Raw genomic sequence first — 72,089 nt, forward strand, 5'->3', positions numbered from 1 at the left:
TCCACTTATGGGGTAATTGGGACGTTCGAGCGATTAATTAATTCACTTGGCCCTAATAACTTTGCATGAATTGGTAATTAACTGGTAACACGCGTCGATAAGTTGCAAATATGCATTGGTGCCTTTCTCAAAATTCGTAATTTTACAAAAAACCCGAGACACGCGGTCTAATGTAGCATGGACGTCTAGGAAGAGCTTGCACGTCCTGACTCGAGGTCTCACCTAATTTCAAGTAACTCAGGTCAGGGTGTGGAAGTTCTTTTTAGATCACTTCCGGATAGATTAATCGGTTCTTTGGCTCTTTCAGGATTCTTGCACAATCCTAGAAGATCCAGGGAATTGGTCAGAGCCGGTCACAAGCCAAGGTGGCCCGCACTGTGTAGTCTCTTTTTCCGAAAATAATTTTCACTACAAGGGCAAAATAGTCTATTTGCAATTTAGCGATACCCTAGCATGATATCGGATAGTTAGATCGGGTATTTTGGTTCAAAATACAAACACCGGATCAATTGCATACTTGGCTTAAAACAAAATGGACAATGGTGGTTTAGGCACTAGGTTCTAGGGTTTTCGGGCGAAATCAATATTTCGTAATAACCTGTTGTCAGCACCCAATTTCGGTCCATCAGCTCCAGGGGGACAAAATTGTCATTTCCTAATTTATTACCTTTTTTTATAAAAAAAGGGTCAAGTCGGTCAGAACCGATCAGAGTCGGTCTGACTGACAGGACGGATGGGCAGGGTCGGTCAGAGCTGGTCTGACCGACCGTTGCCCACACACACACCTTTAAAAAAAAAAAAAGGTCAAGTCGGTCAGAACTGGTCTGAGCCGGTCTGACCGACAAGACAGACTTTTCATTTCTTTCCTTCCCACCCGCTTCTTTTCCTTTTCTTCCTCTTTCCTCCTTCCTTTTTCCTTCCTTTCATTTTGGTCCCTGCAACCGAAAAACCGAGATTTTCGTTCCCGCTTTCGCAAATTTCCAGCGAAAATCTCGCCCGATCTCCGTTCCGTTTCCTTCTTCTTCTTCCTAGCGAAGCCCAGGCCGAAGGGGGAGAGGAATCGAAAAAAAGTGGGGGAGCTCTCTCTCTCTCGCTCTCTCTCTCTCTCTCTCTCTCTCTCAGGTGGTCTCGGATCCGAAAACGCCCACAGCTCACGATTCTCCCTCAGCTGGTTCCGGAACTCCCAGCTCGTCCTCAAACCGGAACTCCCTCAGCTCGCCCACAACTCACGGTCCCTCAGCTCGTTTAGACCCTCGGAAACCGGAGTTCGTTTCGGCGCCGAGACCCCTCAGCTCAGTTGCCCTCTCGCCCACGGCTCGAACTCCTGGATCCCCTCACCTCGCAACCGTGCGTGCGCGTCGCCCAGCCGCCCAGCGGCGGTCCAATCCAGCATCCGACCCAGTCGACCAACGTCCAGCCCAGCCCAGCCCAGCTTCGCCGGCCCAATAGCAGCCCAGTTCGGCCCAATCCGATCCGGATCTCTGCCTAGTCCGATCCAGCAGGCCCGTCCGGCCCAATCCGATCCGGATCTAAGCCCAGTCCGGCCCAGCAGGCCCGTCCGGTCCAATCATCCTCACAGCCCAATCCGTCCGACAATTTTTTATTTTTTTATTTTACAGAATCACCCCTCAACTTCCCGAACTAGGTAAATTCTCGACTTAGTGGCATGATTAGGGCTCCATTTCTGAATATTAATGCTTCCTTGATGGATATGATGTCAAATGAGCGTTCTTGGGTCGCGTGGGTGATCAGATTTATCCCGAATTTGATTTTACGAACTTTCTATTTTGTCACATTTCAGTCCAGGGGACGTATTTTATTTTTTTAAAGATCTACCCCGAATTTCAAAAATTCTTTTCAATCAAGTCCCAGTCATTTTACTATTTTCCAATCAGTCCTGGAATTCAAAGAATTTTTCAAGCATCCTAAGGAACTTTCCAAGTTTTTTCAGTTTAGTTCTAGGGCCTTTTTTTTTCATATCAGTTCAGATTTTCAAATTCATTTCAAATAAGTCCTAGGACATTTTCAGTAAATTTTTTACACAGTCCCCATTTTGAAAATATTTTCATATCAGTCCCCAATTTTCTAGAATTTTCAAATCAGTCCCCAATTTTCTTTTCAGAATTTTCAAATCAGTCCCTGTTCTTTAAAATCGTTCAATTCAGTCCCCTGGACTTTTTCTAAAAATATCCAGCCCTTTTCTACTTGGATCACCCTCCGACAATGTATGTGCCCCATTTAAATATTTCATTTTTGTAATTATATACAATGTGACCATGTCGGAAATTAGAGTTTATCGGGCGGTCAACTAATGGCTATCTCGACGGCTCGAAATCCGTAGACTAAAGCATTCGGCAAGTTTTTAATTAACCTAAAATTCTACATACGGGATAATTGGGACGTTAAATTTGGCTAAATTAAATCACTTGATTTCTTTGAATGGATTGCACGAATTGATTAATAATTTATAATCGCGTCGACAGTTCAAGAACTGTTAGTCATGCCCTTTTCAAAATTCACAATTTCAAAAGCACCGAAATACGTACAACGTAATCTTGATTTTCGTGCACACACATATTTACCGATTCAAGGGCATGATTACCGGTTCTTGTCATGCCGTGATCCTAGCGTAGGTGTATGCGTAGAATTGGTCAAAACATGGGAAAACAAATTAATCACAAACTCGGCTTAAATCAAACATGGGCAATAGTCAAATAGAGGGTTAGGTTTTGGGTTTTTAGGTGAAAATACTTTTAATCTGTAAAAGCCATATTATCGCGATACAGAATAATCTAAAAATAACCCATTCATTCGAGACTTGACTATGGACATCATGTCTGTCGGGTCCGTTAAATGATGCCGAATGCTATATACTCTATCCATCATCCTATTTGTTTGTTTTAGGGTAGGATTTGTATGCCAAGATACTCCGGATAATAATTGATTAACTCACGTAAATTCAGCAATAACAAAATCTCATTGTTTGTTTATTTGCGCTTACTTATTACATTTTTACACTTATTTGTTATGCGGGTCGAGCCCGATCCTTTAGGATACGATTCACATGGGGTCCAACGCCCCAATCGTAGATTACGGGATCTAATCCCCTAAACACCGAGTGCGCACCTTAATTTCAATTTCAGTCTTTTCAAACCACACGGCGAGCACGAGTGGGATAATGACCGAACGCGAACCGACCGGGATTCAGTTGTTGTAATTTGTATTTTATTTATTTGAGAGGACAATGTAAGGATTTATGTTGTACGTTTATTCATGTAAGAATCCCGGTCGGAGAGCGGACGGTCGGAGTGTTTCTTCGAATTTACGGTGTCAAAACGCCTAAGATGAGCGGAACTTAATTAAGCGGTAATTAAATAAAAAATGGCAAGCCTAGACAAGCTAGAGTACCAATAGGGCATGCGAGATATAGGCTCGCATGTAACAGAACCCCCGAATTCGGAACCTCGGGTTTCGCAGACCATATGCCTTAGCAATTAGGTGTACCCCGTACCCCTAGACCCGGGCAACTCACCGGCCCTCGACCTTCGGGTCGTAAATAGGTAGTGGCGACTCCTTCTCACGTGCGTCCGTCGCGCGTCCCCAGGAAGGTGGACACTCCCAAGCCGCGTTGCATTTAGACACGCGCATGCGTGCCCTGACGAGACGAAATTCGGGTGCGCACACCTGTAACAACCGTAGTGCCACAATACAGAACAATCCTAAAAGCAACCCACAATATAAGACTTGATTACAGACATCACGCCTGTCAAATCCTCGGAAATAATGCCAAATGCGAAATACGCTCCTGGGCGATCCTTCACCAAATTATACCCTATGCCCACTTTTGTTTGCTTTAGGGTAGGATTTGTATGCCACGATATCCCGGTTAATAATTGGTTAACTCACATAAATTCGGTAATAACAAAACCTCATTGTTTGTCTATTTGCGTTTACTTGTTACATTTTTGCACTTGTTTGTTATGCGGGTTGAGCCCGATTCTTTAGGATACGATTCACACGGGTCCAATACCCCCATACACCGAGTGCGCAGCTTAATTTAATTTTCAGTCTTTTCCAACGGTGAGCACGAGTGGAATAATGAGTGAACGCGAACCGATCGGGATTCAGTCGTTGTAATTTGCATTATTATTTATTTAAGAGAACAATGTAAGCATTTATTATGTATATTTATTCATGTAAGGATCCCGGTCGGATAGTGTATGGTCGGAGTGTTTCTTTGAATTTACGGTGTCAAAACGGGTGAGTCAAGTGCAATCCTAAATCATGCGGTAAATAAATAAAAAATGGCAAGTCTAGCAAGCTAGGGTACCGAAAGGGCGTGTAGGATATAGGCCCACACGTAATAGAACCCCCGAATTCGGAATTTCCGGTTTCGTACAGACAGTTGCCTTAACATATTAGGTGTATCCCATACCCCTAGACCTGGTCAACTCACCGGCCCTCGACCTTCGGGTCGTAAACTGGTAGTGGCGACTCCTTCTCACGTGTGTCCGTCGCGCGTCCTCGGAAAGGTGGACACTCTCAAGTCGCGTTGCATAAGCGCGCGCATGCGTGCCCCGACGAGACAAAATTCGGGTGCGCACAGAAGTGCACATGACTCGATCAAGAAAGCAAAGATTCAATGAAAGTGTTTATTGGCTAAGAGGTGTACGTAATTTTATGTACGAAGAATTAAAAGAAAGAGTTCGCAAAGAGAAGAAGGTATCCCAATGGCAAGTGAGAAAGCAGCAGAAGCGTATTAATCTCTCTATTCGTGAAGATTAAGGTGATAGCTCGGACATTGACGATTCGAGGGCAAATTCTCTCTACCCAGGGGAGAATGATGCAACAGAAGACGTGGCAAATCAGTACAACGAGAAAAATAGGTTCTTGCGAACCTGTCTCGAGAGAAAACGGCATCTGGAGAACAACTCGCGCTTTTGGCTATGAAAAGACGAGATTTAGGCCGAATTCCATTGTTTGTGGCCTCAAATAGGCAATTTTATGTTATTTGGGCATTTTTGTAATTTTTAGGAATATTTTATTTTAGAGAATATTTTATTTCCTTCGTTATAATTTCGTTTTTTTTCTATTTAAGCGACATCTAGGGCTAAAGACAGTTTCTTTTTTTATTATCAATAAAGTTTTAGAGCTACCGTGCTATTTCGTCCACTCTTGGATTCAATTTGAGTTTGATGCCGGTTTCCTAGAAATTCGAAGAATCAATAGGAGATTGAAGGTTGTAGTTTCGATATTTTGTGGAATCAACAAATCTGTGATAGTTGCTTGCGTGTTTGCTGCGTCACTTATTTTAATATCCGAACCCTACTCTATTTTCAATATGAGCTATTCGAACCCTACCCTAATAGGTAGGTTCTAACCGATTTCGAGTATACCCAGTATCCGTGCACACCCCTAGTCTGAATAGAGCTTTCCGAGAATTTGGTATAATATGGTAAGGAGTTTTTCCCCTGGAAAGGGATTTAATTGCATAAACCGTAAGAGTATGAGGACAATAAAAAAATTTCTTTCCAAAACTAAACAATGTGTTATAAGGCGGGAATTTTGTCTCAAAAAAAATAAAAAAACAAAAACAAAAAGGTGGGAATTTACCAAACTAACGCCACTTAATGATGCCGATCGAGAGATTTCAAAGTTAAGGGAATTCTAAGGTAAGGGGCATATTTTTCGGTAAATAAGGTAAGGGGCATATTGCTTGGGCTAAACTTAAAGGAAATTAACTGCTAATGTAAGGAAATTATATAAAAGATAGTATGTAGCTATATATACATATAATAAAATTGCATGTTAACCAACGTGAATTGGTTCTAACGGTTCGGCATTTATTTCTCTTGAGTAAAGTCTCGGGTTCGAGTCTTGTAAATAAAGAAAATCCACATTATGACAGTTTTATCCGTAATCAAAAAGTTTCAAGTTCATTACTCGTTGGGACCATCCGTGCCCTTATTAGCTATTAAGATTTTTTTTTTATTATATTAGGCCTATCAATATTCCTATATAACAAAAAAAAATTGCATGACAACCTGAAGTAGTTAGGCACAATGATTCAAAATATAATATAAAAAGGAATATTAAGAAAAGAATTAAGTCTTTCAGAGAAGAGCACATAATAGAAAAATTATAATAGACCCATTTCTGAGTTAAAATCTAAGGGTGTGTTTGTTTTTTGAAAATTATTTAACTCAACTCAACTCAACTCAACTCCACTTATCTTCAATTCAACATCACAATCATTACTTTTTTTCATTTTTAAAATTTTTTTAATCAATCAATTCAATTTTTAATATTAAATTCTCTCAACTATTCATTACTTTTTCATAATTCAACAACACAATCATTATTTTCTCTCAATTATTTATTACTTTTTCACACCTTTTCTCATAATTCAACAATATAATTATTACAAACCAATTAAAACCAAAACTCAACTCAACTCAACTCTAAATCCAAACACACTCTATTGTTTATGGTTGAACACGACAAATTGATCGGCCATGCTCACGAGACCTTCTGCTGAGAGGGATATTCGATTTTGCTCTATTCATTTGATATTTATGTCAATTATTCTACTAGACATTCTGTGCTTGCCCAGACAAATTTGTGCACTGGCTTTTCTTAGGGGTGATCGGTTCCGAGTACTCTGTATTTTTCACAATACCCGGATCCTACCCTGTAAGGGATAGGCTCCAAGATTTTGGAACCGGACCCTACCATGTTGAATCCTAGAACCGGAACCTACTCGAAACCTACACTATACCACAGGTTCCGAGTATCCTGTTGGAACATGTAAATTTTTTTGTTTCGCTAAATAAAACCGAAAATATCATATATATAATCAGTAATCACGCCAAATAGAATATCAACATAGATTTAGATTAATCCACAACAAAAAATATATATAGGTCTCATCAATTCATCAATAAAATTAAACATCCATAATACGATCCCACACAACAAAGTGCTTTTGTTCTGATTCATTAGAGAAGACGGTAAATTTACTCTTTCATCTTTTTTTTTTAATAAATAACTGGTTCTGGGTACCCTGTAAGCAGGAACCGGAATTAGAACCGGAACCGATTTTCACCGGTTCCTAATTTTAATATCCGGAACCTACCCTATTTTCAATACGAGTTACTCGGACCCTACCCTAACGGATAGATTCTGACCGGTTCTGGGTATACCCGGTACCCGTGCACACCCCTAGCTTTTCTGTTGGGTAGTTCGTTTAAGTTCACGGTCGAGACAAATTGGGCAAGGTGCAGGGAATTTTCTGTTGGATTTTGATGGCCATTGGATCAACATGAAACCTGCCGCCAAGTCTGTGATCCAGTGATATTCGAGATTGTAAAGCTCTTACTAGGGCCAATTCCTCATATTTCGTCGACTTTCCTTCGGCAATTATTGAGGCCCGAATAAGAAAGTTATTTTAGGATGATATAATGGAACTTCTGCCATTAACAAATTTAGGTTTCTGACTATTAGATATGAGCTTTTTTCAATTTTAGGCTCAGTAAACTTAACAAGATAACTGAAAAGTGTAGTTTCTTCCCCAATTTGTATGATGGAATTCACCATGTTTAAGCTTAACTTTAGGTGTAGATCATTCTAAGTTCAATGTGTTCACGCATTGCATTGTCAATGAGATCATTATGAAAATGGTAAATTCATGCGACACATGCTCCTCGAAATTTAAAATCTAAAATACAAATCACAATAAGACACCATATCGAACCTCCTTGAGATATAAGATATACGTACTGTGGCCGAGCCCCAAAAAGTTATTGCTTTCAGGTGCGATGAAATGTAGTAGGGTTGGGAGCCTTAGGTAGCCGGGCACAAAGAACAATCTATCTGAATCGCTTCCGATATGGCAGCATTTGGATTGACAGAGACCTAGTGGGCACAAGCTGCACAACTCCCCAGCCAACACTTAGGATTGGTTCGAGAGGGTTATTGTTAAAATAGAAGGGCTGAATTATAATTGTCGAAAAATAATTATTGATTTTCAAAAATAATTAACTCTTTTGCATTTTATTTTTTAAATCTGCTAAAACTGAAAAATAGTACTTTATAGGTGTTTAGAAAACTACTTTTGCGATTGCTGAAACAAGTTAAAATGACTACTAAGGACATTAATTAAACAAAATACTAATTGGTAAACCTACACGGGAAATTAATATTAATAATATGATAATTAAAAACAATTATATAAAAATTATCTAATTAAAATAAGACAAAGCTTGTAAATCAAAATAATTAAATGAATTATTTGACTTAATAAATACAACCTCTCACAGGTTCGAGAATTACGTGCTAACCCTTCCCAACTAACCTAGACAAATATAAATATAGCATATCAAAATTGCATATTGCCATTATATTTAGAGGTGATAGTTTTTTCTGTCGAATATAAAGGCACTGGAAGCACGGCAAGTATTGATGTCTCTACATGAGTACCATCGATGGTACCGATATCCAACGCATATGCAAAGATTTTATAAATATATCCCATCAAAATATCGAAAAGTTTCTTAAAAATTCTGTCACAAGCGTAAAAAAACATTTGCTATAATTTTGAATACATTATAAAAAAATTACCCAAATTGAAACTAAAAATAAAAGATTAATAAATTGGCTGAGGGGGATAGAATTTATAAAGGAGGTAAAATTGGGAAATGACAAAAATAAATTTGCGGTGGCTGAAGCAAATTTTAAAATCAACCTTCCTCATGCTTTTCAAATTTCATGGTGGAGCTTGGTTTGCGGTGAAAAAAGCAGGTAATAAACGCACTCCCACACAACAATTATTTGGAAGCAATTTTATGTAAACGCCGTTCGGGAGTATCTACCGCACTCCAAACGAGCACTTAATAATTTTATTGGCCTTTTCCCCTCCTAGTATTCTAATAAATTAAACTAAATATTTCATTTCCTTTTCAATAAATCTTTTGCCATTTTTTCTTACATTTACTTATTTTTTCGATATGAATGCACCGTAGTATCTAAAAGTCCAATGTGCTCAACTAATTCAGTTCGCCTACTAAAGAGAAAAGTTCTTCCAATGTGAATATTTTTTATTCAAGAGATTCAAATTCAAAATTTTGTTAAGAGAACCAAGCGCCGAATCATTTGAAATAACGCATATTCGTTATTATTATTATTTTAAAGGATTAGGTTGCGCCAGTTCCAAGAATAGAGACAACGATTGGCTTAACAATAGATACCACAAAAATGGCGCCTAGAACAATCAGCTATTTATCTACAAGTAACCCTCTTATATACGGGGCTCAATATCGGCCACAACGAGAAATAGAGAGCGCCACGGGGTACAATCACATCATACATAAAAATATCCTCCAAATCTGGAATATCGCACGTATATGTACAAAATAGTATGGATTCGTGGAAAAATCTCTCTATTGAAAGACGGTTTGCGATACATACCAACAGAATGTCTTTTTTCTTAAAGATGAAAACGCACAAGAGCCATGTTTTTTTTTTTCCAGTAATTTCCTGTTTTTATATGATTATTTCCTCATTTCGAAAATCTCTTCTTAATGAGCACACAGTGTGAGCCACAAACGATCACAATTCACATGTTCAATCGGTGCTGCTCTTTTTAAAAGGTTTTAAAAAAAAATTAAAAGCATGTGGTCATTGGGGGCCTCAGTGAACATGTGATCATTGGTGAGCCAACCCAAACTGTGCTCATTAAAGTGAGATTCTTGAAATGAGGAAATAGTAATTCTCCATCTGGTGCATTGCATAATTTTATTTTCGTATACCCGACATTAAATCTGTAATTTATACAATCTTAAAAACACCATCATATATGAATTAATAAATTTTAGAATATACATAATGAATTCGAAATTATTTTGTAAATTTAATCTTTAGAATAATATATTCAGGTTAATATATATTAAAACAAAATGCTTTACTTAAATGTATTTCCTTATTTTTTTATGCGTATACCATGAAATTCGAAAGCCCAACGGATCTTGACTAAACTAGTTCGAGCCAAGTTAACCTTCTAAGGGAATAAAGCTCTTTCAGCATGTATTTTCTCCATTTATAATACTCGAACCAAAGATCTTATTTAAAAGGAACAAGCACCGAACCGCTCGAACCAACTTACATTGATAATTGTATTTCCTTATTTTCATAAAATGATAAAAGGACAGGGAAATTTGGTCCTCTAGGTTTGGATTTTTTTCTATTTTAGTTCATTTTCTAATTTTTTTATCGTTTATATTCCATACCTTTGAATACTTTTCTGTTTTATTCCTTTTCATTTTTTTTAGTTCGTTTTCATCCAATACCTATGATCATTTTTCCATTTTCATCATTTTACTATATTTTTTATTAGAGAAGATTTTAAATTTGGTCCTCGACCTTTTAAAGTTATTCTTTTATCCTTATTATTTTTTTGGTTCAATTTTTTCTTAGTATTAAACATTTTATTTCTTATACTTCTACTCTTCAAATTCTCATGAAATGCCTACATGACATTTTTGAAATTTTATAAAAATTTTATTATTTTAATTTCAAAAATAAAACAAAATCTATTAAAATATATTTTGAGAGGGAAGGTGGTAAATTGAGAGCGAGAGAGGCGATAACGGTTAGTACGGGACGAAGTCAGGCACCACCACCCTAGAGGAGATCACCTTAGGCCTATACCTTCATCCATAATTACACTTTGCAGCATCATCCCATACATTAAGGTGTACCATGTCCTTACTTAATGTATCACTACCAACCTCATAGTTATAAGTGTGGTTCGTGGCTATCGAACCACAATTGCCTTTATTTTCTAGTATTTTTCTATTTCTTTACTCACAAATTTGAGTACCGATTCTCCAAACGTAAACCACCATTGACCCTGGCAAGATTGCATGCGACTTAAACGCTCAACCCTGCTCATTCTTTCAAATAGGTTCATGATTTTTCTTTTATTATTTTGACATATATTTTTTTTATTTTTAAAATTAAAATAATAATCTTTTTAAATTAAAAAATGCCGTATGGGCATTTATGGGAATTCGAGGGGTAGAGTATAAGAAACAAAACATATAATACTCAGTAAAATTGAACAAAATAAAAGAATTTGGATAAAAAATAACTTTAAAATGTTAAGAACCAAAGTTAAATTCTTTTCCAATAAAAAACTTGATAAAAGGACAAAATAAAAAAGTAATCAATGGTGTTGGATGAAAATGAATCAAGAAAAAGGAAAAGGACTAAAACAAAAAAATTATTCAAAGATACAGTATCTAAACGATAAAAAAATTAGAAAAATAATGAAAATAGAAAAGCATCCAAAACTAAAGTACAAAATGTATATTTTTTTTTCTCAAAGATACTCACTTTTTATCATAAATTTTTTTATGCTTTCTATTTATTCCAGGATACTTATATATATTGCACAATTATAAATTTATATATAGATAATAGGATTTATCCAACTATATTCATATTATTAGCCAACTCTCACATTTCAAAATTGTCCACCTACCAGTCCTACTTATAAATTATAACCAATCTCTTAACTGGTAAATTACATATTTGGTACAAATTCTTTTACAAATATAACACTTGTCGTAACAATTAAGTACAATTATTTTTTTCATCTTGCAACAATGTTGTGTATTCCATCAATTTTGGGATAGGCATCAAGTTTTATGGTTGTCGACATGTAATCTTTTGAGGATGTGAATCTTATGTGGCAAATTGTTATAACATTTGTCATTAAAAATAAATGAATAAATAAAAATAAAATTTTTGCAAAATTCAAATAAAGAAAAACTAAAAATAAATTATTTTAAAATTTTATTTAGCTAAAAAAACCTCATAAATATTAAAATGAAATAATACAAATAAAAAAGAAATTTAAAAAAATTGAAAAAAAAAATATAGAGCTCAGTCGAGAGATCTCAACTGAGATTTCTCCAATTGGGCATGGGGGTGCCCCACCGGCCACCCCATCTCCCGATGGTGGTCGTCGATGGTGTCCAAACTCACTGGCGACCCGAACAGTGGTGGAGTGGCTGGTGGGGTCCCTCTCGCCCCCGATTGGAGAGATCTCAGTGAATATTTGTTGAATTTGGGATGAGGGCAACCCATCGGCCACCCCACCCTCGATCATGGTTATCGATTTTAGCAGTGAGGGTTTTGTCAAATAGAAGAGTGCAAGAAAAGTGCGAGATGGAGAGGGTTGGAGAGAAACGATTGAGCGGGGGAAAGAAAAAGGAATGATACTGATGATTTGATGAGAGACAAAGAGATGATTCGAATGATGTTGGAGAGGGGGATATTTTGGATGATTTTTTGTGTTTTGGATGGCACTACTCATTACAATAACATTTTACTGGAAAAGATCTATTTTTTTATGCTGGATAATCGAAAAGATTTCATTTGTGTCCTTACTTTGTGTGAAAACACACGAAAAAACTGCACATTTTTTTTATAGAGAGTTGTAAATTTTACTTTTATTTATTGATTAATTTCAATTCAATTTCAAATTTTCAATCTTTCATGAACAAAAGCATTAATTCAAGTAACACTATAACTTCACCTGGCAATTAACAAAGGAAAAATATAAGTTATCATACGAAAGGACAAAAAAATGGTGTAATAAAATCTGAGTATAACACGGACCAATGTCTAGTAATCCTTAAATCTCAACCTACATCCACAAAGCTTTATAATTTTAATAGCTTTTTAGTTAATAAATTTTAATTTTTTATATGTTGTACTGACGGATGATAGAATTCAATCTTTTATTTATTTGTTCTCCTTCTGTCATTGGTTGCATTATTGAGATGTATTCTGAAATAATAAATATTTTTTGGTGGAATAATAAATTTACATCTATGCTTAAATGGTGTAATTTTTCCATTAACTTATTTCTTTTGTAATTAATGCTTTAAATATTATAATATTATAAGGTAAATTACACAAAAAAAAAATCCAACTGCTACACAATAGCTTAGTTTTGGCCCCAATTTCATTTCTTAACATAAAAGAAGCACATATGCCGGCCAGGGATTGCCAACGTCGCTATAGTACATATATATATATATATATTAAATAATTGAATTATCTCTTCCATTGGCTTCCTTCGGCATTTTCATCTCTGTCTCCTGCTCCCACCCATAATGCCAGCTCTCACCTCACCGTTTATCACTTCCTTCTCTCATGCCATCCTAACATGGCCGGTCCAGAACACAAGTCTTACAAAAGACTACGTCTCACTTCTGATCCTGGTTCTGTCGACCGTCTTCGCCCTCACCTGGTACCTATGGATCTTTTGCTTGAGAAAAGAAAAGGGAAGCCCGCCGGGCCCTTCCGGCCTCCCGCTCGTCGGGAGCCTGCCCTTCTTGGACCCTGAGCTCCACACGTACTTCGCTCGCCTGGCTCGCAAGTACGGTCCTGTCCTCAAAATCATGCTCGGAAGCAAGGCCGGCATCATTATCACCTCTCCCTCCGCTGCCCGTGAGGTCCTAAAGGACCATGACGTCACTTTTGCCAACCGGGACGTGCCTGCAGCTGGCCGGGCTGCCTCGTACGGCGGGAGGGACATCGTGTGGACTCCATACGGTCCCGAGTGGAGGATGCTCCGGAAGGTGTGCGTGCTCAAGATGCTCAGCAACACGACCCTCGACTCAGTTTACGGGCTCAGGAGGCGAGAGGTCCGCGAGACCGTCCGGTACTTCTATGGACGGGCAGGGTCACCAGTGAACGTGGGAGAGCAAATGTTCCTCACGGTCCTGAACGTGGTCACGAGCATGATGTGGGGCGGGACCGTGCAGGGCGAGGCTCGGGCCAGGCTAGGCGCAGAGTTCAGGCAGTTGGTAACGGAGTTTACGGCCCTCCTGGGGAAGCCGAACGTGTCGGATTTCTTCCCCGGCCTGGCCCGGTTCGACCTGCAAGGGGTCGTGAAGCAGATGAATGTGCTTGTTGGGCGGCTTGACAAGATCTTTGAGATGATGATTGAGCAGCGGCTGAGAATCGAGAAGGACACTGAAGCCGCTGCCACCACGGGCGACCGGGAAAGAGCCGGCGAGGATTTCTTGCAGTATCTGCTGAAGCTGAAGGAAGAGGAGGATGGCAAGATCCCGCTGACTATGGTTGGCATCAAAGCTCTATTAATGGTACGTGCTTATCCTTTTCTTCCTCTCCCAGTCATTTTGCAATTGCAACCTGACCTATATTGAAGAATTCGATAATTTATTCACCAAAAAGAAAAAAAACAAAAAGAATTCAATAATTTCCAAAATATAACCAATATATTAAATTGTCACGGAAGAAAGACCAATTATACCACCAAAGTTGTTAGTTGAGTGTAACAGTTTCAACTCCGTAAGAGAATAACATGAGTTCACTTCGGTGAACTTGTCTGGAGGAAAATAACATTTATCATTAATTTCTCGGAATTACAAGAGTAATGCCTTAAACGATGTTCATCGAAAAAATAAAATTGTAGTATCAACTGATCAAAAATCTTAATCGGAATATGAAATTTTCCTTCTTTCTTTTCAAATTTAATTTTTCCTTCAACATTTCTTGGAATTAAATTGCGAGGGAGATGCCTCATTGCCAGCATGGTATAATAATGAGTGCGTTCAGGCACTCGATGGATTGGCAACTCCGTTGACCTTATCGTCCATGTGATGCGCTTTGCCCCGTTTTTCGGTGGGCGACTTCCAGCAATGGGGAGCTCCATATAGTGACTTTTATTTATTTATTTATTATTTATTTGCTCAAAACGGTAACGAGGATTCTTCACTCATATCCAACTGTATACAGAGCGGATACAAGGAAGAATATCCAAGTAGAAATTACAAGAATGAGATACATCGGTTGACCCGCCAAGCAATCTACAAAGGAAAATAGGCATAAAGTCACAAAGAAAAAAAACCTTTCAATTGTAGAAGCCGTCCTGAAACCAATAATTTCAATCAACTACCTTCCTGGAACAATTCTTCATGGACCCAAATGAAAATTGAAAAGGAGATCTTTAATCAAGTCCATTAATCCATGGTGAATTTCTATATCCGTTACGGGAGATAGAGCGGGAAGGATGCCTAGGGTCGGTGTCCGAGCGCAAGCTCCCATCACGGATCACAACTCCTAAACAGTCAAACCTAAGGAACTAAGCTAGAGCTCCATAAATCGGTCTAAACTAGTGACCGTCATCCGATCTTAAACAACCTAACCTAGGTAGCTTGATCCTAAGATAATCAAACCTAAGGAACTAGAGCAACTAAGCAACTAAAGCTGCCTCGATCGGTTCAAAACAACGATTGTCAAAGGGGAGTCGTCGAGCCATTTAAAATCAATAACAAAAAGTAGTCACAAAATAGATATTTAAACTAGTGGGAAGAAGAGCAGATTGGTTGGAATCGTGGTCCTAATAGTGATGGGTGGGGGACACTACCACTGATGAGAGGCGGTTTTGCCGAAGACGAGAAGCCGCCACCGGAGGGTAGGAAGAGAGCAAAAGGTTGGACAGGCAGGGGGTAGGGTAGGGGCGATGCCACTATTCTGTTGGAGAGCGGAGCACTCTGCCAGTCGGGTCAGGCGTGTAAAAGACAGTTGGGTTGGGGCGAGTGTGACATATTGGGTCGGGTTGTCTGTCAGTTTGGGTTGGGGGGAGGCAGGCTGCTCAGTGCAGGATGGCAAATAGAAGACTTTTATATATTTGTTTATTTATTTATTTTGAATATATTACCACTATCACCCACTGTTATCTGAACAGGACCGAACCGGCTGGTTAGATCGAAAACTGGCGCTTTGACCTGTTCGGTTCTACCTGTGGACCCAAAGTGCACTAATGAATCCATGAACCCAAAGAATTGGTCGATTTTTCAAGGAAATTCACGAACTGATCGGATCCGTGAACCGGCGCTTTGATTGGTCCGATTCTACCTGTGGACCCAAAGTGCACTAATGAACCCATGAACCTAAAGAACCGGTCGATTTTTCAAGGGAACTCATGTGAGTTGACCGATTTATGGTTCTCTTTATTTTTAAAAATTGTCAAATTAACTATAAGGAATTGAACTTTAGACCTCCAAGTTATTACTTCACCCACTTATCCACTGAGCTATCAACTTTTTGTTGTGCACTTTTTACCATTCCTTTATAATTTATTTCAGTGACCTTCTTAAATGTCTATTCATAACCATATTTTAATTGTTTTTCTTAGTAATATTGTAATTATTGCATATTTTAAAAATTATAATTATTTTCGTTGGTAATATTATTATTTATTTAACTTTTGATTAAATGTGCAATTCGACCCATCGAACCCATGAACCCATGCCTTGACTGGTTCGATATTCGATCTGGTTATGATTACACTGTTGTCACCCTCCACTTATTAAATTGCCACCACTTTTGTCACTGACATATTTTCGTCACCAATTAGCCATAAACATTTCTATTTCGCCTAACATTTACACCCATCCATTAACTTTCGTAATGGAAAAGTGACATGGCATCCAAAGTGAAGATAACGTCATCCATGATATTTTCTGTTATAGGAGTTAACGGAGGGGTATAAATGTTAGATATAATGGAAATGTTTACGATTAATTGATGGCAAAAATATGTCAATAACAAAAGTGGTGACAATTTAATAAGTATTTAGGGTTAATTTGTGGTAAAAATATGTCGGTGGTAAAAGTAATGATAATTTAATAAGTGAAGGATGACAGTAATAATCTACTTTATTTATTTTTGGTAAGCGATGAATTTATGGAATTATCGAAGAGTAGGAGCATCGTTAATGGAAGTAATAGTGTTAAATACACATTGGCTTGACTCTACAGGGCCAGCCTCTAATGCGTTTATTAATTATTATATCAAGAAAAAGATTTCACCAATATCACTAAAGACAAATTACAATCTCGTCTATTCTCTGTCTACCTAGATTTGAAAGGCCAGACCTTATGTTACCCAAAAAAACAAAAAATGCCAAAACTTACTTCCTACTAAATCCATAAATTATTTCCCGATAATCGAAAGTGAAAAAATGAATGTATATACATATATATATATATATAACAGATATCAGAGGGGTCGGTCGCTCTCCTCTTTCCTAATTGATTAGAGAATTGATCAATGAGATCATGCCTTACAGACTATACACGCTAGCGGGACGTTCATTATGCGTGTGATTGATCCCATCATTGTCCGTCCCTTCATATATGTATAGGTGCGTGGAGCCTCTAGGTAGCCTTATACTAATTTAGATGATGGTTCACACATACATGCACGTATCATACAACTTTTTCATTTTTTTTACAATAATTGATGGAGTAGGAATTTCATTTACAACGTCTATTATTATTATTATTATTATTTTGTTTTTCATAGACATATTTTCTAAACTTTAGGGAGGAAGCTCATATATGTTTTGGTGAATAACAATGGTATATCCATACTATATGTGCATTAAAAAAAATCTGGGTCGGCAACCTTTTCAAAAGATCTTCCTACATAATGCAATTTCCTTTTTTTTTTTGCTTGAATGTAATAAAATAAATGTTTAGTTAACAAATCTTATAATTTTAATGTTGAGGAATTTGCTTATATAAATATATCATATCACAATCAGAGGGAATCAAATCGAAAAAGATTTGGGGACCATCTGTGCTGTGGCCGGGGGCCTACTCTTTTTCCATTTTGCCCCCATATATATATTTTTTGGAGATTCTATAGTGATTAGTTAGCAAAAATAATTATCACGGTTATTTTTATTTTAGACGTCAAATTTCTTTGCATAAGATCCTAACCGTACACGTGTCCTAGAATTTTTGTCTTAAGATTCACTTGTCATTGTTTTGATATTGAAGATATTTTCAACCGTGCTTTTTTCCATCAATACTTGTTCTCGCTCATGAACAGCCAGATCCGCTTCGATATTAAACATAATGAAAAAGCACCGGTTCAATCAAATAAAAAATAATTTAATTATTTAAAAAAGAAATAATAAATAAACACTAAATAAATATTTAGGCTTTTCCATTCCAACTATAAATAAATATATTTATTTGGAATTATAATAATTTTGTTATTGAATTATGAGAAAAAGTGAGTAAAAGTAATGAAAAGTTGAGAGAAAGCAATGATTATTGTTGAATTGCGAAAAAAAGTAATAAATAGTTGAGAAAATTTATTATTAAAAATTAAATTGAATGGTTAAAAAATTAAAGAAAAAATAATAATTGTATTATTGAGTTGAAGATAAGTGGAATTAAGTGGAGTAAGGTTAAAAAAAACTCTAAAACCAAACATTGCCTAAAAACCATCAACCTGATACACGTTTATTTCCAATTGAACAAGAAGCAAATTCCCAAATTAATTTAATCAAATCCCTAAAATTGAAGGAAGAGTTCAATCACATCAATGCTCGACACCGCCCGTCAATTGCCCATCCCAAATTGAAATATGTTATGAAAGTTTGATGCGAGGTTGAGCTCAATTCAATGGGGAATTGACTGATTGATAATAATTCAATGGGCCCATCCCTCCCTGCCACTTGAGTTTGATATCCCATATTGAAATATCTTCTGAAAGAGAGGTAGAGGATTGATTGATTGATATATAAATATATAAATATAATATATATAAAGGATTGATTGATTGGCCTTTGATGGGTGAATCCGCTCCAGCCTCGAGCGGGTTCCTCTGGTAGTGAAGTGAGGGGGAAAACTCCACTCTCTCTTCCCGAAAATAATATAAGAGAAAGTTCACCGGATGGTTCCTGTTCCCGAACGATTTCCTGGATGAGAACGATTTGCGAATTGATGTTTTCTCTTTCAATTATAGGGATTTGATTTAATTGAATTTTTCTTTTAATTTGGAAATTTGGTTCTTATTCAAATGAAAGTATATGTGTTAGGAAGACGGTTTTTAATTATTTTTAAGTAACTGAATTGCTTTTTATTTGATTGAAGCAGAAAATTTCGGTTCGACTTAATATCGAAACAGATCTAGTTCATTCACGGGCGAGATTGAGAGTCAACGAGAAGATGCGTAGCCGAAAATATCGATATCGAAACTATAAGGGGGTGAATTTAAAGATGAAACAATTTAGGACACGTGTATGATCATGATCTTACATAAGGAGATTTGACCGCTAAATGAAAACAACCATGGTGATTTTTATTACCAACCATGGTAACATCACCCTCAACTAAAAATTGTTTGCCGTCATGGTTTTTTTGACACCCTAGTATTTGAAAGTCTTACGAGTCTCGACTAATTGAATTCAAGTTAAGTGAGCCCATTAAATGGTGAAGCTCTACCAGTGTGAATTTTTCCATTCATAAGAGTTTGATTCGAGACCTTATTTAATGGGAAATGTTGGATCACTAGAACCAGTTCACGTTGGTCCATTACGTATCATTTTCTTGGTCAACATTTTCCCCATAAATTTTCTTTTCTGGCAGAATTTTTTTTTATTACAAAGAATGTCGATAAACTTAGTATAAGGAAAATAAAAATCTAAATAAAAGGGCATAGCTAGTCCTACCGACGAGAATAAAGTCTATTGGAAAATGAAGATTTCTTGGTAAACCAAGCTCATTTAAGAGTCTTGGTGCCTAGTCCAGGTCTTAGAATAATCTAGCAGTAGATTTAATGTTTGCTTCTTTTCGGGTTTGCCCCGTGACTTATATTTTGGATCTTTAAATGCTGATGTAATCAGTGGGTATTGGAGTAAGAGCACAAAATGTCCATTTTCGGTCCTAAAAATTCTCTGTTTGTCATTCGTTCTCGTAGTTATGTCCTGATAGTTCCTATCGCACTTCCAACAGAACATTTCCCTTTTAACTTATAAAAATTCATATATTTGAACGTTGACAGACTTTTCTTTGTATTCATTCCTTCAAAAATGTCGGACGCAGGATATGGTGGTGGGCGGCACAGACACGTCTTCCAACACGGTGGAGTTCGCCATGGCGGAGGTGATGAACAAGCCCCACGTCCTCGCCAAAGTCCAGCAAGAGCTCGACGCGGTTGTCGGTAAGGACAACATCGTAGAGGAATCCCACATTGGCAGCCTCCCCTATCTCCAAGCCGTCATGAAGGAGTCCCTCCGCCTCCACCCAGCTCTCCCTCTGATGGTCCCGCACTGCCCCAGCGAGGACACCGTCGTTGGTGGCTTCACTATCCCGAAGGGTTCCAGGGTCTTTGTTAACGTGTGGGCCATCCACCGCGACCCGAACCTTTGGGAGAATCCATCCGAATTTGAACCCGAGAGGTTCCTGAACAGGAATAGGACAGGGGACTACAGTGGCAATGACTTCACGTACTTCCCATTTGGATCCGGGAGGAGGATATGCGCCGGAGTAGCAATGGCGGAGAGGATGGCGTTGTACTCCCTCGCGACCCTCTTCCATTCATTCGATTGGAAGCTGCCTCAGGGGGAGAATATGGATCTGTCCGAGCAGTTTGGGATCGTCCTGAAGAAGAAGGTGTCACTAACCGCTATTCCGATGCCAAGGCTGTCCGATCCCGCTCTCTACGAATAGTTCTTGCCTAGTTCAACATCGAGAGGAAGGCATCAGCGCATGTAAACGACGGATTCAAAAGAATTTTATGGAGTTCTTGCGCCTGTCTAGATTGATTGAAGAGTCCTGTCAGCTTAGTCATGTATTTGAATTAATAAATCCATAATAACACTTGAAAGTTGACAAAAGTGAAAGGCTTTCCACTTTAATAGTCGCAATATTTCGAAGCATGAAAGAGTCGGCGTATATGGTGACATATTTGTTTGGTATGCTTGACCTTGTTAAAATAAGGTAATTTTTTTAAGTGAACTAATAAATCTACACGTACGTTGTATGCGAAAGGTTTCTCCATTAAGTAGTAAGACATGATAATAATTTTATTGATTGGTTTAAAGGTACCAAATCAATAAATATGAACTACTTAGTATCATTGATGTGTGTTGATAATTTTTTATTTAGATATAACATAATTTAATAACAATAATTATAAATAATTAATTCAATTTTCTGCCATAATTAAGTCAAATTTCCTTAAAAAAATTAAGGTTAATATAAGAAGTCAAGGGATCATCTTTTAATATTTCACACTCCCAAACTATGATATATTTGTTGGAAATATTGAAGTAGTTAATTGAAACAAAAGAAGAAAAACTCTTCAATTCTAATGTTTAATTGGAAAAAATTGTAATAAATAATCATTTTAAGTACATTATTAGTAAGCTAATATTCTAGTTGCATTACACATGTAATAAGTTTTAATAAAACATGAGCAATAACTAATTAAGATAAAAAGCCTTTAGCCGAATACATGATTAAATCATGCTAACCAAGAGCAAAAAGAGTGAACAATGTTAAAGGAAAATGAGAGAAAAATAAAAAAAAAAATATAAAAAATTGTCTAATTTCTTATAATTCTAATTATTTGTAAAAGGTTACCTCGAAAGTAATGAATAATTATTGCTAATCTTCTTTTATCTATAAATCACATAGAATTTTAATTTCTTCTTTTATTTGGAATAAGTACAAAAAAAGACAAAAACATTTGAAATATTTTTTCTTTCAAACCAAAATGTTTATTTTGTATAAACGGAACATAACATTTGTTAATATTTTAATAAAGCCTTTTCAATATTTTGAATTTTTCTGTTTCAAAAATTAAACCTAAAATTTGTAAATTCTAGAAAAATTAGAATAATTATATATATACACATAAAGAGCAAACTTACGGGATTTGAAAAACGAAAGAGAAGAGCAGATCAGGCCATGGTGGTTCTTCGAAGGGCACCATCACCCTTGGCGAGGTCACCAGCGGGTGGTGGTTGCTAGCCAAAGGCCACCACCGCTCAATTTTCTACTTTCTATGAAAATATGAGTAAGAGCAGGAAGAAAAAATTAGAAAGAAAATGCTAAAAGACAATCAAACAATATCTATTAACATAGAGGGAAACCTATGATATCCCAAAAAATGAGTAAACTCTACGAAGAACAACAGATAAAGAATTACTCGAGAATTATACATAAATATTCTCTATTAAAAACCCATAAACACTCTATACATTATAAGCGAATATGTATTTTATAAGAGACGTCATACCTTTTTAAAATATAAGAACAAGAACATTGAGATTTTCAGGCAACAACATCGAGAATCTTTTAAGACTTCATAATGAAACTATCAAGGAAAAAAGTTTTAGGGAGAGAAGGAAATTAAAATGATTTTTCTATGTCTATTTGAAAACTGAAAGGTATATATAGCAGAAACAAATGCACCTCTTTGAATAATCACATCTCTTTATCAATTATATCCTTTCACTATAAAATTATTTAACCAAATATGAAATAGCATTTGATGATTAAATTTTGTATACTAATTTCATCAAATTTATCTTCTTATTAAATTATAACTTTCTCTTTATTTTTCCAATCGAATCTTTATAGTTTTAAATTATACTAAGGAAGATATAATTTTATAATAAAAATAAAAAATTAAGTGATGTATGAATTTCATTTAGCCCTAGGGGATGCCAAAGGCTCTTGAAATATTATTCGAAAAGTTGTTTTCCTTGTATTATTAGAATTTAGTGTCATTTACCAAAAGGTACAATGGTTTTAAGAATTAATTTAGTTTTGTTAGTTATGTAAAGGAGCAAATTTTTACTACCTTTATTTAAGTAAGGGCGAAAATTGAATGAATAGTTGGAGAAACACCTAATACTTTTATTTTTGCCATTAAAAGCGTAAAAGGGTCTAAGAAACGAAGATTGTGCGAAATTGCTAGGTAAAGAACATATGATACAATAAAATTTTGAAATTATAAATCGATATGAAAAATAGGAAAAACGTACCTGCAATAGAGATTAACTTGGTTGAAATGGATGTGAGAGGGAAAACTGTAAAAGATTAATGAAAAGAGAAAAATCCGAATATAAGCATTATGAAAGTATGCAATCAAAAGTAACGAATTTAAAAGAGTGCAACGAAAAGTCACAAGGATATAATGATATTTTTGAAATAATGAAAATTGGAGAAAGTTATCATACTTTTATATGGGGTTTTTATGCTAGATATTCCATGGTTTTATATGTTTCTTAAATCTATCACATGGTTTAAAAATTATCTAGAAAGGCTCATGGTTTACGTTTAGTTCCAAATCTATTCTATTGTTAATTTTTCCACCAACATTTAATGATGTTGTTGACGTGGAACGAAATTAGGCCCATCCTTGCCACTGTGGCCCTTTGCCTAGGATAGATTTGAGAAAAAAATCAAAACCATATGATAGATATGAGAAAAAATTAAAGCCATGTGATAGATTTAGGTTCCACTTTCATTTCATTAACAGACAAATTGATATTGTGATAGATTAGGAATAAGATGTAAACTCTAGGCCTTTTTGAATAATTTTTAAAGCATGTGATAAATTTGAAAAAATGATAAAATCATGGGATTTATGGCATAAAAATCTATTTTATATATAACATAGATTATTAGGTGGAGGGATTGATTACAAAGAAGGGGTCTAGGGTGATTGTGTGTCTCGAGTAGTATAAGTGATTCACAAGTCTGAATCACTCACATTTATGAATAATTTATATATCTATTTTTTTTAGATAGTGACGAGGATTTCATTCATTATTATGGTATTTGAGAAACTGCTCAAGAAACTTACACAACAATGACACAAATGAAATCCCTTAAGCTAACCATAAGGAAAATACAAGACTATGAAAACACCCAAAAATTTGTTCATATAATGTTAAGCCCTCTGGGGCTTCGATCTAAACTTGCTGTCAGTCAAAAAGATCCCTATGAACACCGCAAAGGATCCTTTAACCAATCCATAAATCCTTTCTTTCGACCTTAGGAATTTGCACAAGATTTTCGAAGAATTTCTAAATTTCCACAGCAGAGCTAAATAATAAGGTTTTGAGTGTACCTTTGCACTAACGAGCTCATCATCAGAGGTTCAAGAGGAGACAAGATGAACGGAAACCTTGGATTAACGCACTACAGCCATTGGATGGGCAGGAAATGACCATAGCTTCTCGGATTAGGCCAACGGGACAAAAGCCAGCGAGAACTCCGTTGGAGGCTCTTTACAATCATCGGTGGTACGGTGGCAGGGGTGGCCCATGAGAAATGGTGGCCTAAAACGAAAAGTTTATATAAGGCCTTTAAAAACCTATTCATTTCAGTATAAAAAGGTTAATAAAATTAATATAGAATTTTTTTATTTTAAATGACATGTAAATTAATAATTAAAATTTGAGAAAATAATCTCTTATATTCCAACCTTTTCAAATTTTCTTAAATCTATCCCGTAGTCTTAAAATTATCTATAAAGGCCTAACCTTTTTTATTTTGTTTGCCATCTATCCTACTGTTACTTTTTCCGTCTAGAATAGACGGAAAACTGACTCAGCTCCGTTAAGCCGTGACTGTGCCTACGTGGAAAAAAAGTGGGCCATCCTCGTCCTTGTCCTTCCCTGCCCATCTCTCCCACTCCCTTCTCTTCCATTTCCCAACGTCCCAAACTTTCCCAATTTCTCTCTCTCTCTCTCCATAAACCCAAAAATTAAATTTCCAAATTCTCTCCGATCGGAAACAAATCTTGGAGATTGAACGTGGCGTTGACGATTACGATTGTTGAAGGAAGTCTTTTTTTTCCCGTCTGTTGGAGTTGAAGGATACCCTCTGAAATCCCCTCTCGATCGAATCCCATCTATTTTTTTTTTCCAATCTTTGGAAGGCATGTATTCGGAGTTTCCTTGGGGTTGGTAAGGCGAAATGGGGTAGGACCTTATTTTGACTAATTTTGACATCCTTCAGATTGAAGCTCGCAGCTTTCTTTATCATCATCCTTATGTGTTTCCATGGTGGGTTCTTCTCAATTTGCTTCTCAGCTGTTTGTTTGCAATTTACCTTTTGGTAGGGGGAAAATTCCCAGGTTTTGATAAATTTCTCTTTGCGTTTTAATCTTGAAAGAGTTGAAAACCCAGAAAAGTAGCCTGTTAATAACCCGCGCAATACTCTTGGTTCTCACAGCCACACAGGCCTCTTGATGGAAATTTTGTGCTCTTGGCACAGTGGGAAATGGAAGAGAAGAGAACGGGAGAGATGGGCAGAGAAGGACAAGGACGAGGATGGCCCACTTTTTTTCCACGTAGGCACCGTCACGGCTTAACAGAGCCAAGTCAGCTTTTTCGTCTATTCTAGACGGAAAAAGTAACAGTAGGATAGATGGCAAATAAACTAGAAACGTTAGGCCCTTTTAGATTATTTTAAGAGTATGAGATAGATCTAAGAAAATTTGAAAAGGTTGGGGTATATGAGATTATTTTCTCTTAAAATTTTTATAATAAATTTCTCCTAACATTTTATTTGAATCATTTTCAACAACATTTTTCTTTCTTGCATCAAGATAAGAGTTAAAATTATTAGAAAAATCACCAAAAAATGAAATTCAAGTGCAGAAATTGAGAGAAAATTGGACAAGTTACTCAATAAAAAAATGGATGACTAGAAGAACAAAATTAGTTTAATTAAGCGTTACAAAGGATAAACAAATTCGGACAAAACAAAGAGAATGAGAGATCCCACTAATAAACATTCTTAAAATTCTCCCAATTGAAAAATCACACTTACATCGTCATTTACATAATGTCAAAGAGCTATTAAATACCCGTGCGTGTTAGGAGAATTAATAGGCACAATCTTTGAGATGATGTAGCATTTTTGTTGAATTTATGGATAGTTGATGGATAGAAGAATTAGGAATTTTGGAAAAAGTGACGGGCAACTATATGAAATGAATTATATTAGAGTGGGTGATACTAAAGCGGTTGATACTAAAAAACAACCACCACTATTATTTTATATTTTACCATATGATTCCTTTACATACGATCATAACCGTACAAGTGACTATCTATACTTTTGTTTTATTCTTTTACATTAAGGTTCACCCTTGATGTTTTAACTATCTATACTTTTTGATTACGTATCTTCTCATCCACATTCAGTCTCACCTGTGAATGAGCCGGATCCGATTCAATATTCGATATTAAACCGAACCGAATTGCACCGCTTCAACCAAATATTATAATTAAAAAATATATTGAGCTTAATTCACTCCGAAGAGGTTGATATCTTCGGGGGTGTTTGTGCATATGTCCGAGTGCACCTTTGCTAGTTTGATGTCGCGAATTCTGGACTAGCTATTCAACAAAAAAAAAAAGAATGAGGCTCGCTTGCAAATGCTAGAGATCGAATTAGTAAATGCGAAGCGGGGACAGTCTTCAATTTCCTAGCTCTATAGGTAAAGCCAATTTTGGAGGAGCAGATAGAGCGGCGTCTTATTCGAGGATTAAGTTCTGATGATATACCGTTTGTCACATCCATCTAGGGATGGGCTCAACGACCTCCGTTGGAGGAGTTCAAAAATCTCCTAGCTTCACAGCATGCTTGCCCATGAAAATGCCTTGCATTAAGTTGAAGGAGGAAGATCAAAGCGTGTTCGTGACTGCACTGGTCCAAGACTCAAACAAACAAACAGTAACACTGAATACGATCAGATTGGAAAACCTCCTTGATACAAAACTCAACTTGCAACACTCAGTTATACAAGACAAAAACATATGACAGACTCAATTTATGGACCGACTAGAAAAAGATCTAGAAAACAAATCTCCGCGGACCCACATCCTATTATAGGATAGCCCGGACCGTTCTCTGCAATCAATTTTTTTTACCTAGAGAATTGTCTACATCAATAGCTCACTTAAAAAATTACTTTATTATTTCAACAATAGCGTAAACTGATGCCGTTTGCATTCTTCTTTTCTCTGAGAGCTTCTGTGGTATACATATCCTGATTTTGGTAAATCAGGCGGAACGAAATCCTGCTCTATTTTGTAGGATTTTCGTGCTATATATACGGTTCTTGTTTTCCCTCTTCGAGATCTGTTGATTTTGTAAAGGGATTAATACACGTCGATATGGTACGTACTCATTTAGTCCTTTTGTCAGCTATAATTGTGTGATATTTCCCTATGTATCTGCGCACATTATACTCTTTCTTGATCATGCAGAATTGAACACCCGTTCCGATTCACCGGCTTTATCCAATAGATCAGCAAATCTGATTTGGAGAGGTCAGTGTTTTCCGAGTAGTAAATGAAATTTTTGCCATCCGTGCATTACATATGGCTCTTTTATTTTTTTCGATTATAAGAAAGGAGTATGATTTTAACCGAAAACGATCTTATTGCACCAAATATCTTTTTAAATTTTGTCGTAATTGTGAACCATAACTATTAGTAAGGAAATTAAATTAAGGCGTCCTGTCCTCATCAGAGGTAAAGTTTCGACGGAGATAACTCATAACTGTTTTTATCTGGTGTCTGCTTGGTATTAAAAGTATCCAACACTCTTCTTTTTTTTCTTTCTTTTGTTCATACCTCTCTCTCAAATATCCCCCTTCGTTTTCCATTTATGTTTCCCTTCTTTTCTGCAGCCATGAAAGGACAAGACAGATATTAGGAGGACAATGTAATCTATTTTAGTGGACGATATTGGCTTCTATTAGATATATACACAAAGGCATTCACCACAATAATATCTAATTGTCATATCTCCCTCGCACCGAGCTCCTCGTCTTCTATAACAAACTATTCTGGCTGGGGGAATTCCGTCCTAATTCCATGGAAAACAATGCGTCCAATGGGGCATCCGCTTTGGCAGTTCTCCTTACTGTACTATCTCTTGTTTTTGGTTTTCTTGCTGCCCTGAGAAGGTGGAGGAATACTGCTGACCCTGTGCTGCCACCGGGCCTTCGAGGCTTGCCATTAGTGGGGTACCTGATCCCATTCCTCAGGCAGCACCTTCATCGGGAGTTTGCAAAGTTGGCTGAGATATACGGGCCCATCTACAAACTCTGGCTCGGAAACAAGCTGTGGGTGGTCATTAGCTCGCCGTCCCTAGCCAAAGAAATCAGTCGTGATCAGGATGTAGTGTTTGCTAACCGGGATGCAACCATTGCTGCATCAGCCGTGACATTTGGTGGAAAAGACATAGCGTTTGCCGATTATGGACCATACTGGAGGAAGATGCGGAAGATATTTGTGCGAGAGATGATGAGCAGCTCGAGCCTTGATGCCTGTTACAGTTTAAGGAAAGAGGAAGTGAAGAAGTGCATTAATAATTTACACAGCAACGCAGGCTCGCCGGTAGACCTTGGGCAACTTTCACTTTTCCTTCTGATCAACTCGATAATGGCGATGTTGTGGGGGCATACAGGGGAGGGGGACAAAAGGGAGAGCCTTAACTTGGAGTTCCAGCAGACGGTGGCAGAGATGATGGTGCTTCTGGGGAAAGCGAATATTTCAGACATTTTCCCAGCGCTTGCGAGGTTCGATGCCCAAGGAGTGGAGAGGAAGGCCAAAAGTTGCCATCGGCGAATAGACAGTTTCCTCGATTCGATAATCGATCGTGCCATTGAAGGAGCAGCTATCGAGAAACAAGCGGGACACGGTGAGAGAAAGAAAGATATCTTGCAGCTCTTCTTAGACCTTGATATTGATGGTGATGAGGATAATCGGACGTCAACCACTAAGAATCGAGAAATCAAAGCCATTCTGACTGTAAGTTATCATTTTCCAGTTAACAGAACACTGAACTGACTGAAGCAATGCAAAAACTCGGATCAGAAGCTGAAAACATATATGAGAAGAGAAGGAATCTCTGTATTTCGCTTCTCAATTGACGGTGATGTTAATGCTTAAGTACATCGTTGAGGAAGGTCTAGTTGATTCTTCCTCACTGCTAGATCTAACCGCTTTGCAGCAAGTAAGGAAAGGGCCACATATCACATGCTTTGCTGAATTAATTTCTTTTGAAGATAAAGATCTCATTAGTATTCATCAGCATATATTAGGCAACCAGCTTCCCTAGGAGGTTAAGCGGAGCAAACTTTAATACGGAATGATCAGAATGGCCTCTAACCAGCATTTATGAATGAGAATGTACAGGATATCCTCGTGGGTGGTACTGATACCACGTCAACTATGGTGGAATGGGTCATGTCTGAACTGTTGCAGCATAAAGCAGTGTCAGAGAAAGTAATGGAGGAATTGACAGAAGTTGTCGGAATGAACAACATGGTTGAAGAGCACGACTTGCCTAAGTTGACATATCTCGATGCTGTCATTAAGGAGACATTTCGTTTGCACCCGCCATTGCCCTTGCTGGTGCCTCGATGCCCAAGTCAATCGGCTACCATAGGCGGGTACTGCAAAAAATTTGCATATTTAATTGTCCTACTAGTTTAAACTTCTGATATATATGGAGATATCATTAACATGTAAACACACATGTATATTTGTTTTAACAGGTACAAGATCCCAAAGGGTTCCAAGGTGTTCATAAATATCTGGGCCATTCAAAGAGACCCTCAATTATGGGAGAATCCGTTGCAGTTCAAGCCAGAGAGATACCTGGAAAATCCGGGCTTTGATTTTTCCGGCAACAACTTCATTTTCCTACCTTTTGGTTCTGGTAGGAGGATCTGTGCTGGGGTTCCATTAGCTGAAAGGATGCTCAAATATGTGTTAGCTGCTTTGCTGCACTCCTTCGATTGGGAGTTACCTGAAGGCACGGAGCTTGAGTTTTCAGACAAGTTCGGGATAGTTGTAAAGAAAGTGAAGCCGTTGGTTGCCATCCCTAGGCCAAAGCTGTCCAAGCCAGAGCTCTATCAGTGAAGGCTGTCCAGGGCTTCAGGTCAAAACTTGAGGACTCCATCAGCATTATTGTTGGGATAATGTCTCAGAGGAGCTGCACTTTTATCTATTTATTCAAATGTTTATCTTAGTTTGTTAGTCTCTTATTTAGCATCAATGTAATGGCAGTTATTGCCTTTTCTTTGTACGTGTGAAGCCATGTGTTTGGCAGTTACTTTTTTGCTTTGCTTAGTGTTTTGTGTATTTTACTTGTATTGCGAGACGATTATGTTTTTATGACAGCAATTTCCATTTCCATTCTTATGTCTCTCTGTCCTTTGTCTTTCTTCCTCTTGTGATTATATGTGTGTGAGATCAAGTGAATGCCTCAGAGAGTCTGATCCAACACTTGGTATCAGAGCCTTACTAATCTTGAGGGACTATGTGAGTGTTTGTGCTGCATCCATTCTGCAAGGAAGAAGCAAACGGAAGCAGGTTTGAGCAGTTTCTCCTCTATAGCTCCTCGTCTTTAATGGAGAGAATTACCAAGCCTAGGCTATCAAAATGACAGCATATCTACAAGGCAATGATCTGTGGGAGGTTATGAGCAGGATTATGATGTTGCTCCTTTACCAGACAACCCCACGATGAATCAAATTAAGTATCATAAGGAAGGCTACGGCAAAGTCTTGGCTTTATGTTGCGGTCTCACCAACAATTTTCACCAGAATCATGAAATGTGGTTTGCAAAGGAGATGTAGGACTTTCTACAAGCTGAATATGAGGGAGATGATAAGATAAGGAGTATGAAGGTGCTGAATCTCTTAAGGGAGTTTGATAGGCAGCAAATGAAGGACTCAGAAAGTGCGAAGAAGTACTCTGAAAGGCTTATTGAAATAGCCAACAAAATCAGAGTTTTGGGAATTGATTAGAAGGATGAGAGGTAGGTTCAGGAGATTTTAGTCTCTCTTCTAGAGAAGTTTGAAGCGACTATAGCTTCTCTAGAAAATACTCAAGACTTGGGATAGATAAAGCTTGCAAAACTACTAAGTGCCCTACAAGCTCAGGAGCAAAGGAGAATGCAGAGATGAACTGAGCCAATAGACGGTGCACTACAAGCTAACATGAAGTTTAATCAAGAAGGGAAACGAAAGCAATGGAATCAGCAGAAGGGCAATGCAGGGTGATCCCAAGTTAGTATCGAAAGAAGGGAGTTTCAGTGGATCTGATCACTGGAAGAAATAGAAGAATCAGGTTCCTTGCCAGCATTGTGAAAGAACCAATCATCCACATTATAAGTGCTGGAAAAGGCCTAATATAAAGTGCAGGAAGTGCCATAAATATGGCCATGCTGATGTGATCTGCAAAAAGAAGCACACTCAGCAACCAAAAGAGGCTCAGGCTGTAGCAGATGAGGTAGAACACTTATTTGTAGCTTGACGTTTCAGTTCACAATTAGAGAATGATGGGTGGCTTGTGGATAGTGGATGTACTAATCATATGACTGGGAATCTGAAGTTATTTGAAGATCTGGACAACTCACTAAGGTCCAGTGTAAGGATTGGTGATGGTCAATTCTTTGAAGCGCAGGAAAAAGGGATAGTTGCAGTTGAAGGCTACAAGGGAGTGAAGTGAAGCTCATTAGTGATATTTATTATGTGTCTCAAATTGACCAGAATCTTTTGAGTGTTGGTCATTTGATTGGTAAGGGTTATAAGGTACACTTTGAAGGGAAGAGTGTCTCATTGCAGATGCTGATGACTAAGAAATTTTGAGAATGCCAATGAAGAACAAATGCTTCCTGTTCAAGCCAATAGAAATGGAACAAGTGGCTTTGAAGGCAAAAGAGAAGAATGTGGAGATATGGCACAAAAGACTTGGTCATGTTCACAGCAAAGGGCTATTGCTTTTGCAAAAGAACAATATGGCAGAAGGGTTGCCTAGATTGGAGGAGTTTCCATAGTGCAGGACTTGTCTACTTTGGAAGCAAGCAAGACTTCCCTTCAAAGGAGGAGGTTGGAGAGCTCGTGAGAAGCTTCCGCTTGTTCACATATATCTATGTGGACCAATGCCTAAGCCATCTCTCAGTGGAAGTAAGTGCTTTATCACTTTCACTGATGACTTAACAAGAATGAGTTGGATTTATTTTTTGCAAGCCAAATCAGAAGTTGCAGATACGTTTCTGAAGTTTAGAACATTCATTGAGAATCAAAGTGGGAAGAAAATTCAAATGCTCAGGTCTGATAATGGCTCTGAGTTCACTGCTCACAAGTTCAAGTTAGTCTGGAGCAAGCTGGCATTGAGCAGCAATTCTCAGCTCCTTACTTACCTCAGCAAAATGAGATAAGTGAAAGGAAAAATAGAAGCATTATGGAGATGGCTAGGTGTATGATGCAGGAGAAGCTCTTGCCTAAGAAGTTTTGGGCTGAAGCAGCTAGTACAACAGTATTTTTACTGAACAGGTTGCCTACAAAAGCCTTAGATGGTATGGCATCAAACCATCAGTGAAGAACTTAAAGATTTTTGGATGCATGTGCTATACTCGTGTTCCTCAGGTCAAGAAGGACAAGTCGAACCAAAGAGCTGAGCTTGGAGTATTCATGGGCTACAATCGGTAGTCAAAGGCTTATAGAGTTTTTCAACCTATTTCAAGAAAAGTGATAGTTAGCAAAGATGTTGTGTTCTTGGAGAAAGATGAATGGAATTGGTCAGAAGATGGCAAAAGCAAATCTGCAACATCACAGCTTATTGCACCTAGCCCTATGCAAGTTGATGACGATTTAAGTGACCTGCAGAATACTGTGGATGATCTACCTGTTAGAGGCACAAGATCACTTGCAGAGATCTATGACAGATGCAATGGGTAATGCTTGAGCCAGCAAGTTATGAGGAAGCAAAGGTGGATCAGAGGTGGATTACAGCAATGCAAGATGAGCTAACCATGATCCAGAAGAATCAAACTTGGGAATTGGTTGACAGACCACCAAACAAGAATGTCATTGGGGTTAAATGGGTGTTTAGAACAAAGCTAAACCCTAATGGATTTGTTAACAAGTACAAGGCTAAGTTGGTTGTGAAAGGCTATGCTCAAATTTGGGGAGTGGACTATTAAGAAACTTTTGCTCCTGTTGCAAGGCTTGATACTATTAGACTGCTATTTGTTGTTGCAGCAGAGAAGGGATGGTCCATTTTTGAACTAGATGTCAAGTCAACAAATCTAAATGGGGAGCTCAAGGAGGAGATCTATGTTGAACAACTTGAAGGCTTCAGTGTCAAAGGCCAAAAAGAGAAAATATAGAGAAAACTAGCAAAATGGTCATTGAAAGATTTTAAAACTAACAAATTACTACCTGAAAGAATTTTTCGAACAAAACAATCATTCAAATATCAGAATCCATAATATTTTGCTACTACCGTCAAAATTCCGTTAGTGCCATTACGAAAAAATGACACGGACGTTTATGTGGCATCTAGTGGACAAACGGCTCCGATTAACGTGGCATTTGCTCAAGAGCGACGTCGTTTGTTCTCATTCAAAAAACGACTGTTTAAAATAAATGAAAAGTTATTTGCCCAAAACGACGCCGTCCTCACCTCACTCCCCTCCCCCAACCGAATGACGACGTTGTTCCTCTCCCCTGCCCCCACCAAATGATGTCGTCACCATCATCACCTCCCCCCCTATCTGTTAGTTCTTTCACTTACGGTTTGTTGTTCTTAATCTTTTAGTCAATACTCCTATATGGGGGAGGGAGGTGATGGTGGTGACAACGTTATTTGGTGGGGGCGGGGGAGAGGAATGACGTCGTCGTTTGGTTAGGGGAGGGGAGTGGGGCAAGGACGGCGTCGTTTTGGGCAAGTAACTTTTTTTTTTTAATAAACGGTCGTTTTTTGAATGAGAACAAATGACGTCGCTCCTGAGCAAATGCCACGTTAATCAGAGCCGTTTGTCTACTAGATGCCACATAAGCGTCCGTGTCATTTTTCCATAACGGCACTAACGGAATTTTGACATGGTAGCAAAACGTTATGGATTATGATATTTGAATGATCGTTTTGTTCGAAAAATTCTTTCAGGTAGTAATTTGTTAGTTTTAAAATCTTTCAATGACCATTTTGTTAGTTTTCTCGAAAATATACAGATTGAGGAAGGCTCTATACAGACTGAGGCAAGCTCTCAGAGCATGGTATGGCAAGATTGACAGATACTTGCAGGACTTAGGCTTTGAAAGAAGCCTGAGTGAGTTCACTCTCTACGCAAAGAAGGTGAAGTACAGTGTTGTAATACTGTCACTCTATGTAGATGACTTATTGGTGACAAGAAATGATGAAGAGTAGATAACTCAAGTGAAGCAAGATTTGTCTGTAGTTTTTGAAATGACGGACCTGGGGAAGATGACTTATTTCTTAGACCTGGAAGTCAAGCAAGCTCCACATGAGATCTTCATATATTAAAAGAAGTCTTTGAAGGAGATCTTTAAAAAGTTTAATATAAAAGATTGCAAAAGTGTAAGCACTCCTATGGCAGTGAAGGGGAAGTTGCCGGAGAAGGACGGTACAGACTTTGTGGATGTTGCTATGTATAGAAGTTTGATTGGATGTTTAATGTACCTCACAACATCTAGACCAGACATTCTATTTAATGTGAGTGTACGGTCCAAGTTTATGAGCTACCTAAGTCAGTTGCATTTGATTGAAGCAAAAAGAGTTCTGACGTATATAAAGGGAACTCAAACCTTTGGAGTGAAGTATTGCAAAAATCAGAAATTTAAATTGCAAGGCTACTCAGATAGTGATTGGGCAGGCTCAATAGATGACATGAAAAGCACCTCGGTTATTGCTTACTTTTGGTTCTGCTTGTTTCTCCTGGTGTTCTAAGAAGTAAGAGATTATGGCTCAGTCTACTGCTGAGGCTGAATTTATAGCAACTACTGCAGCTGCAAATCGGGCTTTATGGCTTAAATAGTTGCTAAAGGATATGTGGCTGGACACTGATGATTGCATTGAAGTCCAAGTGGATAATCAAGCTGCACTAGAAATTTCACAAAATCTAGTTTTCCCTGGCAGAACCAAACACTTTAAAGTCAAGTTTTATTTTCTACATGAGGTGCAACAGGATGGTGAACTCAAGCTGGTGTATTGTAGGACTGATGATCAGCTTGTAGATATTTTCATAAAGACATTACAGACTGGAAAATTTGTGTTCTTAAGGCAGAAGATTGGGATATGCAGCAGCTACTGATCCAAGGAGGAGTATGTTGGGGTAATGTGTCGGAGCAGCTGTACTTTTATCTGTTTATTGAGATGTTTATCTTAGTTTGTTAGTCTTTTATTTGGCAAACATGTAATGGTGAATCGGGTTGAAAGTGAAAGTCGCCAAAAACTGGCGGAATGCTCTCGAAACCAATTCACTTGAGTGAGACAGAGGAGAGTGGAATTTCGTGTGTAGGGGTGAAATCCAGAGATCTACGAAGGAACGACAAAAGCGAAGGCAGCTCTCTGGGTCCTTACCGACGCTGGGGTAGTTATTGCCTTTTCTCTGTACGTGTGAAGCCATGTGTTTTGGCAGTTACTTTTCTACTTTGTTTAATGTTTTGTGTATTTAACTTGTACTGCAAGACAGTTATGTTTTTATGACAGCGGTTTTCATTTCCATTCTTACGTCTCTCTGTTCTTTGTCTTTCTTCCTCTTGTGATTATGTGTGTGAGATCAAGTGAATGCCTCAAAGAGTCTGATTCAACAGTTATTTTGGATGTCCTCTTGGCACAGTATGTGGAGGAAGCCCCAGGTGTTCTATACCACAATGTCCTCGCTCTCAACTGGCTGTTCCGTAAAGGTATAGAGAAAAAAAATCTTCAATTTCTACCCATGGTCAAGTGAATAATTAAACAAGTTAAATTCGTTGTCTTGAGTCACTTGTGAAACAATTAACTCTTCAAATGTCACTGTAAGCGTATCCACGTCAATGGTGCTTTTCGAGCACTAGGAGGTACTGTTGGCCTTGGGAAATCGAAGATGTACCGCCCACAACCTGAGTGTTCTTGGTCTTGCCCGCTTTCAGCACAGGCAGGGAAATTTCTCAGAAGATGAATGCTCCTTGATGTTGAGCTTTGCAGAGTTAAGGGACCCATCTAACAATATGATTTGGCCTACTGTTCAAGGAGGAAAGGGCCTTCATATCCTCCAAGAAAATCAGAAGATTTGGATTACAAATGGAAAGACTTAGCTGCATGGTTTTTTGGAGTTTGTTTCTTTATTTACTTATGAGCAGTCGCCTTCTAGAATTGTAAAACCAACTGGTTCACCAAAAAGAAAAAAAACATGATGAAACTGCATCGTCCATACTTGTTCTCCAACTGGTTCACCCAAAAAAGATCTTCACACTTCTTTTTACCTTACCCAAAAAACAAAAAAGAGAAAAATGAAAACTGGAATCGTTAAGCACACTTCTGTACGTGTAGCTCAGCTCATGAAGACCAACGTGAAGCATTGGTTCTGTCTATGTCGAGGTAGAACATGATGAAACTGCATTGGCCATTGAGTTGCATAAGTAGAATGTGCACTTCACCATTAGGATTACACAAGCCCAATCTGCAACTAGTCCTTCGATTTCCATTTTTTTTAGTGAAATAAGGGGCCAAAGCCCAAGTGCATTAAAATGAAATTAAGCAGTAGTTCGATTTATTTAAACAATACAATGATCTGGATTCGGCAATGGAAAGTTATTACTGTTAGATGCATATATTTTTTCCCTGTTAGAGTCCACATGGGCAACTTCAGGACAACGAAGGGCTTCTATGTCTTCATGTACATTTGGGCGGAGTTCAGGATCATCCTGAAGAAGAATCTGCCACTTGTTGCTAGTCCGACCCCGAGGTTCTCCACCCGTGCTTATGGACAGTTCGATATAAAATTTACAAAGTTCTTGTCAATTGACTGAGAAATTCTGTCTTCTCTTCCGGACCGAGTCTGTTTTTCTTAAAGGATACATCGACATCACCACATGCCTGGCCAAGTAAAAAGTCAAAGGTTACTGTTCAAATCATCTGCAGTCTCGAGTAGTAATATTTTGAAGCCCCGGAATAATTTCTCGGTGGGGATATCCTTCATGATCAATTCCTTGAATAATACGAGATTCATGGGTAACACAGTTGTTTTGGTTTTTTTTCATGCAAATTCAAAGACTGCCACGGAGTTACTGACTAGATATGCTTGGCTTCATTCTTCCTCCCAGAACAGGCACTCGATTTGATAAAGCTTCAAGAACCTGCATCACTTTTGTCAGTATGGCTTCCTTTGGATTTTCTTTCTTTGCTCCGATCGGTTGCTTTGTTTCTTCTTCTGTTTACCATTTTGTTTCTTTGCTCTTTGCAGCGGCCATGACAAATTTTTGCTCAGGACACAACAATTGTCAATCCGTATTACTTTGACCAGCCGAGCACTTCGATGAGATAACATATGCAGAGGCTGACATGCTCAGTTTATCGCTTGTTTCCTACTTTCTTCATGTCTATCTCCATCTTCTATATGATCTACTAACCTCGCAATCTCAATCATCGGCAATTCAGTAAACTCCTCTCGGAAAATCCTGTTTCCGACTCCATACATGGAAAGTAACATGATTAATGGAGTGGCTTTAGCGGTTTTGGTCATGATACTTTCCGTTTTTATCTTTGTTGCTGTCTTCAGAAGGTTTCAAGATGCCCATCCTCCGCTGCCACCGGGCCCAAGAGGCTTGCCTTTCCTAGGCTACCTCCCTTTCCTAGGGACTCACCTCCATCATGAGTTCACAAAGTTGGCAGAGACTTACGGTCCCATCTACAAGCTCTGGCTCGGGAACAAGTTGTGCGTGGTCATTAGCTCGCCCTTGCTGGCAAAAGAAATCTGCCGAGAACAGGACGTAGTGTTTGCTAACCGTGACATGACTGTTGCCGCATCGACCCTAACATATGGTGGCAAAGACATTGCGTTCGCTGAATATGGGCCCTACTGGAGGAAGATGCGGAAGTTATTCGTGCGGGAGATGATGAGCAACTCAACACTAGATGCCTGTTACAGTCTGAGGAGACGGGAATTGAGGAAATGCGTTACGAGCTTTTATGAGAAAGCAGGTTCACCCGTAGATATTGGGGAATCGTCGCTTTTCCTTCTGATCAACATGATAACGGCCATGTTGTGGGGCAACACGCTGGAAGAGGATAAAGGAAAGAGCCTTAGCTCGGAGCTTCGGAAGGTGTCGGGAGAGATGATGGTGATTCTCGGAAAACCAAACATTTCAGACTTCTTACCCACGCTCGAAAGGTTTGACATCCAAGGAGTGAGGAGACAGGCCGAAAGGCTCACTAGTTGGTTTGAGAATTTCCTAAATTTTGTCATCAGCCGCGCCAATGAAGGAATAGCCAATAAGGGTGTCGAGAAAGAGAAGAAAATGAGAAATGATGAGAAAAAGAAAGATATCGTGCACCTCTTCTTGGATCTTCAGAGGGAGGGAAAAGTGAACGTTACGATGTCGGCGTCCGAGAATCAAGAGCTCAGGGCTTTTCTGACGGTAAGTTTAGTCGTTAGGAGAGTCATATAAAACATTCAGGACAGAATTTGAAATAACAGAGGACAAGACAGCTAAGTACACAGCTTCCGTGGCATGTAATAAAGGGTGAGGGAGGCTTGATTTCATTTTTGTTTGAAAGATTCATTGGATTGAACTAATCTTAATAAGGTTAGGCTCACATAGGATGTCGGCGCGTAGACCACAATTTAACCTGATACATGGACTTGATTTGTAACATCACGTCATTGCCGGAGATTGAATGCCCATGTTATGTAGTAATAACAGCTAACCATGAGCTCTAACTAGAAATTGTGCGTGAGAGTCTGCAGGATATCGTGTTGGGAGGAACCGATACAACATCAACTATGGTGGAATGGGTGATGGCTGAGCTTATGCAGCATCGAGACGTGCTGGAGAAAGCAGTGGGCGAATTGACAGAAGAAGTTGGATTGGACAACATGGTCGAGGAGTTCCACTTGCCAAAGTTGAAGTACCTTGATGCTGTCATTAAGGAGACATTCCGCTTGCACCCGGCTGTGCCCTTGCTACTGCCACGATGCCCAAGCCAATCAGTCGTTGTTGGAAGGTACCACGAAAATATTATGATGATGAAGTTGGCCGGGTAGCTGGGCATTATGCACTATGGGCACCGTAATTGAGTAAGATATCTAAACTTGTTAGATGAAATCATCATACTACAATTTTTGTGTAACAGGTACACGATTCCAAAAGGGACGAAGCTGTTTGTGAATGCATGGGCGATCCACAGAGACCCTCAACTTTGGGAGTACCCTTTGGAGTTCAGACCGGAGAGGTTCCTGGGGGATTCCGGGTTCGATTTTTCTGGCAACAACTTCATGTATCTTCCTTTTGGTTCCGGTAGGAGGATATGCCCGGGGCTTCCATTAGCTGAGAAGATGCTCAAGTACATATTGGCTTCTTTGCTGCACTCCTTTGAGTGGGAGTTACCAGATGGTGCGGAGCTCGAGTTTTCGGACAAGTTTGGCCTTGTCTGCAGGAAAATGAACCCATTGGTAGCCATCCCCAGGCCGAGGCTGTTTAGTACAGAGCTGTATATGTGAAGCTTGCCACCTTCTACTACTGACAGTAGTTCTGATGGCACGAGATTGTAACTGCGAGGTGCAGCCATAAATAAACGCTCGAGAATAAGTCCATACCATCAGAAATAAATGCTCGAGAATAAGACTATAAGGACCATACCATTAGAAATGATCGAACTACGGCCATGTTTCTGGTTTTCGATGTTTTCATGTCTTCCATAATGAGTTTATTATGAATGAAAGGTTCATCTTGATGTACTTGCTGCTATATGAGAAGCAGGTGCCTTATTTCCGGGTTCTGTGGCTATTCGGGATTGCTTCCAGATCCTTGGCCCGTTTATTTTCAGGGTTAAAATTACAAAATTTTTAATTTTAACTTTAACTCAAACCACTACACAACAAAAATACACATTTTTCAAATTTTAACTTTTAACTTTAACTCAACATACTACACAACATTTGTCCTTTTCCACAATCAAAATCAAAATTACTTTTAACTCTGAAACCAAAAAACCAAACGCACTGTTAATTTTCAGGAAAATTCCAGATCTTGTGACAGATTTGGTCATAAAGCAGATTTATGTTGGAACTTCCCCTGTTGATAGGATTGAATGTGGGACGAATTGAACTTGAACGGAACACTTATATTCATCATTTCATGGAGTATGCACACATGGAGTAGTGGTTCTAGTTTGCAGGCTACAAATGCTTTATTAGGGTCCTAAATCAAAGTCAATAAGAGTTCTCAAGCCGAAGCAGCAGGCTTGCACACAGGTAGATCCTTTTCGGCGTTGGGCGGAACTCGCAGGATAGGATTGCTCTCGAAGAAATTCACAGGCTTCAGGTCGAAACTCGAAGACACAGTCGGCATTATCGGGAAATCCTCTTGGCAGGGTATGTGGTGGAAGCCCAAGGTGTACCACACCACTATGTCCTTGTTCTCAATCGGCCGGTCCCTGAAAGTATAGAGACAAAACTGTATTGTCGACCTCAAATACCTCAAATCAAATGAATCATATAAAGTATAAACATTCAAAAACTGTATCCATCTTATGAGTTATTTGTAAACATGATATGACATGATTCCGAGATGGTCAAGTAGTTTCAGTTGATTGGTCCTCTTGGAAGATTTAATCTATGGCTTGTCTTTGATATATTTCTCTGAGCGGGCCAAAAGTTTATTGAACTAAGCTGGATTGACCTGCCCAAACTGGTCCTAACTGAACTGTATCCAGGTAAAAGGAAAGGCACCATATTGGGAAAGAAATGCTCACTTCTCAGACCACGCAGCAAGGGTGTCCTCTCCCTGGCTCTGACATACGAAGAAACCGCCTGCCCATTGCTCGGTCCGATTGTATGGGGTGACCCAAATCTGGTTATTCGTGAAAGCACCTCTTCTCTGGGGTGGGTCATCAAGGTCGAGCAGGCTGGCAGCAGTCCCAGCGGGCACGACCTTGTATCCGACTGGGTTCCCGACCCTGGTTTTCTTGTTCGGATTGATGACATGGAACTCCGAGGGGTCATAGAGCTTGAGCTTGACCTGAGCGTCCTTCTCGGTCTTGGCAACATTCCTCACAGCCTTGAGGTAGCTCCGGCGGGGCGACTCCTCCAGAGATGTTCGCTCCTTCTTGATGTCAACCTTCACGAAGGAGTTGTCTGACCCATCTATGTCCATGTCAAGGTGGAATGTGATGTAGTGGTCGTGAATGACACCTATTATGTTCTCAGACAGGATCGTGCCGTATAGGTTCTCCTGGCCCGGCACATCGTTCAAGTTCGAGTAGGGCGAACCCTTCACCATCAGGATTCCACTAAGCCCAACCTATCATTAGCAATATGATCTTTTTTGTATTAGCAATACAATAATCAATCATCATTCTTATAATATTCAGCACCTAATTTATTAAAAAAAAAAATTAAAAGGGTAAACTCGTTTCAAACCTTGACTCTGATGAGTCCGTCTGTCTGGAATTCCCAGTCTACAATGTAATCATAATTGGCGACTGATGCTGCCATTCTAACCACTAATGTCACTTTTGGCCTCACTTCCCTTATCTGCCCAAAAAATCAACCATTTTGATATATCATTGAATAAGACATCCTTGAATTGAGTGAGATAATATCCCTAAAATTGAGTTTGATAAGTGTTAACATGCTCCATTGCGCTTCAAGAGATGATAACCTTTTCCGGTTGATCTACCTATCAAACATTCGAATGCTAAAGGGCTGTTACGTATCTGGTACATCTTACCCCCATTCCGGTGATCGGGCTCTCAGAGTGGCGCCATCCAATATCACCAGCATAACTTTCATAGATGCAAATCATGTTCGAACGTACATATGGTTTGCCATCTGCTGCAGCAAACACGCCATCCATGAAGTAGGCATTCCGCGGGCAGTCATTGAGGGGGTCGAGGGGCATGGCCTGGAGGCCGAACCCGTACTCCCCGGCATCCATGTAGGTCTTGAAGTACCAAGCATCAGTGGGGTCCATGTAGGGCACGAAAAGCTCCGATGTGAAACCTCTGTACATCACCGCCCTCATCTCCCCAGTGTCTGGGTCCCGCACCCTGGCCTGCGATACCACCACGCCGGCCCTTGCATCGGGCTTCAAGTGGAACTCCCAATTGGCCCACTTAACAGTGTGGCCATCCTCGACCACGAAGCTAGGGCCCTTGGGTTGCTCAATTGATATCGGGTTAATCAAATTCATCCGTTGACTGGGATCCATCTGGCAAAAAAAAGAAATAATATGTAACGATAACAGAAGTGCACTCATTATAAGCTTTACAACCTGGCGGGATTAATAATTTCGATAATAACTCATGTCGTATTTTCTCAATAAAGCGACATATGTTATTGCTTATGAGTAGTCTTCTTCTCGCACCACAGTTAAAAATGTGGAAGAAGCTACGGAAAAGATATTTCCAGAAATACAACCTAAACTCTGTTTCACAGAGTTTAAAAAAAAAACTAGCCGTTTCACAGCGCAATTGTGTGGGATTATTACTTGACTATATATATTATATAATGTTATATAAAAATTATCAGATAGTAATTCTATCTATTGTGCATGAAATAAATTAATATTATGAATTAATTCATGTTACGTTATTTTTTTAGAAAATTTTCATTTTCAATTAATGTGAAGTTTAATTAATGAGATAGATTAATAAATATCAACCATGTAATAGATTAAAGTGCTAAATTAATATCATATGGTAAACTAATCTTTTTTGGTCATAGATTCCACTTACACTGTTTCAACTTTTCAAGATTAAGATTAAGACCAATTTAAAAGATTGAGACCAACATAATCTTATGCCATATCTCAGGTTCGAGGGGGGGAAGTAACAAATTGATAATGAAAAATACAGTTTCAGCAAATTTCCAATGGAAGCTAAAACCAAGAAATTTAGAAATTTGGTAAGACATATAGGAAATTCCTACAAGCCCTGTTTTTTTTTTCCATATGTTTTGGGTAGGAGAAAGATAATAAAAATGGAAAAACTCATTTCCAATTAATCATATCATTGTATGATACTGTTAGAATTACATGAATTTTTTTTTCTTTTTCTTTTGGCAGTGTCGACACACGGACCTGGGAGAAGCGATAATCAGTGTTAGCAGCCTTCGGAATAGGGATGTGGGGGCCCTTATCGATGAGATCGATGACGCGCTTTGTGTCCAAGTCGACGAGCACCGTCAGCCCTTCGATCGGCCGCATGTAGAAGTTGGCGGTCCCCTCCATGGAGAAGCACTGCACCTTTATCAGCCGTCTTCCCTCCTCGGTGGGCCCGTACCACCCCGCCGTTAACGGCAGGCATGCCAGGTCCCGCAGCTCCACCCCTCGGCCCTCCACCGTCCTGTTGAACTTTGCGTCCGAGAACACCGCCCACGTCGCCGCCGTCATGTCCTCGATCGTCATGGGTGGGTACCCCGTGGGCGGGCCCTCCCCGACCTTCTCGACGGAACCGGCTCCGATGTCCACGCTCAGCACGTGGGAGAGCCCTCCCACGCGGGCAACGACGGAGGCCTTCCGGGGCGGCAGGGGGTCACCCTTCCGCCAGCGGAGGACGAGGGACTTCTCGGGCTCCTCGAGTTCGATGGAGTGGAGGGCGTATGAGGCTGAGCCCTCGTCGCCGAAGAGCGCATGCGACAGGACGAGGGCACGGACTCGGTTGATTTCCTGGACGGTGAGGGGATCGAGGGGATGACGTGGGGTGTCCGACTTGTGGGAGCGGGCGGCGTCGGGCTTGCCGGGCCGGGGCTTGGAGATTGCGGCCTCGGGTGGATGCTTGCGGGGGCGGGAGGAGGAGGAGGAGGAGGAGGTGGTGGTGGAGCACCAGGGGGCATCGGTGGCGCAGTCGAGGAGGTCCTCCGCCTCGGCCGGCGCGTGGGGGAGGTTGGCCCATGTGAGCAACAGGACCAGAGCTACGCTGAATAAGATTAACAGGAAGCGGAAGAACCTCTTCCCCTCCATGGCCACCTTCTCTGTGTGTCAGAGGTGCGTAGGACAGTGAATCTGGATGTGTCTAAATTTGACGGTAACGCAAATATACATATCTTATGCTAGAAAAATGTTTATTTATTTATTTTCCCTTTAATATTCTCTAATGAAACGCACTGCCATAGGTATGTATATAATATAGTACGGCAACATGGTCATGTGACTTGTTATTTTAATTATTTTCTCGTGTCACTTGCACATATTATTGTCTTTGTCCCTTTAATGAACGAGATCTTAAGCAATATTATGTTTACTATTAACTAACGCCAATTTGGTCAATAGCTCGGCAAGAGTTATTTACCGAATTGGACCCACCTGACAAACTATTTATTAAAATGAACTCCTGCCAAGACTATTTGATTAAATTAAATATTATTATTTATTGTTTTTTAATCTTTGATTAAATTAAATATTATTATTTTATTTTTTGCTTTATGCTCATGTTCTCTTCCCTCGTAGAAACTGAGGAAGTGAACTTAAAATTTACTTGAAACCTCTCCTAACTACGTGGTCTTAGCTTTGCTTAATTGAAACATTAACTTCTCAAATCTATTAAGCGGAAAGATTCACCTAATGATCTTGTATATATTTATGTTTCTTTCTCTTAGCAAGTATGTCATATTCATATTTAGAAAACTTTTTTTCCTTAAGAAAATTTAATTGAGACTATTAGTGAAACTTGCTTATTATATATGTGTGGAATTTAAAAGTCTAAGTTACAAGACCTAGAACTTGCTTTTCATTTTCTAATTTTTGTTCTTAATTTTCTTTTTTAGTACTGGATGACGGTATTTAAGAAAGTTTTTGAGGATTTTGTTGAAATCTATTAGTATCTGATATATTGTAGTTATATGGGACATTTAGTTAAGAGAAAAAGTCACTTTTAATTCTCAATTTTTTGTCACTTTTTCAATTTCGTTCTAAACCTTTTTTAGGTTCAAATTTATCATAAACATTACGCATTTTATTCTACTTGATCCTATCGTTATTGTTTCCATCCATCATTACTTTTTCCATTCGAAAGTAACTTTCCTTGAAAAAAGAATTTTCAAAAATGAAAAACTAATAAAAAAATAATCAAAGGTTGAAGACCACAAGTGACTTTTAGTTAATTGATAAAAATATAATTGTGACATAATATATTGTGGAGATGTGCCTCGAATTTGACTATCGAGAACTCAAAGAATGGACCAAAGACGATGGATGAGTGGGACGTGCAACTGAGCACCGTGATTTGGAGCAAAGAATCATGATCTCGGTCGCAATTGGAGACTGCGTCCGCGAAGTCTCAGCAACTTAGCGAGCTTAACATTGCCTATATTGCTCAATTCGTTTACTCTTTCGTCGTGGGGTTCTCTGTCTTTTGAGCCTTCTTGAATATCTCATATCTAGGTGGATGAGTTTTTAAATCCAATAAAAATATTAAAATAATATAATAAGTAAGACAAGTCCATTTTAATAAAGAGTAAATTAACAATTTAATCATCGAGAGATGCATGTTATATCAAATCTGATCTCAAGAAATTTTTTATATCAAATTAAACCTTAACAGGTTAAGTGCACATCAAATGGACCCTTCCATCAGACTGTCATCTAATAATGAACGAAAAAAATCTGATGTGACATTTTAAATCTGATGTGCCATTCGTTGATGGTTTTCTTCTATTTTTTTTAGAGTAAATTAATAATTTATCTCTCGAGATTGATGTTATATCAAATGTGACCTTAGCAAAATTTTTACATCAAATTGAACCCTGATAAACTAAGTGTACAACAATTGACCTATTCCGTCAATATCTCCGTTAACTTTAACCGGAATTACTAACGTGTACATAACAGTGCCACGTGACACACGATGATTGGCTGAATAAGTCCCATATGTTTTTTAAAAATTAAAAAAAAAATTCAATATCCCGATCTGTAGCCCGAACCTTATCCCGATCTGTAGCCCGAACCATATATTGACCCACTACCATAGCTCGAACCTCCTCCTCCACCACCGCCACCATCGCCTTCTCTTCCTTCTCTTCCTCCTCCTCATTCACCTCTGGCACCACCGCTCCCATAGCCCCTACCGCTTCCGTAACCAGAGCCTAAAACCGCTTCCTGTGCTTGAGCCTCCACTTCCACCACCTCATCCCCTTATTCTACTCCCTCCTCCTTGCCCACCACTGCCATGTCCATATCGACTTCCAGATCCATATCTCGAGCCAAAGCCACCGTGGCCTGACCCTCCTCTACCACCACTGCCTCTACCACCACCATTATCTCTACCGTCTCCAAGGCCAATTCTTGAGTCATAACCTAATTCAGAGCCATGTGAACTGCCACCGCCTCTACTACCACCACCTCCTCAGAACAGCGAGGCTAGATCTAGCCTTTTCACAACCAAATATTGCCGAAAAATGGGAGATTTGGCCATCATTAGGGTCTGCCGAGACCCTCGATCGCTCAGAGGTCTTCGTTGATCCTTGCAGTAGGCTCGACGATCTTCGCAATGGACTTGGCAACGTCGTCCGAAGGTCACCCAACACTCATGAGCTGAGAATGAGCCTCTAGGACCCTGAAAAAGCAACGATCTACTGAGTCGAGACCGCCATGAGCTCGAGGCTTCTGCGAACCGTGCCTCTCAAGCCTGGGTCTCGCAGAGCAGGATGCTTGTGACTCCACGAGTTGGGCCCGCTAGTCCAACGCAAACCCACTCATGGGTCTCCGGATGGTTGCTCAGGAGAGCTCACATGGGGAGGAGTCACCATGATACTGTTCATCTTCTTCACAAAGAAGATGAACAGTATCTTTTTAAATTTTTATTTTTATTATATTATTTTAGATTTATTGTTGAATTTATCTTTTTCGGGACATGGTTCGGGACATGATTCAGAATTTTGTTTTTTTTTTTTAAATGAAACTCACTCGGTCAATTATCATGTGTCACGTGACACTGTTATATACATGTCAGTAATTTCGGTTAAAGTTAACAGAGATATTGATCGAATTGGTCAATTGTTGTACACTTAATCTGTCAGGATCCAATTTAATGTAAAAAAAATTTTGATGTCAGATTTGATGTAACATCAATCTCTCGAGGAGTAAATTATTAATCAACGAATGCCACGTCAGATTTAGAATGCACCATTAGATTTTTCCGTCCATTATTGGATGACAGTTTGACGAAAAAGGCCCATTTGATGTACACTTAATCTGTCAAGATTTAATTTGTTGTAAAAAAATTTGAGGTCAAATTTGATATAATATACCTCTCTTGAGAATCAAATTATTAATTTACTCTTTTAATAAATAGTTTTGGAGAGAGTCCGTTTTGGTAAATAAATAACGATGTGGGTCCAATTAGGTAATAGCTCAGTGGGATCGGAGGGACTGGGTGGATATTCCCTGAAGAAAGACTTTTCCAAGTGGTATGACACGTGGCGCAGGTAAATATATATCCTCTCCTGATAATTTCTGACTTTTAATTAAGCTCGGTCTTTTTTTTTTCTTTTTGGTTGTCAAATGGATTTAAGTAATTTTAGGAGAAACCACATTATCTGTAAGATATATTGACATCGTCTGTTGTTATATATATACATATATATAAGCTTGACTCTTCTAAAGAAAAAAGCAGCTCAATTATATACACTTTGCACTTAAGTCCACCAAAGTCTCTATCAATCTAATATCTGCTATTACCTACAGGAATCTCCAGCAAAAACTGTGACTATATGATTTTCATATCCTTAAATAACGAAATGCATTTTATAATGCGAAATATAATTTTATCAAGGGAAAATTTTGAATTTTAAATTGAATTTGAGAATATAAAGGAGTGTATTGAAGAAAACGAACTCATTAAGATATCACTTCCTACAAGGTTTTTAGATATAAGAAATTAATATATACATGCGTGTGATGCTTATATAAAATTTAGTAGAAATGATAGAATGAGCTTATTTAAATTTTTTTAAAGAAAAGAAAATTTCACCAAATTGAAAAAAAAAAAAAAACTTTTCACATGAAATGTTGTTTCTAAATCATAAAAGCAAACATCATGCAAGAAAATAAAGTAGAAAATGAGACATTCATTTCATTATATTTGGTGTCGCAGCAACGGACGGGGACAGGAGACTTTGGAGATTCCCCGGGCCTCTGGAATATTAGGTGGGGTTGGATTTTCGAGGCTCTTTAATTGGACCAAATTTCCTTGTACTCCTTGGAAGCAACGATCATCCATTTGAATCGTTTACAGTTCACTGTTATATATGATGTGATGGATACAGCAATCAAAGTTAAATTTACTATTCATAATTTCGTAAGGGATTTTCGTTCGTATCGAGGGAGCGTGTACGTTCCTCCATCACTAAGTGAGGGAGCAAACTGTCGATGCAACATGTACAATAACTCTCCCAGTTCATAATTAGTAACAGAAAAATATTCATTTAATTTATGCGACGTAATTAACTTAATTTATCTTTTGGTTTTTGGTATGAAATTGATTAACTGAATAGGTTAAGCATTGTGGTGAAGCAATTTGAGTGCAGTGCAGTGTTTGTCAGCACCAACTTATCATAGTAGAGGTGATGGTGATGATACCCCCAAAAGGTAAAAAGCCCCTTATAAATTAAATTAATTTCATGGAAATTCTAGCATGACCGTGTACCATATGACACACGGTCGTCCCAGCCATTCATCCGCGGGACTCGTGCGAAGTCCATGCGTGATGGACGGTCATGATTCTAGTGTCACTTGATATTGAGTCATGTTAGACTCTCCGATTAATTTCATGATATAGGCACCTCAACATACTTATAAATCAATGTTTTACTTATAGCTCTAAAAACTTATACAATTCATAATATATCATATATTAGAGTTTATCTATATATATGTCGTCCACATGCATGTTTTAAGGACAGCATTTCAACGGATTAGAGATCCGTAACTCGTGTTATTTTGTCATCGGAAAATCTATACTACATATTGGAATATGATCCTGGTAATTTTTCATACAAATATACATATATATATATATGTGTGTGTGTGAATGATACGATAAGCGTTTCTCCGATTTTTTCCTATTTTACCCTTAATATACAGATAAAATACCTATTTTGCCTTCCATAAGAACATGCATCATTTTCTTTATTTACTTTTCGTACAACACGATCCTCGACATTTGACACTCTTGTGTCTCTAAACTAACTATTCTTCCCTGTCCCGTCTACACCTTTTCTTACAAGCACCATGTTAAAAATTGAAGAAAATGAATGAAAATTTTCTCGATTACAAGAGATTCGCCAATATATATAGTATAATAGAATAGAAATGTTAATGAATGAATAATTTCTGGTAGATATTCAAATGAGTTTGGAGGACAAGATAAGATTCAATAACTTCCAAAATGGTTGCCAAGCGTCACGCGCTTGTCCTATCATTTTAGTACAAGTAATTTAAACAATAAAAAGAGATGAAAGGACTCCCAATTGATTGTGATGGTTTAACTTATGTACAGATATATTCATCATATCAAAAAATCTTATAAATAACAGATATATCACATAAAAATATCACAAGTCAATAAAAAAAATTTAATATCTATTAATTTTTAGAAATATTACAAAAAAATTATTATTGATAAAAGTAGAAATTTTATGTATCTAGTGATAAGTAAGTGATATACCACATTACAGTGCCGTGATTTTTTTCCATGGTGCGGACGAAAATGTAGAATCTTGAGGTGGCTTGGAGAATCAAGTATCTCATGAACTTTAGGTTCATCAAAATTAAGTATTAGTTGACCCCACATGTTATATCCGTCCATTAATGAACTTCTATATTATTTGAGGAAGATGACAAACAGAGCAAAGCTGGCCATATAAAGGGACGGGAGGATTTTATCTACCGAAAGAAAAAAAAAATAGTATGGGAGGATGACGATAATCTTAGAGTTATGCTGATTAAAATAGATCGACCGTGGCTGGTTTGAACCTATTTAGGTGCTCTAGCTACTTAGCTGCTCTTAGCTCCTTAGGTTTGATTGTCTATGAATCGTGATCAGTGTTGAGATCTTATGCTTGGATACCGATCTAAGGCATCTTGTCTGTTCCATTTTTTCGTCAAAGTGAAATGTATTAATGGATTATGGACAAGGCTGAGGATCCCCTCCTGATGTATACCGTGGTCCATGGTAAAATGTTATAGACTGTTCGTGATCGGGATTAACGGTTTCAAGATGGTAATCTTCAATCGTACTTGTGTTTATATTTGTTGTGTTTTTCCATAATATTTGTCTATTGTAGATTGCTTAGCGGATAAACTGTTTTATCCCCCTATTGTAATTTCGATTGAAAAGTTTCCCTTATATCCATTTTTGTAGTGGATATATGAAGAATCCTTGCGACAATTTTCATCAGAAAAAAAAGTACATTTATTTGCGCACATCCTATTGGGGATTTGTACTTTGGGACAGATGGTTCGGAAACGAAGACGAAACCAAACCAATTTATGTCTTCTTCGAATCGAAATTCGGTTTCGTTCGCCTCCAAACTATCCACCCTAAGGTACAAAATCCCCAACACATCCTAATGCTAGGGTCTCGTTAATTAAGGTCCCCTCCATTAAAAGCGCTAGTCTTTCATGTTGTCATGTGATATTACAATTAATAAGGAGAAAACATTCAATTTGGTTCTCGAAATATCAATTTATCAACAATTTGGTCCCTTAATAAATTTTGTCAACAATTTGGTCATCGAAAGATTAGTTGGCCAATAATTTGATTCTTAAAAGATTAATTTTACCAATAAATTGGTCCTCAAAAAATTAATTGGCCAACAATTTGTGCCTCAAAAAATTAGTTGGCCAACAATTTGGTCCTCGCAAGACCGTTCCGCTAGCCAACTGAACTTTCAAGGACCAAATTGTTGATAAAATTCATTGAGAGACCAAATCTTTGGCAAAATTAATCTTTCAAGGACCAAATTATTTGCCATTTGATCTTTCGATGACCAAATTATTGGTAAAATTCATTGAGTGACCAAATTTTTGGCAAATTGATCTTTCGATGACCAAATTGATTGTTTTCTCATTAATAAGTGTGTGTCTCTATATAAGTCAGTCCGAAATCAAATGAGCCTATATATAGTAAATGTGAAATATAATCTCTTAAGTTTACCAATTTTACTGTTTAAAATTTATTTTCACAAGAAAATAATAAAAGATTTTGAATTTAATTCACTCTTCTGAATTTTTCTCACTTATTAATATTTTTTTGGGGTGAATATTAATATCTTTTTTTCTTGTCAGTAGCGTAGATAGTTCCATTTGTTCCCATAGTTGGAAACATTTGAATCCATGCAAACGTGGTTGTACTGGTCTCCCAGGAAATCTTTCCTAGGAAGGTAAAGAAAGAGTTCCACTTCTATCGATTACCAGCAAATTTAATTGCTTGCATAGCTAGGATTTCCACTTAATTTCTGATAAAAGAAATACAAAAGAGAGAAAAATAACAATAATTAATGCCCATTTGGTAGAAGAATGAGATGGATATAATACATTCTATAAATCAAGCAGCTGGCTTGTTAGAGAAAAATCAATTAAGGTCAGTCCACTTTTAATTAGCTAGCTAGATAGTACCTAGTCTTGCAAATTAACCTCAATCAGTATTAATAATGGATCAGATTGTCACTATAATACATTGGCTATAATGGGGCAAGGCTTGCAGCTTCGTATATCGCCTTGAAAATCTCAAACATGCACATTAACTTAGATCATTAATCCACAACCACTTTATCATGTTCGACCTCAACATGGACATATATGGGCTTGATAACCAGAACTGCCCCCTGCCAGCTCGACCTTGACGACCCACCTCACAAGACGGATGCATTTACGAGTAACTAGAACAGGGTCACCCTAGAGAGTCGGAGCGAGCAATGAGCAGCCGGGCAGGCTTGTACATCAGAGCCAAGGCAAGGACAACCATATAACTTGCTGTCTGGTCTGAGAGGCGAGCATTTCTTTTCCAATTTCAATTTGATGCCTTTAAATTAACTTGGATATTGGTCCGGTTTGGGAAGGCCAGCCCAGGTTGGTTCAATAAAATTTTAGCCCATTGAGTATATATACAGAAGAGAGGCCCAGTTAACAGGCCAACTTCATCATCATGACCTACTTCGGTGTTATTAGTAGTTAATGACTTGTTTGGTTTGCAAATGTGATTTTAAAATCACAACTTTAACCTAATTCTACCCACAACGAAACAAAATAACTCATACAAAGTCAAAGAGTGGACCCCATTTATACCACTTTTTTCACAACAAAACAAAATAATTCATACAAAATCAAAATGTAAACTCTATTTATACCACTCTTTTTCAAAATTAAAAACTGATTTTAAAATTCTACTTTAAAACCAAACACAGCATAAAAGTTTAAGACCAAACATTAGTGTCGGTATACAATCTCCTGCGATGACGTGATGGCCATATATTCGCGTAAACTTGTAAGATACTTATTGATGTCCTATGTGCACATACCGTATTGTCATCGGAGCAATTTTATAAGATCTTCAAAACCGAAGATTATTAAAAGAAAAAGGAACAAAAAAAAATAAAAATAAAAATAAAGAGCCATGAATGACTGTAAACTACGAAGGCTACATTATCTAGAAATGGATATTACTATCGATGGATCATATTTTGATGAGCACCCCAATTCTACATATTTGAATACCTTCAACACCCTATATATACCCGTTGACAAGTTTCCTTTCTTCTATACGTGGCTAATTTTCATTATGTTTTTTCGATTTTGAGAGAGGCCCGTGATCCTTATTGCTTTTTGCTCACTATATTCTCAATATTCTTCTTAACTTTTCTCAATATTCTTCTTAACTTCTATCTCTCCGAGAGCAGTTCTTTTTTTTTTTTGGTTCTTTTTTTTGGCAGAAAGTACACCTATGCCATGGATAAAGAGCGGAGAAGGGACAAAGAGAGAGGACTAAATTATATCATATTTCTATTCAAAATAAAGGTATGATTCCTCTACTTAATTACCTCCCAATAAATGGACGGAGCATGTTTTCTTAGCCCGGGGAAAACTGGGCTGTCATAGCAACTAATGCTATGTTTGTTTTACTGTAATGAAACTAAAGACGAATAGAATTAGTAGAGAATATGAACATATAAGTAATAGAATGAAGATTACAAATGAACCAGACGTTTTGTTGGTGAGATAGGATTTGAAGGATTTAGAATAAGCAAGAAATTAGAATTAAATGGGATTAGAATTGAAATTGAGGTCATCCATCAAAAAAAAAAAGAATTGAAATTTTTTTTATTTGACTGGATCTCGTAATAGAAAAGGAATGTGAGAAGCTTATAAATCAAAAGAGTTTTATGTTTGTTTAGGAAAACAAATTTTACTTAACTTAACTTTATTTTATTTTTTTCTCATTTCAACAATATAATCATTACTTTTTTTAATTTTTTCTTTAAATCCTCTCTCATACTTTGTCTTGTCTATTACTATAATTAATTTTTTAATATTAAATTTTTTTAACTATTCAATATTTTCCTATTGTTATCAGAACCGGATCGGACCAATCGATTCGACCGATCGGACCGAGAACTAGCACCATGTCCAGTTCGGTTCGCCTAAAAACCCAAATTGCAGACTTGAACCACCAGACCCATTAAACCGGCCGGTTTTGAGCAAAATTTCAATAAACCAGGCAGTTTTATGAGTTTTTTATTTAGTGCAAAAATTACTTTGTTGTGTAAGGATTTGAACTCATGACCTCTTGTTTCCCATACATTTTCCCAACCAAGCCCCCACTACTTCCTTGTTCTTTAAACTCTATTTTTAAGTACTTATTAAAATTCAATATTTATTTTGGAGTAAGAAATATTAAATATAGATATTTTCTTACATTATTATTATATTTCTTTGAAATCGTCATACTTCTATCTTAATTATCATATTTTTTTAATAATATGAATATTTATTTTATTTTAATTAAATGTGCGGTCCGACCCATCGAACCACCGGTTGGACCCATAAACCCATGAACCCATATCCCTTTCGGTTCATCATCCGATCTGGTTTTGATAACACTGATTTTTCCTCAATTTCAACACTTTTTTCTCAATTCAACAACACAATTATTACTTTTTTATATTTTTTTTAAAATTTTCTCACATATTTTTTCTAACTACTTTTGTCACCATCTCCTCATATCAAATTAAATCAAATTTAACTTGATTACCAAACACTGTGTTACAATTGCCCGCTTTTTTAATATAAATTTCAAATTAATCTTTTTTAATTATTTTTTTTAAAGACCGTTGGCTTCAACATACACCGTAGCAAGCAACATGCATATTTCGGCAGCCAACATTTTCACCGTGGCCGCCGACCAACCACCATCCTGAGCCTTTGAGGGATCTCTCTTGACCATTCTCGACACTTATAGGGCAGATTTGACCTTGTCGGGGTTAGATTTCTCGCCGAACATGAGATTCCGGCGTCAAGCAGGCCAGTACAAAACCTAGACCTACGAGCTTTACCTGCATGAGCCTCGTCTTGATCTCCGAGATCTCACAGTAGCCTTGGAACCACCTAAAAGATCACGATTATGTCGAGGGGCCACGACGAGCTTGCTGGGCTCGGGGAGATGTGTGTCATTGATGGGTTTTAGGTCGCGACTTCTTACACCCATTTCTTATCAGCGACGAGAGATATGGCCAATAAAAGGCCAGAGCTGGCCTCTCATGTTGAAGTCGCCCGAAAGACCTCAGTTGGAGGTTTTGAGGTGGATCAACGGACAACGACATCAAGACGAAACTACCATTCATACACAAAGGACAGTTGTTTGATTGGAATTATAATGATCAAATTTAGTTTGGATGAATGAATAAAGAGATCTAGGATAAAAACACGAAACTACCGTTCCTATACAAAGAACCAAATGTCCCCATCAAAAAATGTTAGAATTTATTTATTATAAATATATATTTAAATAATATTTTATTTAAAAACACAAAAATTAAAATTTTTAAAAATAATTTAAAATTTTTAAAAGTAATTTTTTTGTTAAAAAAAAAAGATGAGAAAGGCGAACCGCACGCTCTCTTCCTCTGATTTGCCAAAGCTCAAAGTTTCTGCGAACTAGTGGGCACCTGGGTTCTCTTTGTTCGAGCCCAAGGCTCGAGAGCCTTGGATTCACTGAGTCGGGGCTCATTGACCTAGGGGCTGGGTTCGCGAGCCCAGGGAAAACTCGACCTTGGGATGTACGATCCCTAGGTGGCTCGGGACACACAAATTTGTGGTCTCGAGCAAGTTCGGCCGAGATCTCGGTCAATCCAGGCCAAATTCGGCCAAATCAAGGCTGGATCTAGCTTCATGACCTCGATTTCGGTGGGAAATGATGTTCAACATAGTCGGAGGTGGAGTTCGGCCAACGGCGACTGCGGGAGGGGAATGGAAGCTAGGGGGGTGGCACGGTTTGAAATTTTGACTAATGAGCAACGAAAAATTGGTAAATTCAGTACTTATTACATATGGGAATTCCTATTACATAGATCATGATGGAGAATAGCTATTCATTATCTATTACTACTTATCCCAAACCGAACCGGTAATTACTATTACGATTACGGACAAAACAAATGACATACTGGGCATCACTATTTCGCATTGAATCCCGCAAATCCTGTCTCTGGTGCTTGGGTTGGCGAAGCTCTTTACAAGATCAATTTGCCAGGTGCGTTAGGGCGCAGTTCTAAGGATTACAACAAAAAACCAACCGACCTCACTGCCTGCCGATAGTCTTCTCGCAGTATGTTGTGCTCGCTGCATACTTGCCGTTGTCATTTGGTTCACTGCTTACTAACAATCTGCGAGAAATAAGGCTGGACTGGCCTGGAGGTTGATTCCTAAGATAATGCAATCACGGTTCCCATAAGGTCCGTGAATGCATGGATCTTGGTTACGTATAACCAAGAGAAATCGAGCAAGGTCCCCAAAGCCAAGGCTCATGTGGAATGCCTCCTCGATCTGACAGTCGAAGTGGGTAGAAGGATAAGTACCGGTTGGTATGGTGCTCCGAAAAGCTAGGAAATTGTAGGATAAAGTGCGGGGTAAGTAAAGTACTTAAAAGTAGATGTGCGTTAAGGTAAATGTGTCATAAGAGAAAAAGGTAGGAGAAATGTTAAAGATACAATAAATGGTAGATAGAAAAGATAAATTTCATCATTTGATGTGTGTCGAATGAGAGGCCTACTAACTACTCGACTTCCACTATTAATAGGCATGTCTAACAATGTCATATACGTCATAAATATGGAAATGAGAATAAGGTAAAAATGAACAATAACTATCCAATAATATAACTCGTCTAGTTGGAGATATTTACTCAAATTATTACCTAAAGATCGCACTCTAATATAAGAAATAAATATCCTAGCAGTCATGGAGGATATGGCTCTAATTATTCCTAATTGTTGTATTAAATATAAGGAAATCAAACATAAAAGGCAAACCTCCAATCAATGCGCGTCCATTTCAAACACACATGCAATCGTCTCGTTCCATGATTACTCTATGGAATCATGTACATGTGATAATTCTCCATTGTCTTGTTCTTCAAGAATGTCAACCTTCCATATAAGACATATGTATATCTTCACCTTCCAAGATGTTATCAGTGGCACCTAATGTACATAAAATATTTCCCAATCAAGGGGAACAATCCGCCTATTCAATCTTCTCCACATTTGGACGCCATATGGATGAATGAGAACTTTCCAAGATCAAGGAAATCATGACGTACGCCCATAATTGTTGCCCTATCCATCATCCTTGCCATCTTGAGCACCGGATGTCGCGATCCTATCTTCAGCGGACCAGACTGGGTGCTGCCGCAGCCTGGGGCCTGACCTTGCATGGGCTCTCCATCACAAGCCTGATTTCAACGGGCTTTATTCTTCGTTGGGCCGACCTTGTGGGCTTCAATAGGCCATCACACATCCAAGCCTGCATTTACCGCAAGGTGCGGAAAAATAATTGTAAATAATTACATACATAACTTATGTGTAATGGAATTGCCATTACATCCAACGAAACATAGCATAAGGGTGCGGATGGTCCTATGGACGACTCTGTTGGAACCGCCAAAATAGGACTTTTTGGAGGTATCTTACTCTAAATCAGCCAATGGCATTACGCTTTGTTCAATATCCTATCGATTAGTGTACTTTGGCTCCTCTCATTCCATTCCGAATAGGTAGTGACCGGCATAGCATTTGGTAATGGACGCCACTCCACTCCAATCCAAATATTTATATATATTTAAATGGGATTATAATAATAGTTATAAAAAGTATGTATGAGAATTTATTGTTAAATTGAGAAAGAAGATAATGATTATGTTGAGAAAATAGATAATGATTACGTTGTTAAATAATGATTACGTTGTTAAATTGTTAAAAAGTTAATGAATAGTTGAGAAAATCTACATTAAAAAATTGAACTGAATAATAGTTAAGGAAAAAAGTATGTGAAATAATTTATTTTATTGAAAAATAAGATAAAAATGTAATGCTTATATTGTTAAATTGAAGAAAAAATAAAGTGGAATATGGTGAAGTTAAGTAGAGTATTTTTCATTGCACAAACAAACGGATATAATTGCAATCGGTGGGACAAACATAAATAAGAAAATAGTTCTTTGGGGACAAAGGCCGCTTTCTCATCCAACTTAAAAGTAGGTTCCACGGGTTAGGAGGCTTTCAAGTGATAGGGGCCTTCGTTTCATGTAACACAAAGGAAAGCAGCGTCGGTTCAATAGCTCAAGTTAGGGATGAAACGAAGATGCGGAACTAAAAGCATATATCCGTAATGGGAGGAAGCCGTGCTTCTCTCTCATTATCTTCCACTCGAACTTTTGTTCTTTATTCGTTTAAGTAAGGTCGGTAAATTTTGTATGGTAAATTCAGGAACGCACAATCATGGCTATATTTTCTTGAAATGTATTATAATATTCAAAAACTCAACGAGTCTTGACTAATTAATTTCGAGATATATTGTCTCATTAAGGAGCAAACTCTCCCAATCAAATATTTTTTCCATTCCCAATACTCGAACTCCCTTAGTTAAAAAAGAATAAGTATCGAGTCGCTTGAACCAAACATTATTGATCAATCATGGCTATGTTTTGACATAGAAAGGTAAAAATTTTTCCTCATCTTAAATAAAATATTACGGATAGATGTAATTTTTCCCTTGAGATAAGAAGTTGAAATTCTAGTGCCACCTGTAACTCAAAAAAAAAAAACATCTAGCGCCATTTTTCTAGCAACTGTGTCCTTATAACATTTGTCTACAGAGAAATTATTCAGTGAGTATTATTCATTATTTTAAATAAGTAGTAATAAATAAAAATATTTGTAAGTGGGAATCTGTGGATCCATTGTGGAGTTGGTTTTACTTTCAAATATTTTAATTGGATATTACACATTCAAATGCATGAGTAATATACCTCTAATATTTGTTGGAGGGAACATGTTTTTATAACAGATGTCATCTCTATTAAAAAACTCAATGTAAATTCAGGCAGATTATGTAAAGTCTATAAATATATATATGTGTGTGTCAGCACATCATTTTGATCCACCGACTATAGAGGGGCAAAATCGTCATTTTGTCGTCCATCGGAGAAAAAAACTCTACGGGACGTTTTTGCATTTTACATGCATCAAATTCAATTTTCAAGAGGTAGAACAAAACTAGAGGCCGAAAAATATTTTTTATGCATAATATCGATCCTTGAATTTTTTTTAACACAATGTTGTTTTGAAATTATTTTTCGGATGTCCGGTTGAAAAGATGAAAATTCAAGCCATACGTGCATCAATTTTAATTTTTCTCAAAATTCGAGTCGATGTACGGGATTGAAAAGTATTTTTCAACATAATATTGATTCTTGAATTTTTCTGAACACAACGGTGTTCTCAAATCATTCTTTGGATATCTGATTTTTAAGATGAAATTTCGAAATAATCGAGTAATTATAATCAACCCGTGTTAAAGGCCCAATATTGATTTCTATCGATATTCGATCTCCGATGAGGCAAATTGGAATTTCCATGGAATCAGATATTTTTTGAATTTCTCAATTTCTAAGTTTTTATCCTGAAATTGTCGATGAATCCCGAAAAATTGAATTTCATCCGAATACGCACGTACGAGTGAAAAAAAGAAAAAAAGAAAAAAGGAGTCAGATATGTCTTTTGACTTCTCTGTCACTTTGTTCCTCCCGCCTTTTCTCTGATTTCTTTTCTTTCTTTTATCTTTCTTCTTCTCTTTCCTTTCTTTTCTCTGTTCTTCCTGGCTTCCGTCCCTGACCGAGCCTGCGACTCGCCTCTGCTCCCTCTCCTTCCCGTTTCCTTCCTTTTCTGTGCTTCTCCTCGGCAATGAAACCTGCAAAGACAACAGAGAAAGTAGAAGGCAAACAGAAGAATAGAAAGAAAGCAGAAGGAACAGAGACAGACGGAAGACAAAAAACCAGCTGACGGTCGCTCAGCTCCGTCTTTCAACTCAGACTTCTCTCCCAGCTGGCTCCTTCTCAGCTCAGTTTTTTCGAACCTCACGCCCTCAGCTGCTTTGGACTGCTCCCTCTCAGCTCCCATTCCTCCCTCTGCTGACACCAGTTTTTCTTCAGCTCACTCCCTCAGCTGAAACGGACTCATCCAGCTCCCAGATGGTCCTCTGAGCTCAACAGACGCCCTCAGCTCCCCTCGGACACCTCACGACTCTCTCTCTGTCGTTCTCCTCTTTCTCTCAAACTGCTCATACCTCGACAATCAATCCGACATTCCCCCACCACTATGCTCTCTGTAAACCTCACTGCCCCTCCGTCGCCGATTCCGGCTATCCACTGCCCGGACTTCGGAACCCCCCTCCGATCAAACACCGAAGCCCAACTCCCCAAAATTCAAAAGACAGTATCAGTTTCAATCAACCTGGAAATGACACATACCTGACAGATGATAGCAACAACACGCCGCGAGTTAATGCTGCGACCAGAATGTCCTCTGAGCAAGGCGAAAAGCAATCGACCGTTACAGGTACGGACGCGGGAGATATGGAAGCGAAAGAAGACTTCCTGCACATGGGCCGTCTGGAAAGCAACCCTAAGGAAAAGAGGAAGGTGAGGATGGCCGCCTGCTCCCAGGCCATTTACACGGACACCCTTTACTCTGGGCTCATTGAAACCCAAGCCCGAGAGGAAGCCCGTTTCCAAGAAGGGCCTCGAGATGGAGGCAGCCAAACGAAATCCAGTGGACCGTTTGAAAGTAGAAACCCAACGTAAGACGGAAAGCTAACCCAGATCCGGCCCACTGAAGCCCCCACCGAAGCCCTAAGACAAAGCCCAAAGCAAAGTAGGCCCAGAGGCCGAGGAAAATCTAGAGGCAGCCCACAGCCCGCCTCAGCAGAATTACCCGATTTCGGGGCAAAGGAAAAGGCATCATGAGATAACAATGGACGACCTCTTCAAGCTTTCGGCTCCATACAAAAGAATTTTCAACAAAATGGCAAGAACAATCAGAGGGGCCATGCAAATGGACTGGACTGCTTTTCAGTACCATTTACCATCACAAGCTGAGATACAATATTATGTTCAAGAGATGGATGAGGATTCAAATATCGAAGAAATCCAAACAGCCGAGGAGGCGGGCCTTATCAAGCCCCCAAGGAAGCCATGAGTCTACTAGCATGGAACTGTCGGGGTGTGAGGGGAGAACCGATAGTTCGAGCTCTACGACTCCTCGCTCGTAAGCATCGCCCCAGCATGATATTTCTTTCCGAAACAAAAGCCAACTCCGAGCACTGTAATAAGATAGCAAGGCACTGCAACCTCAATGGCATCTTCACGGTTGAATCCTCAAATGCAGCAGGTGGATTATGCCTACTTTGGAATACTGAGCTTAAGGTAACTATCCTTAAATCTTCCACACACTTTATTAATGCTACAATAGAACATCATATTTTACTGGCTCCATAGATACTCACTGCTGTATATGGACCGCTTTATATGCACGAAAAACCTGTTTTCTGAGCCGATCTAACTAATATGGCAAATAACATTGACTGCCCCTGGTTGATCGTGGGAGATTTTAATGAAATCTGTTGCACCTCTGACAAAAGAGGAATGCGTAATTATGCCTCTTCTTCTCGCTCCTTCCTCGATACTTTCCTCAATCACTCGGGTTGTGTCGAACTTGGTTTTTACTGGTAATCCATTCACCCGGAGAAATAAGAGATTAGGTTTAGCTTCTATAAAACAAAGGCTAGACAGGGCTATTGCAAATGATGAATGGAGCACCATATTTCCAAGAGCAGGAGTCTTCCATCTTCCACAAATTTGATCTGACCATAATTCTATTCTTTTAAAATTGTGGATGGACTCCTCTCACAAACCTAAACCCTTTCGATTCAAGGAAGCCTGGACCTGTGACAGATCAAGCAATGAAGTTGTCAAAAATGCATGGAATAATATTGTGAATGGCTCGAAAGCCTTCCAACTTTCCTCTAAATTAAAAAATGTTAAAACGGGCCTTAGGAGATGGAACAAAGAAGTCTTTGGATATTACGACACTAACATTGCAGGAATCATGGAAAAACTTGAAGAAATTCAAAGACAGCATCCTACAGCTGAAATCAACGAGCAAGAAGAAAAACTCATTGCTGAACTCGAAGAGAATCTCACAAAGAAAGACCTCATATGGAGACAGAAATCAAGAGAACTCTGGCTGAAGGAAGGAGACAGAAACTCTAAATTTTTCCATCTCTCAATTGTCATTCGACGCAGATCAAACCATATAGCAGCCATCAAAGACAACGATAGGGAGTGGATTCAGGACCATGAAGGAATAGGAAACTATTTCCTCAGAAATTTTCAGGAGCTCTTCAATACCTCTAACCCTACTATACCCAAAGATATGGAAGATCTGATCAACCATACCATCACTGAACCTGAGAATGAATGCCTCACTTGAATCCCAGATGACAAGGAAATCCTAATGGCCCTCAATTCAATTCCAAACCTCAAAGCACCAGGACCAGATGGAATTCCCTCACTGTTCTACAAGCATTAAGGAGAAACTGTCAAGCCACTTCTCATCTCTACGATCAGGAACTTCTTTATCTCAGGCTACATTTTGTAGGAGTCGAACAACACTTTCATTTGCCTCATTCCAAAAAATCAAGGAGCTTCATTCTTCAAAGACTTAAGACCAATCAGCCTCTGTAACGTTTGCTACAAGACCATTTCAAAAATCATAGCAAATAGACTTAAACCCCTGCTCCACAAGATCATCTCCTCAAACCAAACCGCTTCATTGAAGAAAGATGGATCAATGAGAATGGACTACTAGCTCAAGAGATCCTACATATAATGAATAAAACCAAGGCCCGTAGAGGCTGGATACAGATGAAAATTGATTTTAAGAAAGCTTTTGAAAAGCTTGAATGGGGCTTCATTATCAAGATCCTTGGAAAGCTCGGCTTCCACTCGACCTTCATTTCATGGATCTTTCAGTGAATCTTAACTTCCACTTTCTCTATCCTGCTCAACGGCTCCCCCCATGGCCACTTCTCTCCATCCAGAGGTATAAAACAGGGAGACCCTATTTCACCCTATTTGTTTGCGCTGTCAATGGAAATATTGTCTAGACTCTTATACGGGGCATAAGCAAACAAGGATATCAAGGGCATTCAAATTAGCAGATGAGGGCCGCAAATCTCTCACTTCATGTTTGCTGATGATCTTCTCATCCTCTTAAAAGCAAATGAAGCAAACATTATAAGCATAAAGAAAATCCTTGACAAATTTTGCTCTTGGTCGGGGCAAGAAGACAATTGCGATAAATCAGGGCTTTTCTTCTCCAAGAACTCCACGACAGACATAAGAAGACATGCAAAAACCACCATGGGCATGAGAAAATTGAAGGAAGATGCTAAATATCTAGGCAACCCCCTGTTCATCAAAAGGAAGAAGAAAGAATCCTTCCAATTTCTAATCGACAAAATCAAAGGCAAGTTGGCAGCATGGAAGTCGAAAGCACTCTCATGGGCGAGTAGAGCGACCCTGATTAACTCCGTCATCAACAACACCCCGATTTTCACAATGTCACTTTTCAAACTTCCAAAATCCACATTAAATACCATCGACAAAGTGACAAGAAGATTCTGGTGGGGAACGAATAAAGAGACATGCACTTACTACGCCCCGAAGAGTTGGAATACTATTTGCCAACTAGGATCAAAAGGAGGCCTATGATTTCGAAGAGCGGAAGACTCAAACAAAGCAATGCTATCTGAAACAGCTTGGGCATTGACAAGAAACAACACTAGCCTAGCGGTCAAAGCTGTAAAGGCAAAATACGGAAACTTCCTTAATCCTTCCAACCGCTCCTCACCGTCGCCAACTTGTAAAGGCCTATAATGATGCAAAGACACCATCCAGGCAAGTTCATGCTTTTCCGTTGGTAATGACTCCACCATCTCAGCTTGGCTAGACCCATGGATCCCAGGTATTACCAATCATAAACCCTCTCCTAAACCAAATGTGATCCAAAATGATGAGCTAAAGGTAAGTGACCTTATACTACCCCACCCAAAGAGATGGAACATCCCAATATTCAAAAACCTCTTTGAGCAAGAAACGATGGACAACATACTCAAAATTCATCTGGCCCAAGACGACCTCGAAGACTCAGCAGTGTGAACTCTAAACACATCAGGGAAGCACTCAGTCAAATCCTTTTATCTCATAGACCAACAAAATAAATTTCAAGACCACAGCGGTGTAGTCTGGAAAGTCATTTGGAGCTTAAAAATACATGAACGTCTCAAACTCCACCTCTGGAGAACAGTTAGTGAAAGCCTCCCCTGGTTTGGCAAAGAGAACACCCCGTGTCCCCTTTGCTAAACCAGCTCCGATAGTTTAGAACATCTCTACGGCGATTGTATCTTCTATCATGTTGCTTGGAGGGAATCACCTTGGGATCTTTTTTCAAGCTCGATCCCAAGAAGTAGTGCTAAGGATTTGATCAATTTTGTTGTGTGCCCCCCATATGTTTTTCTATAAACCACTCCTGATAAAACTAGGTTTTCTCTTTATGCAGCAATCATTCTCTATCATTTATGGAACTCACGCAATGATGTTTTGCATGCAGGAAAATCACCAGACCTTCACGAAACTATCAAAAGAATCAAAGAGACTTTTGTGGAGCACAACAAAAGCAGTCGAAAAGTCGGAAAGCAAGAAGGGAGCTCGTACACATCGCCGTTACAACTCACAGCTTCCCAGGAGCCCAAAAGTCTGGAATGGAGCGTCATTAGTACGGATGCAGCATGGAATTGTAGCCGCTCATGCCTTTCGGGAATCATCCAGACACCGAACAGCCCACCCATACTTGGTTCCAGATTTCTCACGAAGACAAGCCACTCTAGGCAGAGGCCCATGCAGCCTTACTCGCCCTATCCATTGCTGTGGAAAGAGGATTGACAAAGATTTGGCTACGAAGCGATGTCTTGCTTTTAGTAAAAGCCATTTTGTACCCCCAATCCACCCCTTGGGAAATTCGGAGTATTGTTAAAGATATATTATCTACTCTCAATCTTTTTTCGGATTGGATATACTCCTAGATTCCAAGGTCAGACAATGCCCTCGCTCACGACTTGGGTCATTTTGGCTCAATGTCAAATTTTCTTTTTCTTTGTATTTACAAGGGATATCCGAATCTTAATCCAAAAGCTTATGTAGACACTACCTCTTCTTATTAATGAAATTTCTTATTCAGCTCAAACTGCTCATACCCCTTTTCCCCTCAGGACTCTCGGAACGAGACCCTCAGCAACCTCTAAAAGAAAAAAAAAACCCTCACAGTTGGACCTCCCCTTCAGACAACACACGACCTCCCTCTATTCCTTTTCCCTCAGCTGACCCCTCTGGCTCACGGCTCAGTTCCCTTAGCTCGCAAACGACTGGACTCAATAGCGCCCTCAGCTTCCCCCTTATACGCCACCTCTCAGCTCGACTCTGCTCTAAAACCTCTCAACTTGCCATTAATGTCGACAGTTCACCCGTATCCCTCCTAGCAGAAACGCCTCTCCCCTTCAGCTCGGTGACCGGCCGTCCCACAACCTAGGCGACCACCTTGTCGTGCACTAGGACGTCCCATGAACTCGAAGTTGCGACACCCAAACCGCCGGAGCCGCATAGACCATCTCTCTCTTCCTCTCGGTTTCATTTTGCTCTAATCGAGTCTATTAATGTCTTTCGGGTTTGAACAGATAACCGCCCGCTAAGAGCCATTCCCGACCGCCTCCGGTAGCCCCTGGAGGATCTAGAGCTTCCTCACCAACTTGGAGAAGCTGCCTGAACCACCTAGACCAGTGAGCTCCCCTCCCAGGCGTTGTTCCTTCTAGTTGGGCTTGTGCCCGACCCGCCTTGACAAACCCAACTCCCATCTTCTTCCTGAACTAGGTATAAATCCCGACTTAGTAACATATATAGGGCCTGATTTTCATATATTAATGTTTGCTTGGATTATGATGACGTGAAGAGAATGTTCGTGAATCGTGTCGATGAACGGGATTACTCCAAACCCGGTTTTACAAACTCTTCATTTTGTTCCAGTTTAGTCCATGCGACCCTTTTCATTTCTTCCGACCAGCCCTAAACTTTCAAATCTATTTCAATCAAGTCCTGGGCATTTTCAACACTCTCAGCTCAGCCATTGAACTTTTTAGGCGGTTAAAATCGGCCCAAAGAACTTTTCTAACTGTTTCAGTTCAGTCCTTGCCGCTTTTTTTTTCATTTTTTTCCGATCAGCCCTAAACTTTCAAATCTGTTTTAATAAAGTCCTGAACCATTTTCAACACTCTCAGCTCAGCCATTGAACTTTTCAGGCGGTTCAAATCAGCCCGGAGAACTTTTCTAACTGTTTCAGTTCAGTCCCTGCCGCTGTTTTTTTCATTTTTTTTATGAGCCCTAAACTTTAAAATCTATTTCAATCAAGTCCTGGGCCGTTTTCAATACTCTCAGCTCAGTCATTGAACTTTTCAGGGGGTTCAAATCAGTCCATAGAACTTTTTTAACTGTTTCAGTTCAATCCCTGCCGCTGTTTTCATTTTTTTGATCAACCCTAAACTTTTAAATCTGTATCAATCAAGTCCTGAGTCATTTTCAACACTCTAAGTTCAGCCACTGAACTTTTCAGGCGATTCAAATCAGTCCACAAAACTTTTTAATCTGTTTAAGTTCAGTCCCTGCAACTCTTTTCATCTTTTTCAGATCAGTATAGAGGGCTTTTCAACATTTTTAGTTCAGTCGTTGATATTCTTTTCAAGTCCAGAATGGTCCCTGGTCAGTTTGAACTTTTCAAAGCAATCCCTTACTCTTCGAGCAGTTCCAAATCAGTCCCTGAAATTTTAATCGAATTTTCAAATCAGCCCCAGTTTGTTTTGAAATTGTTCAATTCAGTCCTTGGACATTTTTTAATGATTTCCAACCTTTCTACTTGGATCCCCGATCGACAATATGCATGTTCTCGTTTAATATGTTCTTGTCTCGTTTATTATGCGTATATAACATGGCAATACATTTTTTTTATGTTATGTTTTCCCGCTTCCAAGAGTCAGTGCCGTTTTATCGATTCTATTAATATTATGTTTGTGTATGTTTGCATGCGTTTCATGTGATCGTGGCGGCACCGACTATGTAAAATATGTATGTTTATCGTGTTTGATGTGATCGTGTGCTCTTGATCCGTGTTTGGACTTATTCCTTGTCGTTTTAATTGAAACCTCACACGAATTGGTTTGATCACGTAAACTCGGCCTAAATTAATTTTTTAACCTCAAGACGGCTAGAAATTAGAGTTTTATCGGGCAGTCCACCAATGGCCATTCTGACGGCTCGAAATCCGTAAACTGAGGGATTCGGCAAATTTCAATTAACGTAATCAATAATTCCATCAACGGGGTAATTGGGACGTTCATGCGACTAATTAACTCACTTGACCCTAATAATGTTGCATGAATTGATAAGTAATCAGTAACACGCGTTGATGGATTGCAAACATGCGTTGGTGCCTTCTCAAAACTCGCAATTTTACAAAACCCAAGACACGCAATCCAACGTGACATGGACGTCTAGGTAGGACTTGCACGTCCTGACCCGAGGTCTCACCTGATTTCAGGTAATTCAGGTCGGGGCGTGGAAGTTCTTTTCATATCACTTCCGGATAGATTGACCGGTTCTTTGGCACTTTCGGGGTTCTTGCACAACCCTGGAAGATCCAGGGAATTAGTCGGTGCTGGTCACAGGCTAAGGCGGTCCGCATCGCGTAATCTCTCTTTTCTGAAACAATTTTCACTGCAAGAGCAAATTCGGGTCCGCACAATATATATATGGAGATTGGGGCGAAGACACTGCCAATGGACGTGGTAAATCAAATCACGAAGTTCATCTTTCACTTTCCACGGCTAAGACATCATTCTGATTCAAATCCTAGATGGAATCAGAATGTAATTATTCCAAAGAAAGCCAAATATACAGAGGCCGTAAACTCCATCACGCTTTGCCTACTTATAGAGAGCCGGGTCAGACAACCTAGGAGTCGGGATTGCGATGAGAGGCACCTTCTTCTTCATCACTATCCCGAATTGCTCGGACAGGTCCAATTTCTCCCCCTTGGGCAGCTCCCAATCAAAGGAGTGCAGGAGGGTGGCGAGCGAGTACATCACCATCCTCTCAGCCATCGCAATTCCCGCGCACATCCTTCTCCCGGACCCAAATGGGAGGTAATTGAAATGGTTCCCGCTGTAGTCCACATTGCTATTCATAAACCTCTCAGGATCGAACACATCCGGGTTCTCCCAAATGGTGGGGTCGCGATGAATTGCCCACACATTGATGTAGACCATCGAGCCCTTCTGGATCCTGAAACCACTGATAAGGGTGTCCTCGCTCGGGCAGTGTGGTACCAGCACCGGGGCGGGCGGATGAAGGCGGAGGGACTCTTTCACGACGGCATGGACGTAGGGGAGCATACTGATGTGAGACTCTTCCACTACGTTGTCCTTCCCAACCACCTTGTCGAGTTCCTGCTGGGCTTTCCGCATAGTGTCTGGCTTGTTCAACATCTCGGCCATGATAAATTCGATCGTGTTGGAAGATGTCTCAGTTCCATTGAGAACCATGTTCTGTGTCAGGACAAGTCAAATTATATATACTATTCTTAGTATAGATTTTATAATTTGGTTTCATGATGAAAACATCAAATTTAAGGAGGGATGATAAGTACCATGAGCAAAGCTTTGATTTCGATCAAAGTCAGAGGAGTCTTGCCATCTTCCCCATCTTTCAGCTCCAGCAAGAACTTCAAGAAGTCCTTTTCCTTTTCCGGGCTTTGCTTGCCTTCCTCCACCGTGGCCCGTCCGCCCTCCTTCTCATTCCCCAGCCGCTGACTTAATATGGCTTCAAAAATTCGATCGAACTGCCCCGCCAAAACCTTAACACGCTTCTGGATCCCCTGTAGGTCAAACCATGCCAATCCCGGATAGAAGTCCGATATATTGGGCCTCCCCACCAGCTCCGTAAACTCTCCCACCGCATTCTTGAATTCTGCACCCAGCCTATCTCGCTCGTCCCCCTTCACGGTTCCAGCCCACAGCATGCTTGTGATCACGTTGTACGCAGCGAGAAACATATCCTCACCCACGTTCACAGGCGATCCACAGCGCTTGTACAAGTACTGGATGCTCTCACGGACCTCTCTCCTGCGGAGCCCGTACACGGAGTCGAGAGTTGTCCGGCTGAGCATCTTGAGGACACAGATCTTCCTCAGCATCCTCCACTTTGGCCCATAGGAAGCCGTCACAATCTCCGACCCCCCATAGGTCATTTCCCGGGCAGCGATGGGGACGTTCCGGTTCGCAAATGTTAGGTCATGGTCCTTGAGCACTTCACGGGCAGTGGACGGGGACGAGATTACGATCCATACCTTTCTCCCAAGCGTAAGCTTCAGGATTGGGCCATAGGTTCGGGCCAGGCGTGCAAAGTATGTGTGCAGCTCCAGCTCCAGGAACGGGAGGTACCCGACAAATGGGAGGCCAAGTGGGCCGGGCGGGCTTCCGTTCCGGGGTTTGAGGTAATGGATGCATGAATAGCAAACCAGAGCGAAGAGTGCCGACAGCGTAAGGAAAAGGAGCGAGAGTGGCTCATCATCTTTTGGAGGGCTCACGCTCATGTTGCCTCGTCCAAACAATGCCGAGAGAGCATGGAAAACGGAGGTGTTTGATTGGGGGGTGATGAGTGCCATTAGGTTTCTGTAGGAGAGGAGAGTAAACTCAAGAGTGCAAGGATCAGTTGGGAGATTATGGATCATTATATAGATCAGATGAAGTGATTTATTTATTTATTTTCATAATGGAGACAAAAACCCCAAATATCTAATAGAGGGGCCATCACGAGTATTGAACTTGGAACCTCATAGGTAACAGGCAAAAGTATGCATCATTGCGCTAAACTTGATTTTTATTTTTTATTTTTGAGCTCTTGATATTTGATAATTGGCAAAATTATGGTGAAAGTTCTAAAATTATGCAAAAAGTTAAACTTAAGTCATAAATATATCGGTTTGGTTCAAATCGTCCTAAATGTTTGCTAAATGAGACACTTTATAGTCCATTTTGTAATCATCTGTTGATGGTCAAGCTGTGTGGCCTTTTTCATTTTTTTCCTATGTGACATTAAAAGAATAAAAAATAAATCAAAAGATGGTGTAGTTCAATGGTATATGCTCCCATCGAGTAACTAAAATATTCAAATTTCGATACTCAGTGAGTCTATTTGTGTCCCTTTATTAACTATATATGATTGTCATTTCATTGTACTAAATTCTTTTATAATCGAAAATAATAATAATAAAATAAAAATAAAAACCGAGCGTAGTTGCCAGGAGGGTAGGTATACTCTTGCTCAGTCTAATCCTATGACTAGTCCACTCAGCCATTCAACCGACTCTTCTTGTTGTCAATGAGCATGTTACGTCTTTAAGTTGGGCTCTCATATACTGGCATGGGGAAGCATGTCATACACAGAGATATAAAGCCATAAAACTTGTTAATTGCGGCTCAGGTATTAATGAATGTTCGCCCCGTTATTGTATATCCTCCATTTTACGATAAAATAATTTACCTTCTTCCACCCCATCCCAAAAAAAGAAAAAAAATGTTCACCCCATATTTAGTTTTCAGTTGTCGAGTGAATTCATGTATTTTTCTAAAATTTTGATTAATATTAATATCCTGATTAAATTCTGACTTTTATTTATTATTTATGTAAATGAGCAATGTTCATAATAATGATAATAATTAATATTTTGATTAGGAAAGCAAATAATTGTTTAATGGTGTTCTTTTTTATCGATTACAGAGGAGGTCTGACGCAGCGTACAACGTGAGTAATCGTCACAGACCCGTTGATTCTCGCAGGAATACCGGAACTACAACCTTCTATACCTGTTGATTCTACGAATACCAGGAAATATGCATCAAACACGAATCGATCCGAGATTGGACAAAGCAAGAAAGCTCTGAATTTTATTGATAATCTGAAAAGACGACTCCCTCTGCCCTAGGGCTTACAGAAAGCTTAAATAGGGTATTAATAAACCTAAATTGCATAAAAAGAACTAAACTTTCCAAAAATTGCAAAAACACCCTAATTAACATAAATTGCCTGTTTGAGACCCTAAACGATGAAATTTACCTTAAATATCGAAAAATCACGGCAAAGCGGTGAGTTTTGCTCCGGATGCCATTTCCTTCAAAATAGGGCCGTCATAACCTATTTTTTTCTAAGTACCGACTTGCCAGGTTTTCTGCCGCATCAAGGTCCAATATTTAATACAATGAGAGATAAATCCTAACTACCTAATAAAGGAGCACGAGTAGTCTCACTAGATATCAAATCTGCAACTTTTAGGTCAAAAAATGAAGGTATGCACAACTACGTTGCACCCTCGTTTGATTAAAAGGCGTTCCTTTACTGGACCTAAACAAGTAATACAAAGCAAAGGAAAAAAAAAATGGCGATACATGGTTTTTCATCTGTTTTACCTAAATGTCCATAGTATGAGGTTGTACTTACGATCAAACAATTTTTTTTTTAACTAAATGGTTCATACTTCATATAGTAATTGATATATTCTCTTGACAACCTTGCAGGCGATATCAGTTTCAGGAGAGTTGAGCAAAAATGATCGAAATGGAAATTAGCTGATCCAACCATTTAATGAAGAATGATCATTTACTTGAAGATTGTAAATTCCTCCTAACCAATAATGAGTGATTTATGTGGTTCGATATTTATTCCCTTTAAACTAAGTTTCTGTTCAAGTCTTGTGATCGGAGAAAATCCTTAATTGAAAAAATTTTATCCCTTAATTAATTGTTCCAGCTCAAATTGAATTAATTGGGGCATGTTGGATTGCTGGATTCCAGAATACACACCGGGAAAAAAAAAATTTCCTCCTAGACCTATTGCTACATTACCTTAAGCGCTAAGGATACTAAGCTAGTAAATTTTTATTTTTCTTTTAATGAGGAATTGTATACTTTTGTATTTTCTGAACGAATAGTATATTGACTTCCATTTACATTAATTTGTGTATTGCGAATGACATTTGATTAATATGAAACAAGTTAAAAATATTCTAAATTAGACAAAAGTGGACTATTTAAAATCAGATCATTTAAGGATTAAACAACAATCAGTTATAAATTCTGTCGAAAAGTTTCGTTCAGTCCGTCACTAATCAGAAACAAATCCTTCACAATTTGCGATGGAAATTTCTTTAGTGGACTTTTGTGATGGATTTTGTGACAGATATTTTTCATCACAGATTTTGTGACGGGTAAGGGAAGAGCACCATTGAGCATCCGAGACGAAGTTTTCCACGAGGGAAGTTGTGATTGAAATTTCCATCACTAGTCTATATATATATATATATATATATTAGTTCGGCCTACACTTACAAGATTCTTCCATTTGTGCGACGAAAGTTTTCCGATAAACATATTAGACAAATCTGCAGTTCGTGGTCGAATGTCCATTCATGTCTCCCTATTAATATATATGT

General features: G+C 38.8%; 5 protein-coding genes across 5 annotated transcripts; 3 read left to right on the forward strand and 2 right to left on the reverse strand.

Annotated features, from left to right (window-relative positions):
* Window positions 1-13,104: 13,104 nt before the first annotated feature.
* LOC116198721 (flavonoid 3'-monooxygenase CYP75B137-like) lies at window positions 13,105-20,776 on the forward strand. Its single transcript, XM_031528946.1, has 2 exons — window positions 13,105-14,177; window positions 19,941-20,776. Exons 1-2 carry the CDS (start codon window positions 13,182-13,184, stop codon window positions 20,565-20,567), a joined length of 1,623 nt encoding a protein of 540 aa, XP_031384806.1. The 5' UTR covers window positions 13,105-13,181; the 3' UTR covers window positions 20,568-20,776.
* Window positions 20,777-27,643: 6,867 nt separating this feature from the next.
* Window positions 27,644-30,085, forward strand: LOC116198732 (flavonoid 3'-monooxygenase-like). The gene is made up of 3 exons (XM_031528957.1): window positions 27,644-28,687; window positions 29,075-29,331; window positions 29,437-30,085. The coding sequence occupies exons 1-3, from the start codon at window positions 27,749-27,751 to the stop codon at window positions 29,801-29,803; spliced, it is 1,563 nt and encodes a 520-aa protein (XP_031384817.1). The 5' UTR covers window positions 27,644-27,748; the 3' UTR covers window positions 29,804-30,085.
* A 7,178-nt stretch (window positions 30,086-37,263) lies between these two features.
* Window positions 37,264-39,629, forward strand: LOC116201754 (cytochrome P450 93A3-like). The gene is made up of 3 exons (XM_031533150.1): window positions 37,264-38,310; window positions 38,640-38,896; window positions 39,026-39,629. The coding sequence occupies exons 1-3, from the start codon at window positions 37,369-37,371 to the stop codon at window positions 39,390-39,392; spliced, it is 1,566 nt and encodes a 521-aa protein (XP_031389010.1). The 5' UTR covers window positions 37,264-37,368; the 3' UTR covers window positions 39,393-39,629.
* A 365-nt stretch (window positions 39,630-39,994) lies between these two features.
* Window positions 39,995-43,929, reverse strand: LOC116201740 (primary amine oxidase-like). Its single transcript, XM_031533145.1, has 5 exons — window positions 42,973-43,929; window positions 41,623-42,102; window positions 41,313-41,426; window positions 40,646-41,193; window positions 39,995-40,327 (listed from the first exon to the last, which is right to left on the reverse strand). Exons 1-5 carry the CDS (start codon window positions 43,852-43,854, stop codon window positions 40,117-40,119), a joined length of 2,235 nt encoding a protein of 744 aa, XP_031389005.1. The 5' UTR covers window positions 43,855-43,929; the 3' UTR covers window positions 39,995-40,116.
* Window positions 43,930-67,360: 23,431 nt separating this feature from the next.
* LOC116196660 (flavonoid 3'-monooxygenase CYP75B137-like) lies at window positions 67,361-69,311 on the reverse strand. Its single transcript, XM_031526549.1, has 2 exons — window positions 68,250-69,311; window positions 67,361-68,148 (listed from the first exon to the last, which is right to left on the reverse strand). The coding sequence occupies exons 1-2, from the start codon at window positions 69,264-69,266 to the stop codon at window positions 67,528-67,530; spliced, it is 1,638 nt and encodes a 545-aa protein (XP_031382409.1). The 5' UTR covers window positions 69,267-69,311; the 3' UTR covers window positions 67,361-67,527.
* Between the last annotated feature and the right edge of the window lie 2,778 nt (window positions 69,312-72,089).

This window comes from Punica granatum, chromosome 1 (genome assembly GCF_007655135.1).
Source record: "Punica granatum isolate Tunisia-2019 chromosome 1, ASM765513v2, whole genome shotgun sequence".
Lineage (NCBI taxonomy): Eukaryota > Viridiplantae > Streptophyta > Magnoliopsida > Myrtales > Lythraceae > Punica > Punica granatum.

Coding starts and splice junctions, on each gene's coding strand:
- LOC116198721 (XM_031528946.1), top strand. CDS start 13,182: ATGCCAGCTCTCACCTCACCGTTTATCACTTCCTTCTCTCATGCCATC. Junction 14,178..19,940: donor GCATCAAAGCTCTATTAATG/GTACGTGCTTAT, acceptor TGTCGGACGCAG/GATATGGTGGTGGGCGGCAC.
- LOC116198732 (XM_031528957.1), top strand. CDS start 27,749: ATGGAAAACAATGCGTCCAATGGGGCATCCGCTTTGGCAGTTCTCCTT. Junction 28,688..29,074: donor AAATCAAAGCCATTCTGACT/GTAAGTTATCAT, acceptor GAGAATGTACAG/GATATCCTCGTGGGTGGTAC. Junction 29,332..29,436: donor CAATCGGCTACCATAGGCGG/GTACTGCAAAAA, acceptor TTGTTTTAACAG/GTACAAGATCCCAAAGGGTT.
- LOC116201754 (XM_031533150.1), top strand. CDS start 37,369: ATGGAAAGTAACATGATTAATGGAGTGGCTTTAGCGGTTTTGGTCATG. Junction 38,311..38,639: donor AGCTCAGGGCTTTTCTGACG/GTAAGTTTAGTC, acceptor GAGAGTCTGCAG/GATATCGTGTTGGGAGGAAC. Junction 38,897..39,025: donor CAATCAGTCGTTGTTGGAAG/GTACCACGAAAA, acceptor TTTGTGTAACAG/GTACACGATTCCAAAAGGGA.
- LOC116201740 (XM_031533145.1), bottom strand. CDS start 43,854: ATGGAGGGGAAGAGGTTCTTCCGCTTCCTGTTAATCTTATTCAGCGTA. Junction 42,103..42,972: donor CTGATTATCGCTTCTCCCAG/GTCCGTGTGTCG, acceptor TTTTTTTGCCAG/ATGGATCCCAGTCAACGGAT. Junction 41,427..41,622: donor GCCCGATCACCGGAATGGGG/GTAAGATGTACC, acceptor TTTTTTGGGCAG/ATAAGGGAAGTGAGGCCAAA.
- LOC116196660 (XM_031526549.1), bottom strand. CDS start 69,266: ATGGCACTCATCACCCCCCAATCAAACACCTCCGTTTTCCATGCTCTC. Junction 68,149..68,249: donor AAATCAAAGCTTTGCTCATG/GTACTTATCATC, acceptor GTCCTGACACAG/AACATGGTTCTCAATGGAAC.